Raw genomic sequence first — 72,089 nt, forward strand, 5'->3', positions numbered from 1 at the left:
TTAAAATCTATGTGTGCAAATTTTAATACTTCCTCCGTTTCAAAATGAGTGTCGTTTTAGGTGTTTACACATATATTAAGAAATGCAATGATTAAAAGAAAAAGAATGGTTATTTTACCTAATTATCCTTATTAACTATTGGTTAGTTTTAAAAGTAATACTTTGGAAGTAGTGTGCAGAGTATTAATTGGAGGGTACAATTGAAAAGAAAAAGTTATTATTGCATTGGAAACTGAAAGTGACATTTATTTTGAAACAAATTTTTTTGGCTAAAGCAACACTCATTTTGAAACGGGAGTAGTTATTTGTCTTTTGTATGCTATGTGCATTAGGAAGAAGACCACAAGTAACGGCAGCCGCCGGGCATTCAAAAGTATACGGCGACGCCGCCGCAGCCATCAAAACTGTGAAAAACGGTGATTTTGAGTTTCAACAGTGGGACCCATATACAACACGACTACCACTCCCTCATGTCACGTGCAATATATATTTTTGTATTGTGTACACTGTAGTATACTAGTATACATATTGTACTTTATATTTTTGGAATATACTATACCGTAGTTTATGACAACAGAAAAAGAAAACGACACAACTCTCATTCTGGCACCGTCATTGGACCCACCAGACGTGGCATTTGAGAATTTCTATTATTTTATCAACGTGTATCCAGATTAGATTATCATGAAATTTCTAAAACTATTTGTTTTTGAAAAGTAAATTTTTAAATATTAGTATGATGATGATGATAAAATGCTCTCAAATAATTGTATCATATTGTACTATATATTTTTTGGTCTATATATATAATTGCAAGTAGTTCTTTGTTTCTGTTATAGAATAGTCTTTTTTTACAAGTTAAATTTTTGTTAAAATGAAACCAAAAACAATGATGATCATAACCTGCTTTTGTAAAAATAATTCTTTTTGACAGTTTTGATGGATCCTATCAAATTATATAGGCCCCTTATAAATTTGGTCAGAACTATGTAAATTTTAATAAATCAAAGAGATGCGTTAATTGATTAAATGCTCAACCAGTTCCAAGAATACATTTTCACCTCCTCTACCATCATTTCTAAGCAAATTTCCTTGTTGTGAAAAAGTTTCTCATTCTTGTCTCCCATATGTTCCACAAACAATGTGAGATATCGATTCTTCACTCTCACATTTTCTAACATGCTGAATATATCCCTGACCAATAGCTTCTATCTATTAATATGGCTATCCTATTATAAAACAGACTCCACAGCAAAGAAGAAACATTTGATGAGATTGATTTATGCCAAGCCTTCAACCATGAGGGGTTAGAGAAGTTTGGAATTGAAGACATAAGATCACTTATAAACCTCTTTAATTGGGTATATGAATTTGATGGCACCCACCTACATTTGCCCTTGTTTTGACAATCTTGTCAATCTTACCATATATAATTAAGTTCGTTAAACAAAACCATGTATTGGTGGTGGTGTGTAAGTGAACTACAATAAATATAAAGTGCCACTACCACCATTCTCCCTAGTGGTCATAAGATCGAGATGCTCACCAGTATTCTTTGATTTTTTAGAGGTAGTATTCTTTCTTAATCTTGTACGTGATATATATGAATATGAATTGCATATGAATTATAACGTACTAAAATCTTAGAGGACATTGTTTAGATACTCACCAAGTTTCATTTTAGTACAATCTACGCTTTTTTTTTAAAAAATAATAATAATAAAAAAAAAAGGTTGAAGATATAATTTTTCGACAAAAACAAAAGGTTTTTGAATGATGTGATTTGGACAAACGAGTTGAACCTAACGAACTGAAACTAGTTGTTCGTGAACTTCAAACGATCCAAACTTTGGTTAAACAAAAGGTTCGTATTGAATCCAAGTTTTAAGTTGAACAAATTCTTATTGAGTCGAGCTCTAGAGCGTTCGACTCGAATCTTTTTCTGCCCAATTTAAAATACTCCCCCTACTCAAGAGGACTACACATCACATTTCACCCGATTAATTTTCCTCTCCTCCTCACCCCTCTCCATGAAAATTGTATAAAAATAAATTTAAGTTTAGATGTAATACATGATGGAGCCTTGAAAAAAGGGAGGAACTACACCAGAAGAGTATACAAGACTGATTTTATTATGAATGCATGACCACCAAGGGATAACTTTTTATTCTTTCGACTTAATAGTGTAGATCTCACTGACTCAAACCCAATTGATGCCACATATATTTTCTTCTCGAGTTTGCACCAATTGGCAGACCAAGGTAGGGGTGTGTGCGGCGAGGTTCTGCTCAATTTTGAGGTTAAAAGTCATCTGAACTACAAGATATAAAATCTTGTAGTTTGGTTCGCTATGTTTTTTTAAAAACAAACCAAACCGATATGGTTTGGGTTGGTTCAGTTGGTGTGGTTTTTTGTGAAACAATACAATTTTTTATTTCCAACATTAAAACAATTTTAAAGGTATGATGCACCAACATTCCATCAATCGGTTTTAATACAATTTGGGGGGGAGAGGGAGGGAGGGAGGGAGGGAGGGAGAGGGAGAGGGAGAGAGAGAGAGAGAGAGAGAGAGAGAGAGAGAGAGAGAGAGAGATTCAATGGAAAAGAAGAGAGATTTAGTTTGATGGAATAAGTAATAGTCTAGATGATGAAAATTGGGAGAGATTATTGGACGGCGGAGCATTGGGCTGAGTTTTGGGTTTGATGACATATGTTTAATTAATGTTTTCATTATGACAATTTGGTTTGGTTTGGTTTGATTGGTAAAATAAAAACCACACAGACTTAACCGCAGAAGTTGAATAAAGAAATGGTATAAATACATCCGAGTCAAACACAATTTTTTGCGATTTTCTGTTTGAGTTGGTTTGAATTGCGATTTTCTATTAGAGCATGTTTTACAAAAAGCTCTTATTAATTCATGTTAACATTTAAGCCTTACATTTCAAATAGCAACAAACTTGCCTTTATGATCATAATATTAGATCACCTCTTTTCAACAATGATTGAATTGTTGTCAGCATATTGTAGACCTTAGTCACCCCTGTCAAGTATGTAACCAGCAAACTTCCTTAACTCCAAAACTCTACTTGTCAACATATTAAAGGCCTCCGCTACAATTAGAAAAAGAAAAAGTGATAGGAGATCTTACATTAATCCACAACTTTTAAATCTCTTCGTGGCGATACCAATGACCAATAATGAAATAGAAGATGTCCTTAAACATTCTTTTATATTACATCTCCTCCATTTCTCGTGAAACTCCATCTTTAACATCACAAAAAATCAAGAAAATTTCAATCAACCGAATTATAAGCATTCTTGAAGTCAAACTCTAAACAAAAATACATTGATTATGGATAAATATTTTTTATTTGCCTCTAGGCATATCAGTTTCAACTTCATTTTCTTAAAAAATTAATTAATCAAATTAGCAAATGACTCATCCTATTTTTCCGTCAATGTAGGTGAAAAATGATTTGCATTGCACGTACTAGCCATTAAACCCAACATTTACAATAAACCCGACAATTGTTTCAGCGTCTACACCATGTTCCACGGTGTTTCCGTGAAAATCGAATCCCATGTCATATTACATTTTAATTTTATTTTGTGATTCGTTTTGTATAAACATCAAATAATCCATTTCTACTTCAATTAATGAATATGACAACTCATATGTATTTTTTAACATGGCAACACATTAAAAAAATACATGTATAAAATAAATATACACCAACGATGCATATATTTTTTTTTGAAAAAACACCAACGATGCATACGAATTAAATTAAAATAAAAAAACTGTCATAATACGATCATTGGGGTCACATTAATTAATAAAGATGTCCCTTTTTCCTTTTTTTTTTTAAGTAATAGATCACAAACACTTTTTAACCATAAAAAATAAAGAAAGTTAAAAAATTGTTTGTTGGTCATCCATTTTTTTTTTATTTTCCTCACAATTTGATAGGATTGATTTTTAGAGTGAAGATCTATTTTAGTCCCTAAAAAAAAACTACAAGACTCAATTCACTACAAAAAAAAAAACTCGAGAATTACGACGGTTTTCACTGAAACAACCTAGTTTTGACCTTTATAATAAAGACTGGAATCTCCAAGATATCCCAACTTCGTTGGACTATCTTCCAGTCCTTTTTTATGTCATTGTACTCTTCCTTATAAAAAAAAATTATTCAACACAGAAATCAAATCGAACATATCCTTTTATCCTTTCTTTATTGTTTTCCTTTACTTTATTTTGATGTCTTAGGTAGAAGTTCACCCTTCTACGTTAAACGCTCTTTGGAGTAGTCTAGGAACCCGTAACTAAGAAACAACGTCTATTTCTCAACGTAATTGCTTGATCTAACAAGGTGATTACAATCTCATATGCAAATTAGCATGCATATCATCTTATTAGTTGGGGAATCCTTGGTTCATCCAAGTTGTCATGACCTTGGTTAATCACACATCCACTCAGTTGAGCACAGATGTATCATCTACTTTTAAGAACTCAAAGGAAAATCACTCCTTCTTTTTTTTTTTTTTTTTTATCTTATCACTTGACACATTTGTTCATCGTACAATCAAAGTCACTTTGTTCTTGATGACTAACATCTAGGGTAAAATCACGGATTACAATTTTTTTTCATCTTTAACGATCCTTATCATTGAAGTTCTAACAACATGGACTAAAAGAGAAATCAACTCATTTTGAATTTAAGGATCAAGATAATGATGATGAACTTATTTGTTTTGGATACATTTAACATGATATTGCAGTATTAAATCAAATTCAACTATAATTTCAATGAATGCCAAAATATTACCATTACTATCCTCAATCAAGGCCCTAATTGTATTTTTTATTTTCGATCCCCAATTTTAGACCTACTTTTTAGAACCATAGAAATGGCCTCCCTCTTTACCCTACATCAAATGACCTTGTTGAGGGTTGGTTCATTAGAATAGATTAAACTATCGTGTGGCAAATCAAAATTCTAATCTCAATTAAGTGAGTTATCCACATTTAAAAGAATATAATAACCTACTAAAGCGAATCATTATATACCTTCACCTACATAAAACAAGGTAAATGCAAATATGCGTCCAAAAGGCACATGCCAAGAAATTTAAAATAGAAATAATTATTTAAAAAATTATGCATTCAACTTTATTTAAGTTTTTAAAGTCAAGATTTTGTTGTTTTACATAGAAAACTTCTAATTTTAAATTTATTAACTTATAGCATACTCATAAAACAAATATTTTGGTCCATACCTAAATTCCTCCCTATCCAAACAAAACATGCGTGAGGCAATTAAATTACATTAATTAAATGGAGAAAAAAACGACCACCCTAGTTTAACCTTGTGGTGTAGTGGTGATGCCTTACCAACTTGTTTAACATAACAAAAACATAGCTTCACGTGGCTTTATTGCATAACAAGAGAGTGATTGATTTGTTAATTATCATCACTATTGCATACGTAGAGTAGACAATCTCACTACTCTCTCTATCTCTCATATTACTCTCTCCACCTGTTCCATTACTCCTTACTACGTACGTACAACATGTTTAATTTTCTCTCACTAGCTTTTTCATTCTCTCTCCTACTCTGCAAAACCTTGTTTTGATTCGCATTTTCCGGTATTAAAGTGTGTGTCATTATTTTCTCAACATAGCAGCCATTATTTGATTTCGTGCACCACACTCTCTTATCTCCTCTCTCTTATTTCAACTTACTTACCATATTCTATTTTTCCTTCTAACATCTTTCATTTTCACATTTCTCTTCCTCTCATCTGCATATACCCATTTAGAGACACTAAAATGAAGGTATATGATTCTAACTTTCTATACTTTTTATTCTTTGTTTGTTTTTCTTATTTTTCTTTTTCTAAAAGGGATGATTCTTTTATTAACTTTGACTAGAACCTTGGATTCACTTTTGATTCTCCTTAAACTATGCTTTTCTTTCTCACTTTCCCTTTGCCCTAATTATCATGGTTTTGTATTTGATTGAACATATGGATTATATGTGTGGTCGTATGGATTGAAATTTTTATTTTATTTGCATATTTTTATGATGCAAAGTGATATACTTTTGGTTAGTTAAATGATAAAATTTATAGAATTTTTGGTTTCTAAAGTTTGTCACTTTTATTTGGATGGTTTTGATTTTGTGTCTTTTTTTATGTTTTGTTTGAGAGGTTGGATTTTGTGTCTTGTGATGTAAATTTTTGTTACTACATGATAATTATTTGAATTAGGACTAATTAAACAAGTCACTATATATGTGATTTATTATATGATTGCAGAAGTTTGTGCTCAAATTAGATTTGGAAGATGATAAGGCAAAGCAGAAGGCCTTGAAGACAGTCACAACACTTTCAGGTACCAAATAATTGTACAATCATATAATAGTTGTGATACCTAACTTAATGATTTTTAAGAATACACACAAATCAAGGGAATGTTATAAAATTTTGAGATCTGGTTGTGGGAGAATGAATTGATGGGTAACCCGTTAGTGGTAGGTGACAAAACCTCCAATATCATACATTGACACGTGACATTTGAGCTGCAATGCAAACTATATTGTTTTTTAATCAATTTAGGACTCAATTTTTTCTTCCATAATTTTCTTATTTTTGTTGTTAAAGATGGATTCTCTCCACCAGAAGTAATTATATTCAAAACAAAATCAAAGATTAAATATAGATACTTGTTACAACTCATATTTGAATATTAATTCATCACATTATGAGTGACTAACTCATTCTGCTAGACTCGATAAACTTTGACACTATTTTATTAGCATACAAAATATTTTTTTAATATATATCATAGTTCACAAAAAATTATGATATTCATACTTGTTTAATATACATAGTGTCATGATAATACAAATATAATTATTTTAAAGTAAAAAAAAAAAAACTTTTTTTAGAGGAGTAAAAAAAACCATGTTAAGTATTTATGCTGAATATAACCATATTTTTTTGAACAAATCAAAACTGAATATAACCATATTAATCTTGGTAATTTTTTTACAAAGCATTTTTTTTGTTACAAAGCATTTTGTGTCTCGGTTTATGGATGAGGAAAAATTGCATTTTACTTTTGATATTATAGTAACTTTTTTTACTAAAATTGACAACGACCTTATCAGTTAGTACGTCATAAAATAACAATTGTCCAGTGGTTATAATAAAATCTTATGAAATGAGTTTTCGTGATTTGAAAGGAACATGTATGATGCATCCACTTTCATGTATTTCATATATATAGGTGCATTTATAGCAAGAATTGACACTAGCAGTCAGCATTTAGACTTGTATGTATTTGATTCACATAATCTGGAGGAAAAAAAAAAATCTATGCTGTCTATTTTATTTTCCATTTTTGATGAAAAATTCTGTGCTGTCTTTTTTTTTTTTTTTTTAGTGCTTATAATATTTGGTTACACTATTAAATAAATCTTGCATGGACCTTAGTGAGGAGTAAGGATGGTTTATACAAACTCAAGAATATTAAGTTGCGAATTTATTAGGAATATTCATATGTGGCGTACGCCATCCGGTCACTATTATAAACAAAAATTAAAATTTTAAATTCATTTATTAAATGATTGAGGTCTATATAAAGACCATATACATCATTAATCGAATAAACCTAAAATGTTGATTTTTTTCAATTCAATGAAAATGCAGACCCAAGATTCCATATACTTTGCTTTAAACTTTTTGCTTTGTCAACTTTGAATTAAGTTCACTTAATGTGACACCTTTTTTGATTGGTCAACTTTTGATAAATCAACTTTGAATTAAGTTCTTGTGTGCACAATAAAAATAAATTATAGTGTCACTACATTTCAACTCTTGGATAAACATGAGATGAGTGACTAGGAAATATTTGACCGCATGAAATATATTTTACCTCGGTAGAATTTGAAGTTTTAGTGCATGTATGTATTTTTGTTAATGTTCGGGGTTCGAACCCTAGAAGGACAGTGCATGTTTAGAATGACGGTGAAGTTTTATGGCATCAAATCTATTTTCTTTAAATCAAAATAAGGTGATACAATGTGATTATTCTAAACTCAATACAAACATACACTTAGTATATGATTTTATAGCTTAAGTTCAACTTGTGCAACCATATGTAGGGATTGATGCCATCACCATGGACATGAAGGAGAAGAAATTAACCGTGGTAGGAACCGTGGATCCGGTAAAAATTGTAAGCAAACTTCGAAAATATTGGCAAGCAGATTTAATCTCAGTAGGACCAGCAAAGGAGCCAGAGAAGAAAGAAGAGCCAAAGAAAGAAGAACCAAAGAAGGAAGAGAAGAAAGAAGAACCAAAGAAGGAAGAAGAGAAGAAAGAAGGGGAAAAGAAGGAAGAACCAAAGAAAGAAGAAGAGAAAAAGGAAGAGAAGAAAGAAGAAGGGGAAAAGAAAGAAGAGGAGAAAAAGAAAGAGCCAGCCCCTGACCCTGTTTTAGAAATGGTGAAGGCTTATAGGGCATATAATCCCCACATGACCACATATTACTATGTTCAAAGTATGGAAGAGAATCCCAATGCTTGTGTAATTTGTTAAATGGAAAATATGAGAGAAAGTACATGTGTAAATCTTTCTCAACTTGTAATGGAATCAATTCTCTTTGATGAGGAATATATAGGAGATCATCACCAAGAAGAGAAAACTCTCTTAGCTTGTATATAATTTGGTGATGCACCTCCTTAAGTTGTTTTGTGACATTAAGTAATGTGTAGAGAAAGGAATAAAATTTTGATCTATTCCATTTTGTTTTGAAATGATAATGTGATTCAAACTATTTCCCCCCCCCCCCCCCCCCCCCCTAAAAATTGTGTGAATCTAATTAGTTTGTATTTTACTTTTTTTTTTATACAAAAGAAAACTATTGCTCAAGTTCGATTTCTGATCCAAATAATTTATTAGACTTTAACCAGCATTTATCAAACTTTAGATTACGAAAGCTCTCTTTTTGTAGAAACCAGAAGGTTAAACTTATAAAACATGAAAATAATCACATTTTATTAATAGTTGAGAACATTTTTCAATAAACAAGTAATAGTAAATTAATGATGATGTTACTTTCTAAATTTGAATTCTAGATTTTCTTCTAAATTCTCATTCCAAGTCCTTTACCAAATGAATTTGCTACGTGGGAATGTTGAGAAAGTATTACAAGTGAAATATAATAGCCCTAACTAAAGTTTGAAAAACAAAATCAAAATTTTGTGATATCAAAACAAATATTCAAATTTATGAGATATGTGACTGTAATGTGACTAAAATTTCTTTGGTAAAAAAGATTGAAAATGCTACGCATATGGTTTTAGAATGGTCAAATTATGGGAGAATCTCAATCTCTTATGACACTCACCGCCACTTGATGTCATAAAGAAAATGTTTCTTTATACTATTCTGTGGAATTGTCATGTCCTTTGTCATGTGGGACATTGGGACATTGGTGGCTGAAAAGCAAGTTTTACCCCATCACGTTGTTAGGTGAAAATCTGAGGGTACGACACAAAGTTATGCCTTTCCATACATTTATGATGCAAATATACATAATTGAACCTATTTGAGTTGGCATTATGATTGGCTTGAGATCTAGCATTGCGTTCCTACTTGAGTTGGTATAATGGTTGGCTTGAGATCTTGTATTGTGCTCTTCTTAAAGTTTCAGGTTTAATTTTCTCTATCTATATAGAGTTTTGCTTCAGTGGCTTTTCAAATTAATCGATCCTTAGATCGGATATCAAGTCTTAAAAATATATATAATTGAAAAGTAAAAAAAAAAAAAAAAAACAAGACCACTCACACCAATTCTATGGTCCCACTGTTTCATATCTATATTTGAATGATTGAAGTTTAAAGGTCCCCATTTAGTTATATTGGCCGGTCTTAGCTATCATCATCATCATCATGATTCTTTTTCTAATGTGCTTTCTGATCCATATTGTGATTCACACAATGTTAGCTTGTTGGTTGGAAGCATATAGCATATGGAATTTTCTGCTTATAGAATCATAATATTTTTAATTATTTTGAATGTGTGGTTCATGCCAATCTATCAGATCTGCTTAATTTTTAATACAATTAAGTGGTGTACAATTAAAGTATTCCCCTCAATCTTATTTCCTTTTCGTTTTTATTCCTTCATAAGGACAAAAAAAAAAAAAAAAAAAAAAAAAAAACTAAGCTACCACCTTAAACTTTTATAGGTGGTGGGTCATTTTAGCTTTGTATTCCGTCTTAATTTAATCCACATGGTGACAACCTCACAATTTGTACTTGTACATAACAAAGCAATGACATGTGCTTAATCAACAAATTGTAGAAAATGCTATGTAGATTAAGATTTTGTATTTTCTTTAATATTTGAACTCTGTCCAAAGGTTCCTCTTCCACATGCATGCTCTTACAAATATTTCTATAATATTATGTTTATTATGTTCTTAATCTTGGTAATTCGGTGTTCCGCTAGAAAGATAAGTAAAATCTAACTAATAATTGTTTCAACTATTTTTAAGATAGCAATAGATGGTTTGATCCCTTTCCTGTTGATGTTTGCGTATATGAAACTACAATAATTTAGGTTTTTATCACTCAAGTATCTCCTCCACAAAGTATTTGTTAAAATTTGGTGTAGGAATGTTATCTTTTTATTTGGTAAATCCACTATAGGATTAAAATTTGTTAGTCTTTAGATTAAAACTTAAGCCAATTTTTCATTTCCCAAAAATGTGCTCTACTTTGATAGTGATTGAAGTACACTAATCCTCCCAAATCAAATAGCTAGAATTTGATATATAACTCTTTTCTATTTTGCCTTTTCATGAGAAATGTGGTTAATTTTTTTTATTTATTTTTTTACATATTAAAATGCTTTGCCTTCAAATTTCAACATCTTAATTAGGCATGCTACCATGCTTTTAGGTAGAGAGAGAGCTACAAAAACTGTTAATCATTAATTATTAGGACGTTATGGATGACAATCCTACGTGGATGGATTTGACTAATGACAACCTAGATGGTTTTGGACGGTGAGTGGATGATAAATCATCGTCACTCACTTCATCGCATGTCCTTTCAAGAATGTACACAAAAAAGTCCAGAAATAATGGAAAAAAGAGGTAAGAAAAGATTCGAGGATTTACAGCAGAAAATTGAATATCCACACTTACGAGAACAAAAAGTGAATTCTGAAAAATATTATTGTTCATCGTTTACGGAAGTTAATCTCTATGTAATTTTTTTAACTGTATATCATTTGTGCTTAATTAGGAAGATTAATCTTTTAAATTGGACAGGATCATAACGAATGAGGGGGAAAATCCTATAATTAAGATTCACCTCTTTTTATAATTGAGCTAGAGCTTATGAGACGGATTGCAAAGTTTATGACAAAATGTATTTTCATTTGAAATACGTAAAAATAAAAATAAAACTCAATTTCGCCCTTTTCTAGACACGTATATTAAAATTTACTTTAAATGAAAACACATTTGATCATAAACTTTGCGTTGAACATTGTTAATAACTCACAAATCAATTAATTAGTTGAACATCGTTAAAAACTCATAAATTGTATGGGAATTGAAGTGATGTCACAATGTTCTTATTGGTTTTGGACATGGGGTAGATAACAAAATGAACAAGAAAATTTTCAACACTCAAGTGAGATTCTAAATAGACGATACTTCATCCATGTATTTCATGTTTGTCTTTGGTTGTCCTTTAAATATAAGCAAAATAACTTTTGCAGATGTTTAAGTTTAACTAATTTTTTTGGATTGTTTACCTTTTTCTTTTATCGATCATTTATGTCTATATACTATTAATCTAACAAGTTCCAAGTTCTGTTTAAAATATGTGTGACATTTTAATATCGAGATAACTCACATAGTTATGTTAGATTAATCCGTTTTCTTAGATTACAGTATTAAGTAAACGGATTCTTGTAATGTACAACCGGAGCACATGATTTTTAGAATATTATATTCAGTCAAGAGCAAAAACAGAGTTTCCCTCAACAACAAAAAAAACTAAAACAGAGTAATTTACCTTTAGCATATGAGGCATAATGATGGGGGCATTTGAATGTTGTTAATCTCTAATTATAGAACAATTGTTATGATTCACACACTAATTATAGAACAATTGTTATGATTCACACATTAAACTTAAAGACATTAGATTTTTTTTTTTTTGAATCTCTTACTACTTGTCTTGTCAATTCTCACGATCAATTTATAAATCAAAGACTGCGAAAAAGTTGTCATATCTAATTCTCTGTCTTTTAACAAATCAAATACACCTTAAAGATGTACAAAGGAAATAAAAAAATAAAAAAAGTGTGACGGTTATTTAGAGAAGTTGAGTCATCGATACTTCAATGAGGCAAATTCATCTATAATAGACTGTACTAAAAAGACTATTTATATATTTTTTTTAATGTAAACAATTAAGCTATTTGTACGAAACTCATCATCTATTTTACTTTTAGGCCCTATTTTAATAATTTTCATTTCTAACAGAACTCACTTATAATTTTTTGTGAAGATTAGAAGTGTTAAAATAAGACAAATATCATACAACTGCTAACATTTTTTTATTTTACTTCTTTGCTTCTACCAATTTATTTTTTTTATAAATAAACTTTTTAGGTAGCTAAATATATTATTTGGGTCGATAACTAAAACATTTATTTATTTTAAAAAATGTTTTTGGGCAGGTAATTCTACTTTATGTTATGGTTGTTCAACCTCCTCCTTTATTGTTGCAACAATAATTGTACACAACTTTATCATAAGAAATGCTACAATGAATTTTTAGAGACAAAAATATATATTTAATCTTATTTTAAATATAGTTTCTTCTTTGTAGATGAATCATGTTCGAAAGTTGAGACTCAATTCTTGTCAAATTATAGAGTATAAGCAAAATAATTATTGAGATGCTGCAAATATTGTAGATGTAGATTAAAAATGTCTATTTTGTCATGGGCTTTTACACTTCAGTTTCATGTTTTAAAAAAATTGGTTAAATTAGTTTTTCGTTACTATATATATCTTAAATTTCATTTTTCGTTTTTTTTAAAAATTTAATAAGTATTGGTCTCTAATGTTTTTTGTCATGACTTTAAGTCTTTATTTTTAAGTCAACTCATATCTATCCTTCATATTTTTGAATGAATTTTTTTTAAAAAAAATGTTTAGAGATATTTTAAAAATGTCACCCACAAAAATTTAATTTGTTTTTAACGAAATATGAATTATGTATGAATTTTTAAGGGCTAGAATAGTTTATATTTAATTCATCTCCTTGTTAATTTTTTTTTTTAAACTTTTGAAGTAGAGATTTCTATAATTTACTAAATACGAGTGCAAGAAATATAATTCAAAAGTTTGAAAGTTACGCATGAGTTTACTTAAGATTATAGATAAAAAGTCGTGATCAATAATATCTGAGGACCAAACATTATTAAAAGTTTTAATCAAATCAAAAAAATGAGATTTTTATAGGGATCAAAATTTTGTTTAACTCTTAAAAAATTAGTATATTACAAAAACCTAGCCCAATTTGTCAAAAAATATCCGGAGCAAATAAATTCAAAGGCACTTTCTTTTTCCCCCAAACTCTCTTCTCACACGCCCTATTTAATTTTGAAATACCCCAGTTCAGATTATATAATTTTCCATGTTCAGATTAAATACCCCAATGTATAATGCAAAATCAGAAAACTTTCCTCATTTCAACAATTTCTATGTTTAACCTAAAACTTCTCTCTCACCGTCCAAAATCTTAAACTCCCACATTGTGTGATTCTTGAAGATTTTTTTCTTCAAAACATTTCATTTCAAGCCTTTTCAAAACATTTCTTTTAGCGTATGTGTGTGTGTGTGTGTGTGTGTGTGTGTGTGTGTGTGTGTGTGTGTGTGTGTGTGTGTGTGTGTGTGTGTGTGTGACATTTTCAGATATGGATTGCATGAACCATGTTAGGAACACCATAATTTCCATGATTGCATTCAATAGGCAAGAGCGAATGCAGAAGAATGTAGTGGAAGGGAGAGTGGATAGGGCAGGGGGTAGAGCCACAATGTTGATAGATTTAGACCATCTTGGATGAATAAGCCAGAGCCCTAGCCCCAACAACCCCATGTGGAGGAGGATGATTCAGACAATTCAAAGGAGGCGATGAATGTTGATGATGATTATCATCCGCAACAGGCCAGGGAGCAGGAGTCGCAGTCACTAGAGTCATATCCTAGTAGGACACATGACATGTCAAGGTTCACCCAATATCATCATCTTGTGGCCACCGCATGTTTGGTGGAGTAGTAAGATTTTCCAAATTTAATTTTTTTTTATAATGTTTTTTTATGGATTAATTATTCAAATTGACCTTATAATATACGTCAAGTAAGAAAAATGACCATGTAAAAAAATAACAGATTAGTAATTTATAATTCTTTTCATTTTTGACCTCATATTTTTTCATGTAGACATAAACTCTAGAAAAGTGAGATAGAGGTTGAATTTTTTCATGATTTTTACAGGCATATTTAGGACCTTAAAATATGAATTTCCACACAAAATTAGAATTTTTCGACAAGGGACGAATCAATTATGAACTTTTAAAGCTTGAAAAATTGAATTAGCCCTTTTTTATTTATATAAACTGAATGCTTTGTTTTTTTATCTATGTAAACCGAGTCTTATCCTGATATTTTTTGTTTGTTGCAATGACATAACAATTTAAAGTGTGTGATTTAACGCGAAGAAGTTGAAGGCTAAACATGATCTGAATAAGATGGGAATACGCCAACTATGGTTCAGAGATATCGTACAATATGTGGTCTTTACATGTTGAAGCATGTCAGCTATAACATTATTGACCACGGGTTGTTGTCTGCATTTGTTGAGAGGTGGCACGAGGAGACTTTTAGGTTTCATCCTATGATTGGGGAGATGACAGTGATAAGGGATGATGTTGCATGTCTGTTGTATTTCTCCATTGAAGGCCGCCTCTTGGACCACGATGTTCCTCTTTCGAAGGATGATGAACTTGATTTGATGATCGAGTTGTTAGAGGCTGATATGGTGGAGGTTGAGCACCAGATGAAAGACACAAATGGTCCTCATGTTTGTTTCAACAGGTTGGGAAAGGATTTTAAGCTACTGCAACTAAATAAGATGGTGATGTTGATGAGATGCGACTGAACAAAGACCCGACTATCCACATTTATCTACTATATTTGGTGGGTGTCACACTCTTTATTGACAAGTGTGCCACCTTTGTAGATGTGACATACCTCAAGTACTTTTATGACCTTGAGATTAACTACGATTATGCACGAGGAGCATTTGTCCTTGCTCACTTGTACAAGGAGCTTAACAATGGACCTCGTTACGAAACGAAGCACCTGGCTAGAATACGACTTTGTTTCAGGTATAGTAATTAAATTCTTATTTTCTGAATGTTAAAAAAAAAAATTGTTGATGTGTTGTCAACTGATACATATATGTCGATGTTGATACATGCTTAAATATTTAAGCACTTTTAGGGAGTCATGGGAAGGGATGTCTGGGGTGGATACAGGTAGGATCGGGACCCACATGCCATGATGTTTGCTCCAACAAAAGGAATGGTTGTCACAGATCCGAAAAGATTGCACCTAGGTCGCATCACACTTAGTGACGTTCTCTTCTACCTGTACTCCCAGCACCGCTAGACATGCCTGTTCGAGGACATCTATCTTTACTCGGGATGACTCATATATAGACCTTTTATGGTCCGTTATCTACCACCACGCGCGCTGCACCTTTTTGGATTTGTGCATATCATTCCCATACATCCATATGATTTTGTCTCTCCCATGATGATCCTACATAAGCAGGCCAACCTGACGCACATTATCTTGATCATGTGACGTCTGCGCAAGATTTGGGCCTAGTTGTTGTGACTATTGTAGAAACAACAACTAGATACATAGGATGATGTATTACCATTTCATTACCATACGTCATTCCCCCGCTGAAGATTATACAAGGCCTGAGACAACCTGAGCATGAGGCCTTTGATGAGCTTGCTGTTGAGGAGCAGGGAGACCGTCAGTTCCTAGACATTAGCCTATTGTTAGGTTGAGCATGGAAGTATGGTTTAGCTAAGTTTGGAGGAGATTTTGAATGATGTTCAAGGAGAGATGAACTATAGTCATAAGCGTAGGGGTAACCATGTTACCAGTAGTTTTCTGTTGTAAATGTAACATTTGAACAATTTCTGTTTTTAATTTGTGTTTGAATATTTTGATGTAACCTTGTGGATTTTGGTGCTACTTTGTTTAATATATGTTTAATTTGTGTTATTTCATATGATTCCCTTACATATTTTGCTACTAATTTGTTTTGATGCATGTGTTTAACTTAAACCTTACTCCTCAATTTTCCAAAAAAAAAAAAGGTATCGGTTAACCAAGACAAATTTTGTTTATGTTTTGACTCAATTCGGATTATATAATCCACAATGTGTCAATTTATATATTAGAATTCGTCTTTGCTTTGATCTTAAGAGGGTTTTGACACATTTCAAATTATAATTTCCAAACTATTCTGAAGATTTTTAGATTGTATTTTCCTAATGATATATTTATAAGTTTTGAAAAAACTAGAGCAATGTTCTATTATTTCCTTGAATTTTTAGGGTTTTTGATTATATAATCTAAAAAAGAATTTTGGATTATATAATTCAAACATAAGCATTTTTGAAATTTAATAAAGCGTGTAAGAAGATAGTAGGGTGGAAAAAGAAATTGCCAAATTAAAATCCTATAGTCTACGTTGATGCTTTCCCTGTGTTCACCTAATTTTTAATTTGGGCCGCATCTAGTTAATCCGATTTCTTAAAAATTAAGCTGCGACAGCTTCAAGCCTTCAACAGCTTTATACTATTTTTTTATGAAGAGCATATGAACCATCTTCACCACGGAGAGTTTATGCCATCGAGCCTCTCTGTATTGTTGTTTCTCATGGATTCTTTTATAAATTTTTCAAATAAACATCGATCAAGACCAAAATACTTGCTTATTTTCTCAAAGAAAAAAATCTTCTACACCACCAAAAAAAAAAATCTTCCAAAAAATATGAAGAAGAAAATTTAACATTTTCATTAAAACGTGAAATTTTGGATTTATAACATGACATTACCTATTTAATTTATGTATTGAATATTTTTGGTAACCTCTAATTTTTTGGTTCATGCTCAACCATGGCCAACAACGAAAAATTACACAAATCATTTTCACGTAAATGTTTCTAACCATAAATCAATTCATGTTCCACTTCTAAATCAATTCTCGCCATCGAAGAACCAAACACAAAGTAAGTCAAGTTGTTATTTTTCGTTCGGCTACCTTCTCCCTCAAGCGCTTTTAATTTTCATTTCTATGTGTTTTATCCTCGTCCTCATTTCCTCCCAATCCTTACGTTTGATTGCTTTTTTTGAGATGAAAAGTTGTCTCTATGAGAGATCCGAAATCTCAACCTCCTAACATTAAATGTAGGAAAACAAACAGATAATATAGTCGTTTTATCAATTTATTCTTAAAGGAATATAAGGTTGACTTGATGACTGAAACGAAAGAGTTAAAAAATAGAGTGATAAAAAAAAGTAGAGTGTTCGATTTCACTGAGTATAATAATACTAACAAAAATAACATTTGTCGTTTGAAAAATGAACTAAATGATATAAGTTTCTTTGCTTATACTATAGTCTATGAGATCACTGTCAAAACTTAATTATCTATGTGATGCAATTTTCTTTTTCAGTGTGATTATTGTCAAGGTACAGCAAAAGAACAACAATGTCCCAGACGGCAAGAAAAGCTCCCAAGAAAGTCAATTCCATTGATGTAAGACCAACCATATATAGTTTTACAAATGTGTACATGTACCAATTATAGATCATCGATAGAAAAGTGTCGGTTTAATTGCTGGGAAAAAATGAAGACAAGGTGAATCTAGACATGTAATTCAATTAAAAATACTAGTAGCTAGTAATATATGTATATTTTGTGGGTCACTCTATTGTCCCCCTTTCAGGGTGGAAAATGACTTCAACTGAAAGTTTTGTTCCTTTTAATCCGATTCACACTGGACCCAATAAAAAATAGCTTCAATCCAAATGTAACCACGTATCTAAAATTGGAAAATTATCTTCTCTAGGGAAATTTAATTTCTTTAGTACAATACAATGCATGCAATGCAACCACGAACGTAGTCCAGAAAATGAATACATACAAAATATAGACAATCATATACAAATACGTCTTACTTTTTACGAGATGTGAAAGTTATTTATTGAGACAAATTTCTTGGTAGAACACTCCAAACTTGTTAATTTAGCTCGATATAAACTTTGTAATCATGAATAAACTTTAATTAATATTTTTTGCAGTGGGAACATTACTGAGTTGGATGAATTGAAATGTTGGATTAGTTAGTAAGAATTTATATGTTCATATTATAATATTTTAGTGCTCCAAAGCTGTTTTTTCTATCAATGCTTCCAAACATAATGAAATTTGACCTAACTAGTCCAGTCACTATGACGAATAATATGCCTACATGGCAAGGTAAGAACCACATACACATACACACACGTACACGCACATAACAGATCTTGTCACTCTCTAATGCCACGCATGCAAAATGATATCACAGAAAATTGACATTGTTCTCAACTAATGTCAATTGTTTAAGCAACCTTATTACAAAGTACTAGTGCTGTACCCGTGCATACGCACGGGTTGCGCCGTTGGCGCATGTTTTTTTGCCAATGTTTATAATTTAATTTGGGAGTTTTTTAAAAAAAGCAAAATTTTTTAAATATATTTTTCTTTGGCAGTAATTCTATTTTGTTTTGGAATAAGTAAGATTTGGATAACGTATAATTATCTTAAATTCATATAAATGGTAGCTTGATGAGGAAGTAATAGGAAGCAACTTCATTAATGAACATCGTAAGGTTTGACAAAGTAAATGGGAGGTATTATAAAATATATTTCCGAGTCAACATGGTAATTAGCAATAAGCAAGATTAGTAGTATTGATAGATTTATGGTAACACAGAGTAAAATGCAACTTCATTAATGAACATATTCAAATGTGGATTACACCACTTGCGGACGCACGGGTTGTACCGTTAGCGCATTTTTTTTCATCATTGTATAAATTAGATTAATGGAATAATAATTTGGGTAAATAAGAATGTATAAGGACTTTGGACTATCACCTTAAAAAAAGGGACTTTGGACTATCTGTTTAATTTTTATTATAGATTAAGAACATAGAAGATGAACTTTTTGGAAATTGAGTATATAAATGTAGGACATGGATCCTCTTAAAAGCATGGATCCTACAACTATATTCATTGTTGAAAATTTAAAGCGAATATCTTATTTTTTATATATATCAACGAAAGACGATACTCTACATGCATTTTAGTTAAAGAGGGTTTAATATTTGTCTAATATTAAACATTGATATAGTAATATCATTATTATTTAATATATTGATGACAAATATTACTTTATCAATGACTTCTCAACAAAAAAATTTAAACATTGTTAAAGTTTTTTTGATGACAACTTATCTCATGCATTTGAGTTATTTCTAAAATATTATAAGTGATGTCTTGTCTTATGTATTTGTCCCCCCAAAAAAAACTTGTTTTCTGTATTAGATTTAATTTAATCAGTAACAACTTCTCCCAGGTATTTTAATTCTTTTTCAAATTTTAGTCAATGTCAACTTCTTTTGTGCTTTGTAGCAAAAGAGAGCTTAAGATCAATGACTCTTTTGTGGAAAATAATTTTATCAATGACCACTCAACAAAATTATTTTATCAGCGACAACTTGTCTCTTTTATCAAAGTTAATTTCATTTGTGACAACTTATATTTGAGTTATTTCTAAGATTTTATAGGTGACAACTTGTTTAACGTATTTGCTCCTAAAATAAACTTGTCTTCTGTATGCAATTTAACTTTATTAGTGACAACTTATCACTTTTTTCATGCATTTTAGTTAAAGAGAGTTTAATATCATTGTATAATAAAATTTATGAGAGTTCATTTTATTTGTGACAACTTATCCCGTACATTTGAGTTATTTCTACGATTTTATAAGTGACAACTTGTCTTTTTTATCATAGTTAATTTCATTTGTGACAACTTATATTATACATTTGAGTTATTTATAAGATTTAATAAATGACAACTCGTTTACTGTATTTGCTCCTAAAAATAACTTGTCTACTGTATCAAATTTAACTTTATTATTGAAAACATATCACTTTTTTTATGCTTGTAAGTTAAAAAGAGTTTTATATACTTGTATAATAAAAGTTTAGCAAAGTTAATTTCATTTGTCAAAACTTATCCCGTACATTTGAGTTATTTCGAAGATTTTATAAGTGACAACCTGTCTTTTTTAACAGAGTTAATTCCATTTGTGACAACTGATCTCGTACATTTGAGTTATTTCTAAGATTTTATAACTGACAACTCGCTTAGCGTATTTTCTCTTAAAAAAAACTTGTCTGCCGTATGATGTTTAACTTTATTAGTGACAACTTATCACTTTTTTCATGCATTTAGTTAAAGAGAGTTTAATATTTTTGTATGATAAAAATTATAGTACAAATAATACGAATATAGTTATAGTGATATCATGTTTATTTTTTTATACATCATTGAAAGAAGATACTTTACGTTGAATCTTATTTAATTATGGTATAAAATGTCTCTAAAAAAAATGAATCTTATTTAATATGTCGATAAAAATAACGTACTTATCAATGACCACTCAACAAAAATTATTTTATCAGTGAAGCTTGTCTCTTTTATCAAAGTTAATTCCATTTGTGAAAACTTATCGCGTATATTTGAGTTATTTCTAAGATTTTATAAGTGACAACTTGAATAGCGTATTTGCGCTTAAAATAAACTTGTCTTCTGTATGAAATTTAACTTTATTAGTGACAACATATCACTTTTTTCATGCATTTTAGTTAAAGAGAATTTAATATCGTTGTATGATAAAAGTTTATCAGAGATAATTTCATTTGTAAAAACTTATCCCGTACATTTGAGTTATTTCTAATATTTTATTAGATCCAAATTGTCTTTTTTATTAGAGTTAATTCCATTTGCGACAACTGATCCCGTACATTTGAGTTATTTCTAAGATTTTATAAGTTACAACTCGTTTAGCGTATTTGCTCCTAAAAAAAACTTGCTTGCGGTATGAAGTTTAACTTTATTAGTGACAACTTATCACTTTTTTCATGCATTTTAGTTAAAGAGTGTTTATTATCGTGTTGTATAATAAACGTTTTGGTATAAATAATTAGTGAAAGAAGATACTTTACATTGAATCTTATTTAATATATCGAAAAAAATTATTATTTATCAATGACAACTCAAAAAAAATTATGTTATCAGTGACAGCTTGTCTCTTTTATTAGAGTTAATTCCATTTGTGACAATTATCCCGTACGTTTGAGTTAATTTCTAAGATTTTATAAGTGACAACTTGTTTAGCGTATTTGCTCCTAAAAAAAGGTTCTAATCTTATGAAATTTAATTTTAGTAATGATAACCTATCACTTTTTACTTGCATTTTAGTAAAAGAGAGTTTAATATCGTTGTATAAGAAAAGTTTATGAGAGTTAATTTTATTTGTGACAACTTATCCCGTACATTTGAGCTATTTCTAAGATTTTATAAGTGACAACTTATCTTTTTTATCAAAGTTAATTCCTTTTGTGACAACTTATCCCGTACATTTGAGTTATTTCTTAGATTTTATAAGTGACAACTCGTTTAGCGTATTTGCTCCTAAAAAAAAAACTTGTCTGTCGTATGAAGTTTAACTTTATTAGTGACAACTTATCATTTATTTTTTCATGCATTTTAGTAAAAGAGAGTTTAATATTGTTGTATAAGAAAAGTTTATGAGAGTTAATTTTATTTGTGACAACTTATCCCGTACATTTGAGTTATTTCTAAAATTTTATAAGTGACAACTTGTCTTTTTTATCAAAATTAATTTCATTTGTGACAACTTATATTATACATTTGAGATATATACAAGATTTTATAAGTGACAACTCGTTTAGTGTATTTGCTCCTAAAAAAAACTTGTCTATTGTATGAAATTTAACTTTATTAGTGAAAACTTATCACTTTTTTAATGCATTTAAGTTAAAAAGAGTTTTATATCGTTGTATAATAAAAGTTTATCAGAGTTAATTTCATTTGTGACAACTTATCCCGTACATTTAATTTATTTCGAAGATTTTATAAGTGACAACTTGTCTTTTTTATCAGAGTTAATTCCATTTGTGACAACTGATCTCATAGATTTGTGTTATTTCTAAGATTTTATAAGTGACAGCTCGCTTAGCGTATTTGCTCCTAAAAAAAACTTGTCTGTTGTATGATGTTTAACTTTATTATTGACAACTTATCACTTTTTTCAAGCATTTAGTTAAAGAGAGTTTAATATCTTTGTATGATAAAAATTATGGTATAAATAATACGAATATAGTTATAGTGATATCATGTTTATTTTTTTATACATCATTGAAATAAGATACCCTACATTGAATCTTATTAAATATGTCGATAAAAAATAACGTCCTTATCAATGACCACCCAACAAAAATGATTTTATCGGCGAAGCTTGTCTCTTTTATCAAAGTTATTTCTAAGATTTTATAAGTGACAACGTGTCTAGCGTATTTGTTCCTCACAAAAATTTGTCTTATGTTCAAATTTAACTTTATTAGTGACTTCTTTCACTTTTTTCATGTATTTTATTTAAAGAGAGTTTAATATCGTTGTATAATAAAGTAATGGTCTAAATCATAGGAACATCATTATAGTGATGTGTTTTTTTATATATCAGTGAAAAAAGATACTATACATTGACTATTATTTAATATATCGATGAAAAATAATATTTTATCAATGATCACTCAACAAATGTTATTTTATCAATGATAGTTTGTCTCTTTTATTGGAGTTTAATAATATCATTGTAAAATAAAAGTTATGGTCTAAATAATAGGAACATTGTTATGGTGATATCATGTTTGTTTTGTTTTATATATCAGTGAAGAAGATACTTTACATTGAATTGTATTTAATATATCGATGAAAAATATCATTTTATCAATGACCAATCAATAAAAATTATTTTATCCGTGACAACTTGTCTCTTTTATCGAAGTTAATTTAATTTGTGACAACTTATCCCGTGCATTTGAGCTATTTCTATGATTTTATAAGTGACAACTTGCCTAACGTATTTGTTCCTAAAAAAAACTTGTCTTCTGTATGAAATTTAACTTTATCAGTTACAACTTATAAATTTTGTCTTGCATTTTAGTTAATGAGAGTTTAATTTCGTTGTATAATAACAATTATGGTCTAAATAATAGGAACTTCGTTACAGTGATATCATCTTTTATATATATATCAATAAAAGAAGATATTTTGCATTGAATAATATATAATTTATCGATGAAAAATATTATTTTATTAATGACCACACAACAAATATTATTTTATCAATGACAATTTGTCTCTTTTGTCGGAGTTAATTTCATTTATGACAACTTATCCCGTGCATTTGAGTTATTTCTAAGATTTTATAGGTGACTACTTGCCTAGCGTATTTGCTACTAAAAAAAACTTGTTTTATGTATGAAATTCAACTTTATCAATGAAAACTTATAACTTTTTTCACGCATTTTAGTTAAACAGAGTTTAACATCGTTGTATAATAAAAGTAATGGTCTAAATAAAAGGAACAACTAAAGGGCGTGATATGTTTTTTTTTATATATATCAGTGAAATAAGATACTCTATATTGAATTTAATATATCATATTGATGAAAAATATTATTTTATCAATGACAACTTAACAAAAATTATGTTATCGATGACAGCTTGTCTCTTTTATTAGAGTTAATTCCATTTGTGACAATTATCCCGTACATTTGAGTTATTTATAAGGTTTTATAAGTGACAACTTGTTTAGCGTATTTGCTCCTAAAAAAAAGTTCTAATCTTATGAAATTTAATTTTAGTGATGATAACCTATCACTTTTTACTTGCATTTTAGTTAAAGAGAGTTTAATATTGTTGTATGATCAAAGTTTATTAGAGTTAATTTTATTTGTGACAAATTATCCCGTACCTTTGAGCTATTTCTAAGATTTTATAAGTGACAACTTATCTTTTTTATCAAAGTTAATTCATTTTGTGACAACTTATCCCGTGCATTTGAGTTATTTTTTAGATTTTATAAGTGAAAACTCGTTTAGCGTATTTGCTCCTAAAAAAAACTTGTCTGTCGTATGAAGTTTAACTTTATTAGTGACAACTTATCATTTATTTTTTCATGCATTTTAGTAAAAGAGAGTTTAATATCGTTATATAATAAAAGTTTATGTGAGTTAATTTTATTTGTGACAACTTATCCCGTACATTTGAGTTATTTCAAAGATTTTATAAGTGCCAACTTGTCTTTTTTATCAGAGTTAATTTCATTTGTGACAACTTATATTATACATTAGAGATATTTATAAGATTTTATAAGTGACAACTTGTTTAGTGTATTTGCTCCTAAAAAAAACTTGTCTACTGTATGAAACTTAACTTTATTAATGAAAACTTATCACTTTTTTCATGCATTTAAGTTAAAAAGAGTTTTATATCGTTATATAATAAAAGTTTATTAGAGTTAATTTCATTTGTGAAAACTTTTTTTTTGAACAATTCATTTGTGAAAACTTATCCCGTACATTTGAGTTATTTCGAAAATTTTATAAGTGACAACCTGTCTTTTTTATCAGAGTTAATTTCATTTGTGACAACTGATCTCGTACATTTGAGTTATTTCTAAGATTTTATAAGTGATAACTCGCTTAGCGTATTTGCTACTAAAAAAACTTGTCTGCCGTATGATGTTTAACTTTATTAGTGACAACTTATCACTTTTTTCATGCATTTAGTTAAAGAGAGTTTAATATCTTTGTACGATAAAAATTATGGTAAAAATAATACGAATATAGTTATAGCGATATCATGTTTATTTTTTTATACATCATTGAAAGAAGGTACTCTACATTGAATCTTATTTAATATGTCGATAAAAAATAACGTCCTTATCAATGATCACTCAACAAAAATTATTTTATCAGCGAAACTTGTCTCTTTTATCAAAGTTAATTCCATTTGTGACAACTTATCGCGTCTATTTGAGTTATTTCTAAGATTTTATAAGTGACAACTTGTATAGTGTATTTGCTCCTAAACTAAAGTTGTTTTAGGTATAAAACTTAACTTTATCAGTGACAACTTATCAATTTTTCATGCATGTTAGTTAAAAGGAATTTAACATCGTTGTATAATAAAAGTTTATCAGAGATAATTTCATTTGTGAAAACTTATCCCGTACATTTGAGTTATTTCTAAGATTTTATAAGATCCAAATTGTCTTTTTTATCAGAGTTAAATTTATCTGTGAAAACTTATCCCGAGCATTTGATTTATTTCTAAGATTTTATAAGTGACGACTTGTGTATCGTATTTGCTCCTAAAAATAACTTGTATTGTGTATGAAATTTATATTTATTAGTGACAACTGACAACTTATCACTTTTTTAATTCATTTTAGTTAAACAGAGCTTAATATCGTTGTATAATAAAATTATGGTATAAATAATAGGAACTTTGTTATAGTGATATCACATTTTTTTATATATCAATAAAAGAAGATACTCTACATTGAATATTATATAATATATCGATATAAAATATTATTTAATCAATGACCACTCAACATAAATTATTTTATCAGTGACAACTTGTCTTTTTAACAGAGTTAATTTCATTTGTGACAACTTATCCCGTTCATTTGAGTTATTTATTTTATAAGTGACAATTTGTTTACCGTATTTGCTCCTAAAAAAAACTTAATTTCTTTATGAAATTTAACTTTATTAGTGACAACTTATCAAATTTTTCATGCATAAATTACAAAGAGGGTTTAATATCGTTGTATAAAAAAAGTTATGGTCTAAATAATACAAACATTGTTATAGTGATATAATTTTTTTTATTATATATCATTGAAAGAAGATACTCTACATTGAATATTATATAATATATCTATGAAAAATAAGATTTTATCAATGACCACTCAACAAAAATTATTTTATCCGTGAAAACTTGTCTATTTTATCGGATTTAATTTAATTTATAACGACTTATCCCATGCATTTGAGTTATTTATAAATTTTTATTAATGACAACTTGTCTAGCGTATTTGCTCATAAAAAAAACTTGTCTTATGTATGAAATTTAACTTTATTAGTGACAACTTATCACTTTTTTCATGCATAAATTATAAATAGAGTTTAATATCGTTGTATAATAAAAGTTATTGTCTAAATATTAGGAACATTGTTATACTGATATAATTTTTTTTATATAAACATATGTGCGACAACTTGTCTCTTTTATCAGAGTTAAATTTATTTGTGAAAACTTATCCCGGACATTTGATTTATTTCTAAGATTTTATAAGTGACCTCTTGTCTAGCGTATTTGCTCCTAAAAATAACTTGTCTTATGTATGAAATTTATATTTATTAGTGACAACCAACAACTTATCACTTTTTTAATGCATTTTAGTTAAAGAGAGCTTAATATCGGTGTATAATAAAATTATGGTATAAATAACAGGAACTTCGTTATAGTGATATCACATTTTTTTATATATCAATAAAAGTACATTGGATTTTTTATTATATATCGATAAAAAAGATTATTTAATCAATGGCCACTCAACATAAATTATTTTATCAGTGACAACTTGTCTTTTTAACAGAGTTAATTTCATTTGTGACAACTTATCCCTTTCATTTGATTTATTTATTTTATACGTGACAATTTGTTTAGCGTATTTGCTCCTTAAAAAAACTTATCTTCTTTATGAAATTTAACTTTATTAGTGACAACTTATCATTTTTTTCATGCATAAATTACAAAGAGAGTTCAATATCGTTGTATAAAAAAAGTTATGGTCTAAATAGTAGGAACATTGTTATAGTGATATAATTTTTTTTATATATCAGTGAAAGAAGATACTCTACATTGAATATTATGTAATATATCTATGAAAAATAAGATTTTATCAATGACCACTCAACAAAAATTATTTTATCCGTGAAAACTTGTCTATTTTATCGGAGTTAATTTCATTTGTGACAACTTATCCTGTGCATTTGAGTTATTTATAAATTTTTATTAATGACAACTTGTCTAACGTATTTGCTCCTCAAAAAAACTTGTCTTATGTATGAAATTTAACTTTATTATTGACAACTTAACACTTTTTTCATGCATTTTAGTTAAAGAGAGTTTAATATCGTTGTACAAAAAAAGTGATGGTATAAATAATAGGAACATCATTATAGCGATATCATGTTTTTTATATATCAGCGAAAGAAGATACTCTACATTGAATCTTATTGAATGTATCAATGAAGAATATTATTTTATCAATGACCACTCAAAAAAAATTATTTTATCAGTGACAACTTGTCTTTTTTGTCAGAGTTATTTTCATTTGTGACAACTTATCCCATGCATTTGAGTTATTTCTAAGATTTTATAAGTGACAATTTGTTTAGGGTATTTGCTCCTCGAAAAAGCTTGTCTTTTGTATGAAATTTAACTTTTTTTGTGACAACTTATCATTTTTTCATGAATAAATGATAAAGGGAGTTTAATATCGTTGTATAATAAAAGTGATGGTATAAATAATAGGAGCTTCGTTTTAGTGTATCACTTTTTTATATATCAATAAAAGAAGATACTCTATATTGAATATTATATAATATATCGATGAAAAATATTTTTATCAATGACCACTCAACAAAAATTATTTTATCAGTGACAACTTGTCTATTTTATCGGAGTTAATTTCATTTGTGAAAACTTATCCCCGTGCATTTGTGTTATTAGTAAGATTTTATAACTGACAACTTGTCTAGCGTATTTCTCCTCAAAAAAAACTTGTTTTATGTATGAAATTTAACTTTATTAGTGATAACTAATTACTTTTTTTTATGTATTTTAGTTAAAGAGAGTTTAATATCGTTGTATAATAGAAGTTATGGTATAAATAATAGAAACATCATTATAGTGATTTCATGTTTTTTTTATATATCAGTAAAGAAGATACGTTACATTAAATATTATTTAATATATCGATAAAAAATATTGTTTTATCAATGAACATTCAACAAAAATAATTTTATCAATAACATCTTGTCTCTTTTATTAGAGTTAATTAATTTGTGACAACTTATCCTATGCATTTTAGTTATTTCTAGAATTTTATAAGTAACAACTTATCTAGCGTATTTGCTCTGAAAATAAACTTGTCTTCTGAATGAAATTTAACTTTATTAGTGACAATTTATCACTTTTTCATGTATTTTAGTTAAAGAGTTTAATATCGTTGTACCATAAAAGTTATTGTGTAAATAATAGGAACTTCGTTTTAGTGATATCAGTTAAAGAGGAGACTCTATGTTGAATATTATATAATGTATCGATTAAAAACTTTATTTTTTTATTGATCACTCAACAAAAATTATTTTATCAATGACAGTCTGTCTCTTTTATCAGAGTTAATTTCATTTGTGACGACTTATCCCGAGTATTTAAGTGATTTTTAAAATTTTATAAGTGACAACCTGTCTAGCGTATTTGCTCCTCAAATAAGAGGTTTACTGGATTTGGGAGTAAATTTCTTAGTTGAAGTATCTCTACTAATGTTAGATGTACCACCAATGTTTTTCTCTTCTAATACTTGTTTTCTTTTGTCTCTTATCTTAATATGTTGTTGAGTAAGCTGAAGGTGATCCATTAGATTGGTTGATGGCAGAATTTGTGTGTTTATAACAGTGTGTTGTTTTGAGTTTCTAACATCATTTGTTTGTAATCGAAATTTAGGTGAGACAAATAATTTTCATTGGTTCCCATAAAATGGTACTCATTACTATTCTAGATTAGGTAGTATACGATAGACTTTGATTAGACAGAACTATTCAATTTGGTCAATTGATAATGCTATTTTTATTAGGGTTGTGTTAACTTGTGGCTTAAGGGCACAAGTTAAGAAGCTAAAAATGGAAGTAAAACATAATTTTTGTCTTGAAAACATAAGATTTTAAATTTCTAAAACATAGAATGCCCAATTTCCAATAAAATGTTTCTATATTTAATCTCTTAACTTGTGCCTTAAGGGCATAAGTTAACATTTGCCTTTTTATTAATATAATCGTTACAGGTACTGTTTATTACATTGTCCAATGTCATCATTTGTCTAACACATGTTTTGACTTTCATTTTTGAATACATAGTTACAACTAGCGCTGGACAAAATTGGGCTGTCCGACCCAATCCGCCCGGACCGATATGCCCGCGGGTAGACGGGTCGGTTCAAACGGATAACTCGGTTCAAGCGGGTAAGCAGACCCGGTCTTCACTGGTTTGGTTCAGTCGGCTGCGGGTGGGTGATCCGAACCCAGCGAAGCCCGTATCCGACCGGCCCAATATATATTTATTATATAATTATTTTACTATATATAAAAATCTAATAATTAAACCTGTATCAAACGGTGTCGTACTGTGTTTATGTAAATATTTCAGTTCTCACCACAAATTCTTTGTAACCATCAACAACAGCCGCCGCTCACAAACATGCCATCTCTTCTTAGTTTTCTCCGATCTCCGCCGTTTAAAAACTCTCTTTGCTCCGACGACCTCTCTATTAATTAATTTCTCTCTTCAGGAACAACAAGAACAACTCAAAATTTTATTGATTTGGAAGATTTCATCGAAAATGAAAATGGAAGGAAGACACTGATTTGGAATGATTGATGTTTCTCTCATGCTCTTCATTCCCAACCTGATATTATTTATTTCTTTCATTCTTTCTTTGATTTGTATTGGGGTTCTAGATCTGGAAGTTTCATAGGTTTGTAACATTTGAGGGTTTATGTTAGTATGTATTGTGAGCATTTTGTAATGAATTTGTGGGTTTCTGTTTGTATGTATCAGAGTAGTGTTTTTGTTCCATCGATTCTTCTTCCTTGCTATTCTTTGTTTTTTTTTTAACTGGAACATGAACAACCGAATGAACTCGTCCGAAAATCCGACAAACCGAGAAAACCGAAACCGATCTAACCGGGGATAACAAATGGACGGAAATGGGTGGAAGTTTCTCACCCGTCGGAAGACTCGGTTTCCGATTTCCAGCCCGAATTCCGACCCTAACCGTCCGCTGTCCACCCCTAGTTACAACCCAGTTGACATAGTTAATTTCCTTAGTTAACAGCCTATGGTTTCTTAAGGGTAGTGAGTTGGTCTATTAGTTTTTATGTTGGTCACACGCTTCTGCTCATGAGTTGCTCTATTGACATTTCTCCAACTTAAATGAGTAGTTTCCAGCGTACATAAATTTGATATTCATTAATAAACTAGTTCTTCTACCCGTGCTGCCGCACGGGCCATAAAAAGCTAAAAACATTACTTGCTATTCATTTTTCCATGTCGAAATAAATTAGCGAAACATGTGTGATACACTCGATACATTGTAATGTATTGTGAATAGAGTAATTAATTATATTGTTATTACATATTATATAATGGATGTTAAAATAAAACACCACCCTAGCCATTAGTGGATATCATATTGCACTTTTCTTCTATCACCTTCCATTAAATCCAAGTTACAGCACCTACATGATGAGGCTTCTTGGGGAAATGTTGACGAAAATTGCAGCTGATCTGTTGAACAAACCTGCTGGAGGAGGTAACACAAAACATATACATCATTGTTAGCAATAAGTCATCTTATGGTGGTGATACATATTAAATTATCCTAAGTTTTAGTGATTCAACTAAAGTGAGTAACATTCTTACGTACCATTACTTGTTATCCCTCTAATAGCATTATGTATTTGATGGTTCAGAGGCAATTACTATCATTAGTAGGTAACCTGCATTGACATCCTTTATAAACAACAATCACTTGCACATAAAGCATGGCAGCACATAAACTTCCTTCCTACATGTAAGCACCTGTATAACATGATAATATCATCTGCAATTAGAGGGAAGTTTGTGGCAAATTTAAAGACAGCACAGTGGTTGCAAAATTATTACATTATATTGAATTAGAGATTACCTCATCAGATTCGTCAAGTTGGATGCAAAAGTCAAATTAATTAACTGCTTTCGCATCACATCTGAAAAACTACAGATTTCGAAAAACTTCTTTATACACCACATTCGACGTATTACTAATGCAATTACCATATTCATTGATCAACATAATCTTCAGCCCCTTCTTTGATGTAACTCTTGATACTTCAACGTTAAACTCACCTATTTTCTTATTGATATCCAGAAATAGGAAATAGATTTCATATCTTTGAGCCCACTGTATTATAGTAACCTGCAGAAAAACCTCATGTATATGTGTCGTGGAATCTCATCTCTTCATCATATCAAACCTGGAGACTTTTCAGAAAAATTTCATTCCAGTCACAATACATGCAGATTAGACATCAGTAAAGGAATGCCAAAATATTCTTTACTTTCTAAAAGAGAAATCAAATGTCAAAGTTTCAACATCAAGGCCATGGACCAATATTGATTACAAACTACATACATCCACCAAACAGAAATCAAAAGAAGTTGAAATTTGTATCTATAAGATAACGTCAATACACAAACAAAACTATTGTTCACACACATTAAAACTGCGGTGCAGAACAATAGAATGATGTGTAATATATAATACTAATATACACTTCAATGTTTCATTCTATCAGTGTTTCGAAGAAAACAAAAAACAAAATCTTCGTCTGAATCCATTTTATTTTCAATCAATCTGTGAATATGTAATTAAAATCAAGTGACCAAATAAGTTCTAGAATAAAACCAACTTCCATTTCATTCTAAACAAAGCAATATAATAAACAGAAAATATAGGACCATTAGCATGAAACGTAAATGTACTCAACTAACGACGTTACATAAGAGGTGGGAAACCAAATATTGTTTGCAGCCACAAAAAGAATTCAAAGTCTTAAATCATCAACTGTAGAACTTCCTACATACTCTCCCAACCAAACATAAACACATAAAATCTACCTAGTTGATTAACAAAAACAATTTTATCTGGGCTTATCCGACTAATATTAAAGCCTGTATCTCTTGCTAGCATATGATATGTTTTAGAGTGCTTGGACAACTTGTTGAAACTTCAAAAAATGACACTTAGATTAATTGATACAAATGTGAAAAACAAAAGGTATACAGAATTGATAAAAAGTTTTGGAAGTACCCTATATGGACTCAACCTATCAAATTAGAAGTAGGTGGGAGTGGAGTATCTCAAATGTATTTAAGCAGAAATCTGTAGTTTCACTATCTGCAACTATACACAAAAGTAAGTAAAGAATTGAACTTATAAGAGAAGAAATGGTAGAAAAAATAACAAATCAGAAGAATCACTTTTTACAAAATCATGGAAAGTTTTGGGAAATTTGCTGAAATGTGTTCCAATAACAATCCAAGTAGTTTTGTTTTTAAACGGAAAATTTTATTTTCGTCAAAGTTTTGTGTAAGGCACACAAAACCCGCGGAAGCAAACAAAGAAAAATGAAATACAAAGGCTGCTCCGATAAAAAACGGAACATCAAAGCCAAACTCAAAAGCCACAAAAAAAACCACAACAAAAAACAATAGCCCGCCCAAACAATGAAGATGCCATGAATTTCGAGATTTGGATGTGATATGGGATTTTCTTCTCGGTCTGTACACTCTCACTCTCAACCAAATTTACTTACCCATAAACAAACACTAAAACACAATTCAACCAAATTGGAACAGACCCAATCCACTAAATTGATAACAATGATTGAATGAATACCTGCTCGCTGATAAGATCAGGACCGTGGCCGTCCGTCTCAGGTTTGCCGGCGCGGAAGAGAAGAAAGGTGATGCTATTTTAGTCGACGGCAGTCTGTTTAGGCTGATTTGGTAGACGACGGACGGTGGCGATCAAGTCGACGATGGACGGCGGCGATTGAGTCGACGACGGCGATGGATGAGAGGAGAAATACGACTATGATTGAGGATAGATATGGTAGAAAGTATGGTTATTGATATGTTGAGGGAGAGGTTTGTTGGTCGTCGTCCATGGATGGGGGAGAAAGTTGGCGGCGGTGATGATGATAAGAGGAAGAAGAAACATGTGAGCTTGTTTTGAGAAAAGAGGAAACGTGTGAGAAGAGGTTGGGACATGAAGAAGAGAGAGAATTTTTTTTAGAAAATGAACCCTAAAAAACGTGTATCAGTTTTTTGTTTGAAAATAGTAGCAATACATGGGAAATATACAGCAATTAAATGAGGTTGGGAAGTCTAACGTGGAGATTCAAAATAGAGGAAGGAAATTATCATTTGAATTAAGCAACATAGATTAATCTAACGGCTGAAACGATTTGGAGCCAAAAATTAGGATTAGGGTTAGGGAATTAGGGTAAGCATGTTTGCTAGGATTAGATATAAAGGATTGCCTTTAATGTATTAATCAATAATTGGAGAGTTATATGAAATTCTGCCTTGTGTTACATAAATTTTCTTCTACTTCATAAAATTCATTTTTGCTTGTTAAAAAAAACAAAAAAAAAAAGATTCTCTGCTTAAATATAATTTAATATATCGGTGACAAATATTATTTTATCAATGTTCTCCTAAAAATATTATTTTATCAATGACAACTTATCTCATGAATTAGAGTGAATTTCATTAGTAGCAACTTTCTGGTTCATTTGAGTTTTTAAAAAAAATTATAAATGATAACTTGTCTCGTGTATTTCACCAAAAACAACTTGTCTTATGTATCGGATTTAATTTTATCAGTGACAGCTTACCACTTGCATTTGAGTTATTTTTATAATTTTTATCAGTGACAAATTCTTTCGTGCTTAATAGTTCAATTAATCAATGTAAACTTCTTCCGTCCATTTTAATTATTAATTTTAATCAATGTCAATTTCTTTCATACATTTTAGTTAACGATGGTTTAATGACATTGTGTAATCAAAGTTATGGTCTAAAAATAGGAACACCATTATAGTGATATCATATTTTTATACATATCAGTGAAATATATCAAATATAAATATTATTTTATCAATGACCTCTCAATAAAAATTATTTTATCGATGAGAACTTGTCTCATTTATCAGAATTGATTTCATTAGTGACGAATTGTATTAGTGAAAACATGCAAGTTCATGATAGTTTAATTGTATAAATCTCAAATAATGACACCCATTGCAAATAATTTTTTTAATAAATTGATTAAGGATCCACATTTTTTAGAGTTGGATCGGTTAAAAATATACAATTAATTTTTGAAATACATCTCCCTTTTTAATTTTGACTAAGTGATCACAACCATTGATTTTTTTTTTTTGGCTAAGCAAGTAGAGAGGACACGCATCAAGAGGAAACACAGACATCACAACCATTGATTAAGAGTACCAATAATATTTAAAGTTTAATGGTAATGAGTTGACGATCGAAAAATAATTTTACACGTACAACCAATTAAAACATTTTTTTAAGAGAACCAATTAAGTAACTTACATCTAATTGTAAATACTCATATCAATTTTTTCACATTTTTTTCTCAAAGATCAGCCATTTAATTTTAGAATTTAATAACAATTGAATGTATTGTACAGCAATTGAATGTATTGTACAGCATAGGCTACCAGTTTTCATTTTTTTTTTTCTTTTCGGTAATCCAACTTTTAAGTTTTATAATTTATCTCTCCCACCCTTTATTATTATTATTTTTAGACAAATGCTCATTTGTTAATTTTATTCTCTCTCTTCATCAAAGGAATTTGAGAAGCTCTCCTCTTCTAACAAACCCTAGCCGCCGGATTACTGTTCACAACCTCCATGATTAATTTCCGGCTGCCTTTGGCTGAACCACACTCATAATCTTGACCTATTCCTTATCATCTATCATTCAGATCAAATAGATTTGTGAACTTCTCAACCACCACCTTCTTGGCTAGATCTCGGCCAACATAGACAACCTTTTAAAAAATCAATACCATAAAAAGACTCTTCTCCAACTCCTCTACAAAACCCACAAAAAAGATCATAATTTGAAACACTTTCCCCGTCGACCTTCACACCAGAAATTGCGACCTCCGCGCCTGAAATTGCAACCGCCGCTGTTATGGTATGAAACTGGGTTGGTGTCTTCATCAAGGTCAAGTTCTTTACATCTTATGTTTCCATTACATGCAACAACAACAACAGTTAAAAGATGAAATTGGATCTGATTCTCTTGTATTTTGAAAAGATGTAAGAATTTCTGATGTAGATCAAATAATCTTTTTCTATTGATATTTTTTGACAATCCTTCTATTGGATTTTGATAAAAAAAATATATTTTTTTTTTCTGAAAATCCCGAATTTTGTTTCCAGCAAAAATGAAGACTTTTTTTTTCTTCCATAATATCAATAGAAAAACCATTTTTTCTGCAAATTTTGTTTTTTTGACGTTGTTACAGAATGATGTAAACAGAAGAATTCTCTTTCTTTCTCTGTTTTTTTTTTTTTTTTTCTAAGTCTAAATGAGGACTGTTCTTTTTAGAATATGTAAAGAATTTTCTCTTTCACAGTTGAATAATAAAAAAACTCACATGTTGAATAATAAAAAATCACAGATCTGTGTATTTTAATAGCTTAATAGCAACAGGTTGTAGAAACAAATTAATGGAAGTGAAAATTGTAGACACAGTTTACATCAGACAAAATTGTTATCTATTTTGATGTTTGTACTCATCTTTATTTTCTTTTTCTTGTTCTTAATCCTTCATGGTTGTTTTTCCTTTTTATTTTTAAGCTATTTTTTTCTTATACAAAATAGTATAAACTTTATTTTTACTCAATTTTTTTTCTTTCAAAAATAATAATAAACTAAAGGAAGATTGTGTAAGTTTAGAAGTATTTGAAAAAGATTGAACAAACACCATTGATACAAAATAGTATAAACTTTATTTTTACTCAATTTTTTTTCTTTCAAAAATAATAATAAACTAAAGGAAGATTATGCAAGTTTATAAGTATTTGAAAAAGATTGAACAAACACCATTGAATCATTGATACATTCGTTTTAGGTGATACATCCATTGAATCACCTTTCCTATCCATACTTACACATTTAAGTTTGTTGTTCTCCATCTTTGTTACTTACACATTCATTTAAGTTTGTTGTTCTCCATCTTTGTTTTCTTTTCTCCCTTTTATCTTGCAACTTCAATGATACATTCATATAATTACAACAAATAAGATTGCTACTTCTTTTGGTATTTGTACTCATCTTCCTTCTCTTGTTGTTCTTACTCTTTTATAGTTATACGCACCCTCTCTGTTTCTTTCTTGTTTCTTGTTTTTTTCCTGTAAAAAACGAAGGGTAAAGTTTGCAAAAATATAAAGACATAACTTTATTATAGTTTGGATATGAATGTTGTTTGGTATACTTTGAGGTAGAGTTTGTTATGTCTGTGCAATTGAAAAAAATAAAGTGATCTTTATATAGTTTAAGATGATGATATGAAGGACATAAAGAAGGAAGAAGTTTAGTTTGTATAGTGAAGGACATAAAGAAGAAAGAAGAATTGTTCTTGTTACCTTACATTTTCTTTACATTTCCTGCAAAAAAAAAATGATTAAAAAGATGGAGTAGATGATGAAACATAGATATACATGATATACATATAAATTGTATCTACTTCTTTCTATTGCAATTTAATGGCTCTGTATTTCCTTTTTCTTTTCAAAACAAAAATAGAAGGAAAACATTCTAAGTATTTTAACTGTCTTTCTTTTTTTCTTCCAGTAAAAATAAGGAAAAAGTAATAGAAAAGAAAAACACATTAGGAATGGTGTTTGTATACCTTGATGTAGATCATGTGATATTGATTTAGCAAAAAGCTGTAGTCAGTTTTATTTACATGTTGATATGAAGAAAAAATTATGAAAAATATTATTTATCAAAGAAAAAGAAGAGATATTGTTACCCTTATTGTGATCTACTTTTCTTTTACACCTTCGTCAATCAAAAGAGGAAATCTACCTGCATAATAAGAAGAAAATGAAGATTAGAATCAGGGAAAAGATTGAAATAAAAATAAGAAATGGTGAGAGAGAAAGAAGATCAATGTGTTAAATGGACTATTGAATCTTGTATATAAAAGTGTGTTGAGAATAAAATGAGTTTGAATTTGAATTTCAAATTTAAGAGCCAAAAGTTTGGAGTAGAGAAGTGTGATTTTTGATTGAAAAAATTCTGACTTTATTTTGTGGTAATATGATTTAATATTTTATGTTTGAAATTTGAAATTCAAATTTAGAAGAGAGAAGAAAGTGTGGGAAATTTTTTAGGGAAGATAAAGTTTTGCTTTTTTTCAAAATGACTTTTCCAATTATGCTTTCTTTTCTCACGTGACAGAAAGACTTTCCCTTTGGAATCCAATTTGAAAAACTAAACTGCACACATGTCAATTAAAGGAGCTCCCCACTTGTCAAGCAAAGCAGCAGCCAAATGGCACACAACCACGCTGCCAGATGTCACGCTCTTGTGCAGCGTGCACTCCTATCTTATATTATAAGAGATGGATTCATAGATACTAGTATGGACACCCGTGCCAAGCACGGGTTAGAATTTCGTCATTCTTAAGGGAGATGAAATTGTGATATATCAAGATTTAGTTAAATCTCCACATTGGATACAATATTGGAGGTTGAAGAACAAATAAGTGAAAAATAAAATCATATACTTAAGCCTTAAAATTTTGGATGAAGATGTAACATCATTCTCACTTATGTGATTGCTCTTTCTGCAATGTGTCGATTCACACAAGTGTTGAGATCACGGTGGAGGTGGATCATAGTCACGGAGAGTCTCATACTTAATGGAGTGATGTTAATGTGTCAAGTGTAGGTTAAAATAACACATTGAATGCAATAGTAGATGTTGAGAAACATATAAGTGAGATCACTCATATATCTAATATCTTAAGATTTTGGATGAAGCTGTGATTTCAATCTCACTTGTGCGCTTGCTTTTCTCCTAATGTTATGATACAACCTAATAAAGGTTCCCACGAAAGTCCCAACATTATGCTGATTTGTTTTGTTATTTTTTTTGTGCCATTTGATTAATTTTGTATCTTAAATTTTAGTTTTTGGATTTATTTTAAATTCCTTCACTTTTGGTCTTTGGAACGATTTGACAATAGAAAAATACAGGCGTGTTCTTCTACGTTGACAAAATACATGTTTATTAAACATTTTAAGTCGATGTGGCATTTTTTTAATGAATCTATTATTTTGGTAGCATAATTACTCAGTAATTTTCAACTCCTTCAACAAATTCATAAAATTATCAGCAACTCATTCTATTTTCTATACTTTCACAAGTAAAGCACGCTTTCCTTAGTTTTTCCGTCTCGTGTACAAATTCCTTTTTCACCTTATTTCTTTTTCTAAGTTACTTTCTCTTTTATCTTGAAAGAAAAGAACAAAGACATCCCTATATAAAACCGCCACCAACCACATTTTTTACCTTGTTGTCCCTTTGAGCTTATTTGATTATCTCAAGTCTCACACTTGAGGGAAATATGTTAATGTGTCATGTGTCATTTAAACTTCTACATTATATGTTAGAGTAGATATTGAGCAACATATAAGTGAGATGACTAATATACCCAATGTCTTAAGGTTTTGAGTTTAAAAGTGGTGTGAATTTCACATGTGGGGTTTCTCTTGGTCAAATGTGATGATCAAACCCATTGTAGGCACTATAAGAACTCTGAAGACCATGATGAATTATTTTGTTAGTTTTTGGATTTCGTTTTCTTAATTTTTTTATATTAAATATACGTTTTTGGATGTCATTCACTTTCATGCAAATATTTTTATCCAACCTCTATATATTATTTAAAATACCTTCACTTTTGCTTTTGGGTGGGATCTAACAATGAAATAATACATGTGTTTTGTTGAGTTGACAAAGCGACAATTTAAAATTATGTGACATTTTTTTATTGAGTTTATTTTTATTGGGTAGAATAACTACTCATAAATCTCCAACTCCTCCAACTAAACCATAAAATTACCAATAACTCGCTCTATTTTCAATACTTCCACGAACGAAACACTCACTAATTTTTTTCATCATTTCTCTTATTTTCAAATTACTTTTCATATTCTTTCTTTTTCTAGTTTCATTTCTCTCTTTTCGTGAAAGTTAGAATCATAAACTCATCTACATGAAATCACCGTCAATCCACTTTTTTAACCATGTTATGCCTCCGTTTGACCTTATTTGGTCATGTCACCAGATTACAGACGCAGAGAGTCTCACACTTAAGGAAGGCGTGTTAATGTGTCAATTGTGATTTAAAGTTCCACATTAGATGCAATAGTAGATGTTGAGACACATATAAATGAGATGACCAAAATAAGAATAGATGTTTAATTTTTATATTAAATTTAAATTTTTTGTTGTTGTTCGCTATCATGCAAATTTTTTAATCAATCCCTATTTTTTAAATTTCTTTACTTTGTGTCTTTGGTGGGATTTAATCATGGAAAAACTCTAATGTGTTATGCTGAATTAACAAAATACGTGTTTATTAGAATTTCTTCGATGTTATTGTGTTTTTTTAATTAAGTCTGATTTTTGGCAAATTAATTACTCAACTCCTTCGACTCACTTTATTCTTTATAACCTCATGGACAAAACACACATTTTTTTTTACCGATATCATTTATCTCAATCTCAAATTTCTTTTTCATCTTCTTTCATTTTTCTATTTTTCTTTCCCTCTTCCCGTGAAAGAAAGGAACAAAAATCTCCCTCCATTAAATCACCACCAACCCACATTTTTTCTTTTGTTGTGCCTCAGTTTGACCTTATTAGACTATGTCATATAAATACGGACACGGAGAGTCGTACACTTGGGGAGGAGATGTTAACATGTTAAATATCAGTTAAAGTTCTACAATTGATGGAATAGTATATGTTGAATAACATATACATGAGACGACTCATATATATATGCCTAGATATTTTGAATGAAGATTTAATATTAATCTCACTTGTGTACCAAAAAAAAAATATTAATCTCACTTGTGTTGTTTATCATATAGTCTAATGTGATGATACAACCCAGTGTAGGCTCCATGAGAGGTGATAACATTATAATGATTTGTTTTGTTAGTTTTTGGGTGTCATTTATTCTACGTTTTTTATCTTAAATTTATATTTTTGATGTCATTCACTTTTGTGCAATTTTTTTGTCAAGACAATATTTTTTTTCAACCTCTATTAATTTAAATTTATTCGCCTTTTTTAGAGTACAGACAAAGGATAAAGTTAGTTATGAGGTGCCAACTTAGTTGAGACGTCATAACTTTCTCTTAATGTTTTGTTTCTATTCCTTTAGTAAAAGAATAAAAAAAATTCTCCACCTTTAGTCTTTTGTGGGATCTTACCAAAGAAAAATGTTGATGTGTTATACTAACTTAACAAAATACATGTTTATTAGACATTTAATATTGATATAGATTTTTTTTTTTAATAAGTATAATATTTTGGTAGTATAGTTACTCAGTAATCTCTAACTCCTTCAACAAACCCATAAAATTAACAACAATTTATTATTTTCCCTTATTAATTCTCTACGTTCAAATTCCTTTTTCATCTTTTTTCTTTTTCTAATTTATTTTCTTTTTTCTCATTAAAGAAATAAAAAAAAACATCCATCTTTGAAATCACCACCAACCCATCTATTTTACTATGTTGTGCCTCTGACTTTATTAGGCTATCTAACCAACTCACATATACAAAGAGTCTCACACTTAAAAGAGAGATGTTAAAGTGTCATGTGTGATTTAAACTTTTATGTTGGATGCAAGAGTAGATGTTAAACAAAATATTAGTGGGATGACCCATAGACCTTATGTATTAAGTTTTTGGGTCAAAATGCGGTGCCAATCTCATTTATGGGAATTCTCTTAGCCAAATGTGGTGATCCAACTCATTGTATACTCCCATAAAACTTTGAACATTATGATGAATTGCTTTCTTAGTTTTTTTTTTTATGTCATTTGCCTAAAAAAAATTATTAGATAAAAAATATTTCTTTTTTTATTTTATTTCAAATTCCTTCCCTTTTGCTCTTTGGTGGAGAACAAACCATGAAAAAACGCCAATGTGTTATAATGAGTTGACAAAATGCATACTTAAATTATTTTAAATTCCTTCACTTTTGGTCGTTGGTAAATGAGTTACATATGCACACAACAACAAAAAAATGTTCAAATTTTGATCTGCAATGGATGAAATATGTGGGAACACAAATAAGGGAAATAATGGTCAATGTTTCAAATTTAAAAGGAATGAAAATCCACATTTTTTTGAAATACATTGAAACAATTTGATTGTCATTGATATTGCTATAAATACAATAATTAGTGGTTAATTGGTATTATATATTTCTAAAAAATGTTTGATTAGAAATATGATATTGCAGTGTTTCAAAAAAAAAATGATATTGTAATATTTACATATATATGTTAACATAGTAAATGATGCCACAATTGAATTTTGAGTGAAGACAAAATTTAGTTTCATGTGACAATTGAGACCCATTTTAGTTGCTAAGAAAAAATAAAAGTACCTTTTAGTTCCATAAAATAAATTAGAAAATCTAGTTTCTATCTCACTATGCGTAAATATATTTTGGCTAAACTGCACTTTTTGCCCCATAAGTTTTAAAATGTTGCGATTTTGGCCCCCTATTAAAAAAATGACCCCATATTTTGGGAAATATGCTCTTTTGACCCTCTAACATAAGGGAAATATGTTTTTTGACCCCTTATCTTTACAAAAAGTTGCGATTATGGCCCCTTTTTTTGGGACACATGGCGTCTTCTCAGCAATTTTTGGCCGAAAGGGGCCAAATTTGCCATTTGTTTAACGGGGGACCAAAATCACAACATTTTAAAACTTAGAAGGCGAAAAGTGCAGTTTAGCCAAATATTTTTCGTGAAGGCATCGATTTTTTTTAATGATTACCATAGATATAATTTTATCCTTTTTACTTATTCTTTTCAATAAGGTAATTATCATTTTTTATTATTTTCAAGACATGATCGTCTCTTCAATTATTTTGATGAACTAATTTGTTTGTAGAATCCATTAACAATACGAAAGTGAGCTAATGGAAGATAAAAAGAATTTAAGTCGGAGTTTTTATGTTCACACACCAAAATCTACATTTTTTCCTCCTCTCTATAAATTTACTAACAACTAATATTTGCCTGATTAAAAAGAAAGAAACCAACACAAAGGCAAAATAAATGTGTGGAGCAAATTTTCTTTCTCTAAATAGGTCTGTTTAAAAGATTAATAATTTTAACTTTTAGTAAGAAAAATTAATTTTGGAAATATATAATAAAAATAAATACGAAAGTGATTTAAGTAATTTAATCTAAAATAAATAGAAATGAGATATAAAATGATTTGACAATAGACAATAGGGTTTGCTGATGGTTAACAGATCTCTTTCAATGAGAATCAGAGGGTTCACAAAAAAAAAAAAAAAGTTACTACACATCCACACCTTTCATTTTATCTGGATTTAATGAATAAATTATGTCTTTAACAACTCTTATATTTAAACACCAATTATTCTCAAACACTAATTCAACACCTCATTTAATTTTTTTCTCTATTTCTTTCTTCCTCTCAATATTTTTCGTACTATTTGTTATATTCTTCTTCCGAATATTTTCGTACTATTTCTTATTATGTGCTAGTTTGACACTTCAATAACTGAAATGAAGACAAAAACATGTAAACTAATCGAATAAGATAAATTAACTATAATAATAATAATAATTAATGCAAATGCAAAAAAATGCATCCATCATCACCATGTCTAGTGACGATAGATGCTTACAGTTTGATACATAAAAAACAAACCATAAACGAACAACCAAACTATAAGATGATTGGTTTTGGACCCACTGAAAAAATGAGAGCAGTGAGTTTTTTTTTTTTTTGACAAATAGTAAGCATTTTTTTTTGTTGAGGGGAATAGTGAGCATTGTTGAAAACCCAAAAATACAATAAAATTGAAAAGAATTTTGAATTTTTTGGTTCATTACCGGAATTGTGTGAAGAATGGTGAAATTAGAACAATAACTATAGAAAAAATTCAAGAAAAATCACTAGATTAATGTATAGATTCAAAATTTGTCGCAAAAATATTTTATAATATATATTATAAAAGAGGTAGGATCCGTTGACACCAGGTATAAGTCGAAAAACTTACACCAAATTCAAACCATTAGATTAAGTTGATCTAATGGCTAACAACCGTCAAAAATAAAATTCCGTAAGACAAGCACATGATATCTTTCTTTGCTTTTCATTGGGATGAATCTACGTCCGTTTTGAAACATCTGGAAATACACATAACTACCGTCAAATCCAATCCCACCACTACTTTGAATCTAAGTCATGGTTAATCCATTATCTTCCGGTCAAAAAAAAAAAGTCATGGTTAATCAAAAGCTTGAAGCACCTCTTTCAATTAGGTTAATTATATTTTTGTACAAAGTGAAAAAGGAAAAGATTTAATATTGGTAATGAGTTTTAACATCAAAGTCGAAAAGTGCATACACTGATTTGATTCCGATGGTGGTGGTAATTAATGAAAATACAAAGTTGCACATGAGTGATTGATTATGGTTATGGAGTATTAAAACTATAAGCAATGCAAAAAGCAATGTTCCGTCAATTAAAAATTTGAATTTGGATCTAATTTGCAACTATGTCAATGGTATAATAAGTTCTGGAGAGTGCAGGCAAGAAAACGTTTGATCACGTTGATAGTGGCAGCGAGAGTGAAAAAAAATATGAGAGATAGGAAAACGGATTTAGTTAGGTGAGTGTTTTTAGCTTTCGGTGTATGTTACTTGTGAACCATTGCATTAATTTGATTTAATGATTGAGATTTGGTGTAAGTCTTTTAACTTATACCTGGTGTCAACGGATTCTACCTCGTTATAAAAACATTACATCAAGTGAAAATGAACAAAAAAATGGTGTAAAGTTATTAAAAACATATGAGTAAATAAAAAAGTATGAGTAATTTTATTTTATAGTTATCACAATTGTTTTTATTTTCTCCATAAACTATATGAACTTAAATAATGTTTAAGTACCATTAATTCAATTATTCCATATTTAAATAAAAAAAAGTTTTTCTTTGGAACTTCTTATCACCATTGTTTTTAGTTTTTTTCTTCTACAAATAATATGAACTTATAAAAAAAAAAAAAAAAACTTTTTTCTTTAACCCTTCTTATCACCATTATTTTAAATTTTTTTCTTCTACAAATAATATGAACTTTTTTATGGAAAAAAAAATAATATGAACTTAATCAATGCTTTTTATACACCACCAAATCATTCCTTATAGAGAAAACAAAAACGTTTTGCTTTGACCCTTAAATGATGTTTCTTATGTGGAATATAAACATTGATTCTACAGATTTTTGCTTCCTTATTAAAATTATGACAACTATGTTGGTACATGTTATATTTGTTTTTTTATCTCTTATTTTCACATCTTGTGCCTAGTTTAGATGCTATCAATATTCACTACCAAAAAAAAAAAAAAAAGATGCTATCAATATTTTTATTTTTATTTTTTTATTTTATAGAGATAAAAAAACCTTAAATTTCGCCCATTAATTTTTGAAATCACGTGAAAAAATAAATATCATTAACTTCGAAAAAATAATAAGTATAATTCAACCTTTCCCCTAAAAAGAAAGATATAATTACATTGACAATTAATGTTTTTATGAGTTATCAATTACAATTATTGTGTTACCAAATGTATTAGAGTTCATTGTAATTTACATTAATAACATGACCCCATATATAGAATTTTAAATACTTTAATTATTCATAATTGATTTGTAATATTAATATTTTCAATTAGTTTTCAAATTACAATTAATTTTCCAATGTAATATTACTATTTGCAATTAATTTTCAAAATACAGTTAATTTTCTAAAACTTGAATTTGAAACACACCGAATATGGACACCTTTTTTTTATCAATCAGAGTCATTACATCGGTCTAAATGAAAAAAAAAAGTCAAAAATAAACTTGAGTATATAAACATTCTTCAAGTTATGCGATTACATCTATGTTGTGGTCGTTGGAACTTGAGTATCATAGAATGAACTTCCGTATTTAGACAACATACATTGAAATATACAATATATAGTGGATTGATATGAGAAATTGAATAAATAATCAGAATTTGCAGTCACATGTTCTCCAACGGAACCCTCAAAAAGTAGAATTATCAATTAGATACAAATAAAAAATATCGCACAGTGCATTTTTCATGGGAGAAAGATGAAAATGATAAAAACAAATTGTCTATATATAAGTAAAAGAATCATGTACTCCCTCCGTCCCGGAATATCTGACCCATTTTCTAAAAAAAGTGTCCCAAAATAACTGAGTCATTTCAATTTTCAATACAACTTTCATCATTCCCAATACAATATAACTCTAATTAATACTACTTTCATCATTCCCAATACAATATATTCCAATTTCCCCTTTATTTATACATTTTTCTTAATCTGTGTGAAAAATCAAACTGGCTCAGATCTACCGGGACGGAGGGAGTATTAATTTACAAATGAGTCATGATCCTTTTCTTACTGGTTGTTATAAAATAAATTTGTCATAATCAATTTTGATTGGATGATTAGAAAACATAAATGAGATGAGAAACATGAAGATGCCACATGTACTTTTGATTTTAAGGAATGCAAATGTTTATAATAGAGAATAGAGATAGAGATTTATACATATCAAGTGATGGGGCATACAAAAATGTAAATTAACACACATTTATTCATATTTTGATTTTTTTCATGTTTATGTCATATACAATTAATTAATACTTTTGTCAAAAAAAATTAATTCATAATTACAAATCATGGGAATAAAAGGCGCATTACTAAAATTTTCAATAGAATAAATACATTTTTTCCTCAAATCTCTGTAATGCTTCATTATATGACTCTTTTTTTTTTTTAAGGATTCATTACATGACTCTTCTTCTTCGAGCGAGTCACCATTTTTAATCACATCGAAAAACAAAATAAATAATTTAAATATAAAAAACAACGTAAAAAACAAACAATATAAAAATGTAAATACAAAAAAAAAATGAACGAAGAACTATAACATGTAAAATTCTTGATTTTGATAATTTGAATTCATTAAAAACTGTAAAACAGTCTTGCTATCGTTTATAACCATTTTCGATGAGTAAAGGAGTTTATCTTTGTGTATGTCTTCCACAAGCCATGAGCAAACAATTAGAATATCAGAAACAAAAGTGTATTTGAGGGTTATTTGGTTGTTAAGAGCTACGAAGAACAAATAATAAACAACTAAAAAAATAGAAAAAAGTGTGAGAGGAGTTGTGATGTGAGATGATGTTAACCATATGTCTAATTTATAGACATATTTCTCAGGGTAATTTGGTAAAATAATATTTTTATTAACATTCTAAAAAAAAAAAGAATAGGACGTGTATCAAGGCAATTATTGATTGATAAGGTTCTTTTTTTTTTTTTTGGTTGTGTTAAAGTAATTCAATGCATAATTATATCCAAATTATGTTTATTTGAAATTTGAAGCTTTTTTAGCAAAAAAAAAAAACTTATGCAAATCATTGACCAAATTAAAAATAAGATTAATGCATGTTCAATGCATTTAAAATATTTTCTTAAAAAATTTGTTTTTTTATATCAAATTTCGATTACTATCTTCCCTCAAATAAAAAAAGTTACTATCTAAATGTCAATTATATGTAACAAAAAAAAATCAAAAATAAGAATATAAGTTAGTTCATTTCATTAGTACATTATCATTATGAAAATAAGAATAGTAGTTCATTTCATTAATTTCATTACCGCATAAAAAAAATTCATGGATTGACAAAAAAAATTGATAGGGTATCAATCGGTCATAGTTGCGCTAATAATTTGTATTAGAAAAAATTACTATTAATATTAATATTACATTAAATTATAATACAAATGATATATATGGTTACAAACATAAATATGGAAAATTATTGAAATCCAAATGCTTGAGAATGCTACATGGAAGGTCATTAAAATCCAAATGCTTGAGAATGCTTGGTTTCTCAAGAGTGTTTCTCAAGAGTGGCACATGTCAATACCATATTGAAACTTGAAAAAAGGGTCCTAAATTTATATAATATAGATTTTCACAAATGCTATGAAACTACTGCTAGTTTCATCGTCTTGGTGTAAGCCACGTCTGATTAATTTGTACAAATGAAAATACAAAGAAACAAGTTAATTTGTTTTGAAAAAATTAGTTAAGTGATTAACAAAGAAAATGTAAAAATTAGTTAAGTGTATATCGATATTGAATTTACTTTTTTTTTTTTGGCTCTAATATATAAAATTTACTTTACTGATATTAATTTTAGTAGATTACAAGACTTGTTCATTTTTTTATCAATAAAAATTAAACTCGATATTTGAAGTTTACAACGTTCACATACACTAACATCAACGAGAACTGGTATGATACTTTTATTTTTATTTTTCAACGTTGTGTGATTTACTTACAAATTTCTTTTTTAGCTAAATTTACACTCATGTTTAAGTCTAATAAAGGCTTCTTATTTGGGCCTATTTTTTTTTTCGAGTTCCATAGGAAGTTAGCCTTTTTTGGGTATTAATATGGGTTCTTAAGTCATTGCTCATGATACCATATTTCATCAAGATTTACTTTTGAACCCCCCTCCCCTCCAACTCTTTTCTTAATAAGAACTACATCCTCTGGATTGATTGATGAAAAGAAATAGGGTTTTACCCCGTCCAGCGGGTAAATCTGGACAGTAGTGGTTTTTAAGAACCATATGTGGTGTCAAAAAAGTGCTTTATTTTATTTTGCAAAAGAGACTCATTTAAACATGTATTTGTTTTTTGTCAGAAAAATCGAGTGAGAAACCTAAATTTGTAGCTTCACCAATTCACGTAAACTCGATATAAGGATGCGAGAAATCAAGTATTGATGTGGAACCAAATATTTATTAAGTCATGTGACACAGGAAAGTGGACTGCTTTTCTTCTAGTATTTTCAAATGAATGATTTGAAGACCTATTGATTCTAACAATTGATTCTTGAGTGGATCATTCGGACGTTTTAATTCATACAAGTGGATCTTGGACTTACGAACGGGGATATTACCGAAACTCACAAAGAAAAAAGGAAGTGAGTTAGACAAAAATTGAAGAAACTTGAATGAAAAGAAACAAAGTGACTGAGACAAATTATTTTTGTTTATAACCTTAGACCAATCAATCGAATATGCATTCATATGAAGTAGAGTTAGCGGTCCATATATATAGGACAACACCATTACAATCGAAAACAATACATTAGAAAAAGCACTACATATGCATGAAAAAATAAAAGAAATGAAATCATAGCTAGATTAATTGGAAACCCAGCTCACCTAACTATTTATGCATATGAGGCATTAGAAAAAGCTCTACATATGCATAAATTAATTAACACTTAAAGTAAGACACTATAGATATGTGTGATTTATTATATGTTGATGAAAAATCAGATCCAATTAAGTAGCTCGAACAAGTGGTGAATGAGGCATTGGTGAATGAGGAGACATCCTATGAGGAGACATAACATTCTCATCAAACCTTCTTGAAGAAAAGCTAAGTCTAAGATTACTCTTCCAACGTTTGATTTCAACTGTTTTCCCTTTTTCTCTGCCATTAACAAATGCTCTAATTCTCCTCAATGCAATCTCAACTGTTTCATGATCCATGTTAGCAAAACAAACTCTATACCAACCAGGCTCAGAGCAATTAAAAGCCGAACCCGGCGAAACATTAAGCTTTACTTCATTGATAATCAAACGCCAAAGTTTCATTTCACCTTCAAATGTTTTCTCCTTTAACAAACCCCTCAAATTCATCCAAAAGAATAGCCCTGCATTACTTGGTAAGCAAGTAATGTTGACTTTCTCGAGTCCCTTTGTGAAAAATTCGCGCCGCTCTCTTAATCTTCTTGAACTCTCTTCCAAGAATTTGTCCACAAATATGTCATCCGAAAGCATTGCGGCTAGAAAATGTTGTGTCTGCGATGAGACTAATCCGAAACTCGACATTTTTCTACCGCAGTTCACAACTTCATCGTTGTATGAATAAACCAAACCGACTCTAAAACCTGGAAGACCCATGTCTTTTGATAAACTATAGATAATGTGAATGAGATCTTTCTTGCATTCTTCCATTTCTTGAATAACTTCAGCGACACTTACGTATGTTGGATTGTCGAAAACGGTCCCCGAATAAATTTCATCACATACCAAATGGATGTTGTTTTCATTGATGAAACTCACTATGCTCTTTAGTGTATCTTTTTCTAATGTTGTTCCTAAAGGGTTTGATGGATTTGTTATGATTAACCCTTTCACATTGATGTTTTCTTCTTGTGCTTTTTTATGAGCTTCTTCAAGTGCTTCTCTTGTTATCTTGAAATTGTTTGAGCTATGACATTGGACAGGAATTAGTTGCACACCGGTTCTCCAACACAAATCACGTACAAATCTGTAACAACACAAACCAAACATGTCTATTAGTCAAATTAAACATGTAATTTTTGTAACATATTTTTAAGCACGTGACAAAATTTTGATAATAACATGTTGACTAAAGATAAGACCTAATCAAAGCTCATATAAAGTTTAGATGAAGAATTGAGTTTGGTTAAAACATCTTAGAGATAAGTGGTAATTTTAAAATTTGCTACTTCTTAATCAAGTCATAATATTGAATCAAATTCAAATCCTATGTGGTCCCTATGGTCAAGCAAAGATATAAAGTTGACTATAGATTTTTCAACGCACTAGTTAATTAAGAAACATAAAACATGATGATATTGCATAGAATAAAAATAGTTGATTGTAAATGTGAAATTTGAATTAAGGAAAAGTGTTATGTGGTTTAAGAGAACATATTTATAACTAATAATAGCACATGCCATGAAATTTCTTTCAACAAAAGTTGGATTTTCTATGTAAATGAGATATCTGACTGTGCAAAATTTCCAAGTTGTGTTATATTTGGCTGCGTTATGTTTTAATTCCATAAGATGACTGTATTCTGATGTGGTCATGATTTCAAAGGTCAATGACAAGTGTCAACTTTAACTATGATTTTTGGAATTAAATATTGGCAACTAATTACTTGTTGACTAATGAGGCAGCCTGCTGTCAAATTAATTAGCGCAAGAATTAAATACTCCCTACGTTTTAAAATGAGTGTCGCTTTAGCCAAAAAAATTTGTTTCAAAATGAATGTCACTTTCAGTTTCCAATGCAATAATAACTTTTTCTTTTCAACTGTACCCTCCAATTAATACTCTGCACACTACTTCCAAAGTATTACTTTTAAAACTAACCAATAGTTAATAAGGATAATTTGGTAAAATAATCATTCTCTTTCTTTTAATCATAGCATTTCTTAATATGTGTGTAAACACCTAAAACGACACTTATTTTGAAACGGAGGGAGTAAAAACATACTCCCACCGTTTCAAAATGAGTGTCGTTTTAGCCAAAAAAAATTGTTTCAAAATAAATGTCGCTTTCAGTTTTCAATGCAATATTGTACCTTTCAATTAATATTATGTTACACTACTTCCAAAGTATTATTTTTTCTTTAATGAAAAACAAACCAATAGTTGATTAAGATAATTTGGTAAAATTGCTATGACATTTAACTACTTTATTACATTCCTTAATCTGTATGCTATTGCCTAAAGCGACACTCATTTTGAAACGGATGGAGTATTATATTCCTATAACATTCTGTATACGGTCTTCATTGTAAACTAGATACATTAATTATTTAATGCATCTAAAAAAGAATTTTTTCTTATATATAGGACCGGAGGAAGTAGCTCATTTTATTCAACTAAAAAATTAGTTAATTTTATTCTAGCAAATAAAGTTAATTATTCATTATTTTAATAAATAATTTATCAAATCCATTTATATTTTTATTAAAGATACAATAAATAAGAAAAATTGATTTGCATTTTGTGTTAAAAATAATGTGCTAAGGGTGGTTTTGATTCTTAAAGTTAAAGAAAACTAAATAAATGTGATTCACTAGTAAACCTTATACCTTATTATGTACCCAAAAAAAAGCTTTATGTCTTCTTTTTTAACAGCTAATTTTGGAAACTAATTTTTTTTTTAAAAAGATATAGGAACTAATTCTTTGTCAAAGCTTCACATAATTAACTTACTAAATCAAATCATATATGAATATTATTCCAGTTAAAAACCTGGTGGAGTATATCAACAACTCTTCTTGATTTACTTCATATTGAAAAACAATATATATGAAACCTTAAAAAATCATCAAATTTTAATGATTTCGTTTCTCTTTTCTTTAAAGCTAGTGCACTTTCTGAACATTAAAGGAATTGGTTTCCCTTTTACATCAAAACAAAATATTTATTACACTTTGTAGCTTTTAAATTGTGTCCACTTTTAAGGTGTGCTTGAAATAGTGAACATACATTGAATAAAACCAGACATATATAGGAGTAATGAAAAGAGAGGTTACATACGCTGGATAATAAGGGCTAGGAACCAAAAAAGCATCACCAGGATCAGCCAAACAAAACATGATTAATTCATTTGCTCCTGTTGCTCCACCACTCATCAATATACGGTCAGGATCAAATCTTACCCTACCACCTCTCACTTTTGACATGAAATTTGCCACAGCCTAGAAAAAAATTTAAATAAGAATGAATGTCACTTATTTATGATAAATTTTTCTTTATAACATTATGATGATACATTTTTAGTGAAACTATATATTTGTGTTCTTTTAATATTGCTTACATTTCTGAATTCTGGCAATCCATGATAGTCTTGAAAGTTTGCAATATGTCTGAATTCATTCACTCCTTCTGGAGTGCAAATTGATGCCTTTGGATTATTCCTTATCCACTCTTCAATAAGATCAAAGCAAAGCTGAAAAATTCAAAAATATTCATATATACGTGAGTCAGAAATTATATATTAAAAATACAACTTCATCTTTTTTTTTTTAAATAAAATGGGGAAGGGAAGTTTTATTAGTAAAAGTGGTAATAATGGCCATATTAAATCTCATTGTGTAAAAAATAGTTTGATCTATAAAACATAACAATATTTCAAGCTTTCAAGCCATAAATAATTATAATGCTAATAATAATAACATTTTTATTAGTATAATTTTGATAAAAATAAATAAATAAATAAATAACTCTTATCATAATATATACCTGATTTTCAGCAAGGCCCATTTGGATAACACCCTGAGGATTTTTTGTGGGGTGAAATGGATTTGATTCATAAGCTTTCCACCCATCAAAATAAGGAGAATTTTCACCATGTTTATCGTTGGTAGCAATCTTTGACAAAAGCTGGTGACTCTTATTTTCCAAAGACATGTTTAGTTTTTGTGTGTATGCTATTGTATATTTTGATGGAGGTTTAATGTCACTCTAACTTGTGATTGTATGAGTTGCAACTTGCAAAGAGGTGTTGAGAATTTGGGAGAGAATGTATGAGAATTTATAGTTGCAACTTGCAAAGAAGTGTTTGGAATTTGGGAGAGAATGTGTGAGAATTTATAAGAGATGAGTGTGTGTGCGTATGTGAGTGATTAATTAATGTGATTATTAATGTGGCAAATTGTAAGGTGGAAAAGTCATCTTAAAACGTGTCATAAAAAATGACCAAGACCAACCCTAAAGCAAAAATAAATAAATAAATATGTAATGGAATAATAGGTTTTTGCTTGTGTTGGTCAAAGCTCATGAAGTGCATGCTTGCGTGTGTGCTTCGACTCTCATGACCTCGTGTGTACTATAGTGCAAAAGAAACAACCCAAAAATAAAAAAAATAAAAAAATTCTATTTTTGAAATATTGATATTGATTAGCCAGATTCTGGTCGTTCATATGTTAGGAATTAATTAATTACGTCCTTTAACAAAACCAGTGTAAAGTATGTGCACTAGATCCTTGTTGTGGACCACACGGAATTTGTTGATCTATAACTTATATGTCAAACATCAAGTGAGGGATGTAAGCATACACGACCTCCCATCTAATATTGGCCTTTTGAAAATAGTTTTAAGAATGGCATTTACTATTTTTAATAGAAAATAAATTTATTTTATATTAATAACTCTTCATACATATAGTTTAGTTGATGGGGATTTTGCATTATGTATAAGTCAGAGTATGAACCTCTAATATTCCATTTATTCATTTAAAAGAATTTTTTTTTTGAAGGAGTTCATTTTAAAGAATTAAATTTAGGTTCTAGACTATTTGATTCAGATCAATCTAATCTTTTTTTTTTTAGCATTCCAAAATTTTCGCCTACAGTCACAATAACCGGTGGCGACACCCTTTACCTTGCATGGGTGTTTTGATGTAGTTCTATTTGTTGTCTTTCTTCAGGTGTGCTATTGTATGGCATCAGAATTTTAATTGTATTTTGTTGGTGGGTGGTTCTCTTTTGCACGCCTTGTGCGACATGAACCACTCGTGTTATATTATATTTCATTTTGGCTTGTTCAAAAAAAAAAAGCATTCCAAAATTTTCTTTTAGTACATTTTTTTAGTTTTATCATACGAGAGAGATTCTGTATTATAAATAAAAAGCCTCCATTTTTTTAGTAATTTTTTTTTCTTTCAAAATTCTCTTCATTACCCTCTAAACTCCCGTTGTAGTTTTCTTTTTTAAGTGCCTTTTTAACGGTTTCGTTTGAGTTATAGTATTTCTTTTACTCTATTTTTTAAGGAAAATGTTTCTTATACACCTCAAATGTGTATACACTTTGAGAAAGCTAAAGATAGGAGAGACTGATGTAATTGATGATGCAATTGAAGGAGTGAGATATAAAAAAGTAAAGTTAAAAAAAAAAAAAAAAACATCATTGTTCGGGAGTTTCTGTACTACGAGATAAATTTTCGAGAAGTTACATACGAAGCTACTCATGCAATTCGTTCAAAAGAACTGGATAGAAAATATATTCCAAAATAAAATATATAAAAGAATATTCGTTCAAACAAGAAAAAATAAAGAAGAATAATCCAATTAAATTACTAGAAGTCCAAATGTCTTCTTCGTTGACATATATAGTGCGGAAACTTATCATTTACGAAGGTGAGAAATAAAATATATAGACCTCACCCTTCAAAAAAAAATATACCTCACATGATGTAGATATATATTCCTTAAAAAAAAATGTAGAGATATATAATATTCTAATTATTTTTAGGGATATATATATATATATATATATATATATATATATATATAATATTCTAATTTATTTATGGAGAAAAAAGTAAATAAATATTATAATCAACTAGCACTAGACATGCACTCCTTGTTTGTCTGTCAGCTCTATTTATTGCGCTAACACGTGAAGATTATGAAATTTAAATTTTAGTTAAAATTAGTTATATTTTTATTAGAATTATATGTAAAGATTTTTGTGACGTTTAAACTCTTAGGGCCCGTTTGGTGCGCAGGATAGAGAGGCAGGATATGATTAGTCTATCCTATCTCAATCCTCCGTTTGATACAACAATGAGATAGGATAAATTATTCCTTTTACTTATCATATCCTATCACTCCTTTGTATTTTCTATCCTAAGTTTAGGCTGGGTTAAAATTAACCTATCCGGTTTGACAAAATGAATCCCTATTTTACCCTCATATCCTCTCTTTCTGAATCATTCATCCATTCTTATCATCTTCTTCCTCTCTTTTTTCATAAATTCTTCATTTTTTATTATCAATTTCATTTTTTTATGGATCCCTTTTTTCTTCTCTTTTTATGGACTTTTTTTTATCGATTTCTATTCCTTTTTTTTTTTGTCTCGAATCCAAAACGTTACAATCCTTTTGTGGATCTCCATTTTTTCTTCTTCTTAAATTCATCTCGATTTGTCTTCTTGTTTTCTTTTGAATTCATTTTTTTTTTCGATTTGAACTTTCCGTTTTTTTTTTAGATTTCTGTTTAATTTCTTTTTTCTTTTCAGATTCTTATTTTTTTATGGTCATCCATGGATTTCAATTTTTTTCTTTATTGATATTGTTGTAATATGTATAAATATGAAAATCTATTAAAATATGTTAAAAAATGTTATTGATTATAAGGGTAATTTTGGAATTTAATATGATAAAATATTGTTATCCTGATGCTTATGATGTGAGTATCAAACATGTGATATGATAACTGTTATCATGTTCATATCATATCATGTCTTTATCCAGTTTCATATCATATCATGTCTCTATCATATCCTGCGCACCAAACGGACCCTTATCTTTTTAAATGACACTAACAATATACCATTATTATAGAAAAACTAGTTGAAGGATATAATTGGAATATCATAAAATTCAGTCTAAAATCTCTCATTCCTCTTATATATCGTTATAGATAATAATGTTGTTAATATTATAGTGAGGTGGTTTCTATTTTAATGATATTTAACAATTTTATAATTAATAATTAAAGTAATATTATAAAAAGGATCGATAAATAATAAATAAAATACTATAAATAAAGGTAGAACTGGGAAGTGAAAAAAGCAGCTTAAATTTATGTTTAGATATGATATGAGGACTATATCCCAAGCATTTGGACGTTAACATAATCACATATAACCTCAGAGGTTTTATTTACTGTCAACAATATTATCATTAGTACTCCCTCCAGTCACTTTTATAAGCAAAAAAACATTTTTTAGATTCATTCAATACTTAATGTATTTGGTCAATATATAGACCAAATACATTATGTATTCAATGAATCTAAAAATTACATTTTTACTTATAAATGTGACCGGAGGGAGTAAAGGTAAAATATACTTATTGAAATTTTTTTTTTTTTCCTGAGTCGAGAGGAAGAATATTGTTGATTTGGTGGTTTGAAGGGAGAAACATAGAGCTTGGAGGATAATAAGATCATTGGCTCAACTCCTTATCAACAAGTTTAACAGCTAATTACACCTTTTTTTTTATAAGAAGCTAATAACACTTGGTATTATTCATTAAAAAGTAAAATAGCAAAATAAAATAAATTGAATATTGTACTTAATTTTGATATATATACGATATGTATATGCTGGAATATTTGTTTTCATATTAGAAAGACAACAATGGTACCCTAAATTTCCACTATCACCCTTACCTTGCTACTTAAGTACGGTTTACAATAAACATAGAACAATCTAATTTTTGCATATCATATCTACAAATGTGTCAATGATTTTATATAATGAAATTTTGCATATAATATCTACAAATGTGTCAATGAGCTTATATAATGAAATTATGTAAACTTTTTTATGTAAAAGATTGTACTAAATAAGAAAAACACTTATGTTTTTCATGCACAAAGTACCATATATAATCTATGATTTTATATTCTTCTTAAGTACTTTTTTTTTTTTTGGAATTTTTTAAGTACTATTTTTTTTAGGAATTTTGAAGTACTATATGTATCTTACGTAGCTAAATCATATTTTTAGGATTCAAAATATTATGTCCCTTCAACAAAAATTTAAGAAAGGTAAGCATTTTCCTCATTTACCTTTATTTTTATCTAATAATAGGATTAGGAAAAAGAGGAGATAAGGCTGAAAATTTGAGTCGGCATTTTGAACTACTCTCAAAAGGGTAAATTTGATTATCTTGATTCTTGACCAAGACATACCGCAATAGAGAAAGACTTGTGTGGACCAGGACCACACAATTGGGTTTGGTCACACACATAGTTTTTTCTTTCTTTCTTTACATTTTCCATTTTCTCTCTCTTCTCTCTTCTCTCTCTTCTCTCCCATTTCTTTGGTTGTGACCACACAATGAGGTTTGGTCCCTGGTCCACACAAGTATTTTCCCTTTCCTACCGCAATAACAATTTGCTAATTAAAGGAATTTAAAGAGTAGAGATAGTGTTATTAATAATGTGACTCAAAACATGAGATCCAGGGGCGTATCCTTTCATTATGAAGGGGTAGCCTTGGCTACCCCAAAAAAATTATTATTCTTTAATTAGCTGGTATGTATTTATATCCGGCTACCCTAAATAATAAACATTGAGCTACCCCAAACAAGTTTAGTTACCGAAAAATAACATAAATAAAAAAGTAAAAAAAAATATTATATGATTGATAGATTTATTTGTATTGGTTTGGTACTTTCGCTCTCAATAACAATTATAGAGAGAACCTTTTCAACAATAAAAAAAACTAGCACAACAATAGTCATAATTAAACATAACCTATTTGTGTACATTGAAAAATATATTATTAATCTATTTTGTAAATAGTCATTTATAGATAAAATTGGCTTCTTGAAACACATTTTGTCCAACTTTTTAAATAGCTATTGTCAATTTTTATCATTTGAGTTAACTTTCATGTATTGGTTAATTTTCCTTTCAAAAAAAAAATGTATTGGTTAATTTTCAGATTATTTTGATTTTAGTCTACAAAGCTTGCGATTTTTTTAGTTAAGTTCCTAAGATTTTGTTTAATTTTAGTCCTTAATTTTTTGTTATAAAGATGAAATCCATGACTAAAAACACCTTTTTTTTTTGTAAAATTTAAAAAATCGAGACAAAAATGGAATAAATTTATTTGCAAGGACCAAACCTAAAAAATTATAATTTATAAGACTAAAAATATATTTTATCTTTAAATTTAATATGTTGGTTTTAATTTTTTTTTTATAGTTGGCCCCTGCATAAAATTTTTCCTAGCTTCGCCGCTGATGAGATCAATTAGGGTTTGGTCCCCACACACCTTCCACACACTTGATTCCACATTCTAACAATGTTACCAAATTTGGTTGCTTGCTTCTAAACACATGAAGTCTTTCTTACTCCCTTTAGTAAACATGAAGAATGATGAAAACACTTCCAAATTTTGCTAGGAAAATTTGACACTTTTTGGACGTGTATACCACATGGGAATGATACTCATCACTCACAACTAAAATTGAGAGAACCGTAATTGAATCAAACTTTATGAAGATAGAACAACTGAACAAGGTGTGATCCACGACATAGGGTTCTTACGCGGTTGATTATATATCAATCGATGGTATCCTTTGAATCTTGAAAACCAATGTGATACATGAATTTTTATCAAATTTAGACCTTTAATTGATGGATTTTAAAAGCAAAATGGCTAATAGAGATCTATGTCGCTTGTACACAACAAAAAAGCAATCACTTTGTGATTGTTTACTAATATTAATTGATATAAAGGCAAAGGAAAACAGACAAGTTGACGCAGTCGGAAGTGAAGGCTAACAAGCCTTAAACGTAGATAGAGAAAAGAACAAGTTTACAAGCGACAAACTTGTGAAAATAGGATTCCGGAATCCACAAAAAACTGAGAAAACTCTTTGAAATTTTATAAAATAAAAAAATGTCTCTCTGTCTACAACTGAAATGTTTAAATACTAAGGAAACCCTAATGAACTGAAAATCCAAAACAGAAAATAAAACAGAAATTATTAAGATTGAGCTGAAATAATAATACTAAAGAAACCCTCTTATATCACAAGTACTCATAGGAATCAAATATAATACAAATATTTTGATTTTTTTAAAGGACAAATATTTTAAATTTTGTGTAGTCAAACTCTTGAAAGTGTTAAAAATATCTATTCAATACAACCTCCGGTCACTATTATAAGCAAAAATCCACATTCTAGGTTCATTCAATAAATGATGTATGTAGTCTATATTAAAGACCACATACATCATTTATTGAATGAACTTAAAATGTGGATTTTTGCTTATAATAGTGACCGGAGGGTGTACAAAATATACTTCTTTTGTTTCCTTAATAAATGTTGAGCAAATACCTAGTTAGCATTATCGAAAGGCAAAATATACCTACATTTTTCCTTGATCTCCCTTAACTTAAATGAGCATGTATCATTTTTAGTATTAATCCATGATCAAAATGAATCTATTGAAATTTTGAGAACAAGTGGTACTCAACCATACGACGTGGATAAACCATAGCTAACCACGCTCCCAAGTTATATTGAAAAGCAAAAATTAATCAAAGAGGTTACAAACTTAAACAATCCCACCTTACATTAAATTGAGCATATTAATTATATAAGTTATGCCAAATATTAATTAATGAATCTACTAGGTCGGTAGCACGCACCTATATTTGGGTGACATTTTTTCAATGCATGTTTTGCTTCACCATATTGCTAGCTGAAAGCACGCACCTATATTTGGCTAACATTTTTCTATGCATGTTTTGCTTCACTATATAGTTAACTGAAAACATTGGAATATAACACTATAGTCATAGATCATATATACAAGTTAACATATTTCATAATAGAGTAAGATTAGGAGTATTGGTGGCGTACATTTAGGATTACAAAGATAATTGGAGAGAGCAATTATGAGAAGTTGAACTATACACTCGTCGCAGTTTAGGTTTATAAGTTAAATTTTTACTGTATACTTAGGTTTATAAGTTAAATTTTTACTGTATACTTAATTGTCTATTGGGATAACATTTAAATGGTGTAAGTTCTTTAAAAAAAAACATTTAAAACATTTAAATAGTTAAGTTGACTGATGAGAGAGACATCCCATTGAATTTAAAAAAATGGTTCAATCCATTACGGTCCATTTAAAAACATAGTTCAATCAAATAATTCATCAAAAATTTACGCTTAATAATATTGTACCATAATTTATTTTAATAATAATTCTTGATAACTTTGCTCCAAAAAAAATCATGCTAACTGATTATTGTGATTCTTAATTGATTAATTAAATAATTAACCCAAAATCTCCTACTTTATTGTCAATAATCAATTACCAAAAAAAAATATATATATTTTCAATTCTAGAATTTTAATTTTGGTCAAAAGTCTAGTCATTCAAAAGGGAAATAAGCTTCACTCCATAAATTGCATTCAATAGGGAAAAAGAAATCATACATGTTGAAAATCTACATTTTAAAATAAATGTATGGATTTATAGTCACATATATCAGTTAAGACATATATGTTATTAAACAATGGTCCAAACATTTGAAAGTGTCTAAACCAATTAGATTATAAATTTAAATGTTAAAGGATTCAAGATAGGAATTGTAATTGTACATGTTGAAGACTATGACCACATTTTGAAGGCTTCAAAATTTAGGAATTTTCTTGATTGCAACAAATATTGAAGAAATTATCTTGTTGGGAATTTTCTTGATTCAAACAAGGAGTTAGGATCATAGGATCGAAGAAATTAATTGAAACCATACCTTCAAACACATATAGTAAAATATGGAAGAAACTCTCTCGCACATATTAAGGGTACTTGATTAGGCCACAATAGAGGACGAGTTGGTTAAATTAGTATAAACATTGGTGTCTTCTTCTCCAACCATATACTCTTTAATTTCAGTATGATTTAATTCAATTTGTGAATCTTTATATTAATACATGAATTTTCATAAGATTCTTGTTTTCAAAAGGGTGCAGAAAATGAATAACCTCAAAGAGTGCAAAATTCTCTTTTATAAGTACAAATAAATGATGTGATATATATAAAACTTATTTTGTTAAATATATGATATTTGCCTAAGTAATTTTGATTATAGGGTAAAATTCATAACATAGAAATTGTGCAGTATTTTATGTGTTTGCTCACAAGTTGTATCATTCAATACATAACTGATTTATTGTACATAATTTGGTTGCTGTAGTATTGCAAAAACTTTGTTTCAATTAGATTGTGTTATTCTCTAACAATTAGAGAATTAATTGCTTGGTAGCATTTTATCAAATATTTTGTGATCTGCAAACAAATTAAGAACTTGCATGTAATCCGAACCAGTTACGTATAGTTTCTAAACATTTTTTTATTTATTTTGAAAACTACGCATTTAATTTTCACTAAGATGAATAATATATTCACCTCCATCTAGATTACAAGAAAGTAACTAGAGTAACATGGAGGAACTCACAACACCCTTGTTCAGCCAACCAGTGACACTCCAACACACTGCCTTTGTCGTCCTCCTGAAAACAATGACAGTTTCCTTGTTTCTCTCTCCCTCTCTCTTTCTACCTCTCTCTCACACACATACACACTGCAGCCTCGTCGTGTTTCTCGCGTGGTCGAACCTCTCGCCAAAATCCTAACCCTAAGTTGGCAATGTTAGGGTTCTATCCAAACGTTGTCACTCTCTCTTTATTGGGTCGTTTCACAGTGCAATCTCGTATTATTAGTTTCCACTTTCAATTTATAACAATAAAAATACATTAACAGTTAATTAAGATGATTTAATAAAAGTATTATTCTCTTCTTTTTTATTTAGCTGGGTTTATATGTGTGAAATGATTAAATACAACCGTTAGGATAAGATGTAAACGAGAAAATTTTATTTTCAAAAGTCAAACTCCAGCTAGTCATTCAATAGCTCATATCTTTAGTTGAATAATTTTATGACTTTTGAAGGATCGAGTATTCGAGTTGAGATAGCAGTGTTCAGTGTCCACGTAGTGTAAAATTGAAACGGAAACTTGAAATATTGAATGGAAAAATCAAGAATGAAAGTCAACATTAACCTGATCAATCAAAAGGATTTCCCTACCAAAGAAAAGAATAAGGCAATAAGAATAAAGAATGAATTCCTTTAAAAAGAAAGAATAAAGAATGAATTAAAGCAAGTGATAGTAGTGACAACGAAAGGTAGGAAATATTTTGCGTATTCATCAAGTCATAAGGCTTTCGCTTAACATAAGAGGAGTGTCCAACTTTAATTAGCAGATTTAATCCATAAAAAAAAAACTTTAATTACCAGATTGTTTTAAGATGAAAAAAAAAAGTTGTTAAAATTGTAGTACATAAAGCTATTATTTCATAGGAGAATTCAAACTAATGTCTCTAGAGCATTGATTTAAATACGAAAAATAGTAAATATGTATAAAAAAAAATTGTGTAATTATTGCATAACCTAAACAACAATTTGTTTAAAAACAAACTTCTCTTTAATAGATTTTTGAACTGATGCATTTATGGCATTCGTTAATGAGACACTATTTTATAATGACGAGGCCGTAATTTACTATGTTGCTTTCCTTCATGCAACTTGGGCTCCAAGGAAATCATTTTGAGCTCATGACTTAATCGAGATGTAGCTTGACTCAGATTTTCCAGATGAATTAATGTAGGGTCTTGATTTTTTTTTTAGGCCAGAAAAACTTCATTAGAAAAAATTAGGATGAATTGGTTTGCAATAAAAGTTTAATTATTTTGATAATTTAATTTGGATGCACAAACAAATTTAACATATACCTTTAATTGAATCAAGATAACTAGATAGTAAAATGTGATTATTTTGATATGTTGAAATATTTATAGATTTCTAATTCTTAGAGCGAAATATTATTTTTTATGGAAGATAGGGAATTAATTTCTAGTTCTTCATGTAAAATCTTAGATAAAAAAATGTGTTAATTTGACATTATTTGCCTCTTACATAGTTCTTTTTGAATACCAGCACTTATGTTATGCACCTAAACCAGCACTTATTATACTTTATAAGCATAAATCAATGGGCAAAGACCACAGATTTAATTCTTTTTGAACATTTTATTACCAAACAATTTGCTCTTTTCGTCGAGGTAGTTAAATTAAAGGAGTAGAAGCAACCTAGGACTCTGCTGCTGTGGAAATTAAATACAATCCATTATATAAATAAAAGAGAAGAAAAAAGTGAGAATTTGCTCTTTTCGTCGAGGTAGTTAAATTAAAGGAGTAGAAGCAACCGAGGACTCTGCTGCTGTGGAAATTAAATACAATCCATTATATAAATAAAAGAGAAGAAAAAAGTGAGAAGATAGACAAAAAAAATCATTATTTTATAGTATTGAAAAACATGTGTATGCAAGGATTGAAGTTGAAAACATAAAATAATTTTTTTATCACTATAATTTATATTTTTTTTGCTTTTGATCACTGAAATTGTGTTTTGTTAGGTTATTTGTTTTTACCATGAGGTCTTTGGATGAAAACACGACACATCGTGTCATCATATGATATCATCAATTATTTAGATACACTTGATATAAATTTACATTATAAACTTTAAGACTATGTACCTTTGATCAGTCCCAAAACCTAATTCATATCAATTATATCTTAGCATTCAAACGAACACTTCCGTGTATTAAAAAATAGGTTAGACAAAAAAAACTACTCCCTCCGTTTTAAAATGAGTATCGTTTTAGCCAAAAAAAATTGTTTCAAAATAAATGTCACTTTCAGTTTCCAATGCAATAATAATTTTTTCTTTTCAATTGTACCATTCAATTAATACTATGTTACACTATTTCCAAAGTATTATTTTTTCTTTAATGAAAAACAAACTAATAGTTGATTAGGATAATTTGGTAAAATTGGTATGTCATTTGACTATATTATTTCATTCTTTAATCTGTGTGTAATTGGCTAAAGCGACACTCATTTTGAAACGGATGAAGTACATGTTATCTTTATTTGTAGTAAAATAAAATAAAAACTTTTGTACACAAAATAATAAAACTTATTATGGAGAATGAGATCAGAAAGAAAAAACTTATTACTAATATTCCTGCAGGAAAAAAACCAGTTACCATCTCCAGACATTTCAGTCAAAAAAAATACGCAATCAAATCCAAAAAGTGTGATTGGCGTGAGCGCGTGGGTACGTGACCGATAAAAGTTTAGTCAAAGCCTTCCCAATATCCAGTGTTCACACGAGCTCATTTGTTCACTATAAATGGTGAAGTTTCTTTAGTGTTCACACGAGCTCATTTGTAAACTTTGTGGGACATAAATAAGTGGTGAAGTTTCTTTAGAGTTTTTTTTTTTTTTTTTATCAATTGAAAAAAAAAACAACAAGACGAAAAAAAAGAAAACTATGGTTTAATGAAAGATACCCCCATAGCATCAGTTAAGCATGTACTAGCTAGCTAATAAACAAGGGTAAAAATCAAAAAGTCTAATCTCATTATCAAGAGTAGCTCTAAATTTGAATATACGAAACTCCTTCTTTGATGAATTTTAATGATGAGAGAGATTAGAGAATCAGATTTACAAATTATATCTCTATAATCATGAGTCCAAGTTAGATCGAGACCATGGAATATAAGCATGAAGCTCGGCATTAATATTAGAAGCAAAACCACAACTTCCGACAAAACCAAAAATCTAACCCCCGACGAACTCCTAAGACCACCATAACTAGAACGACCCGAGTTACCAATAGAGCTCCCATCCACATCGAGTTTCATGATTTCATCACATTCTCGGGTGGGTGTTTCCAAGAAACTAGTCTGGGAACCTTGTCAAGACTAGAGTCACAAATCACCTTAGATATATGCTTGACTAAGGATTTAATTTGATTAAAAATTCTCCATAAAGGTCATCTGTTATCCGAAAAGGATTCGTCATTTTCAGTCTTCCATATAAACCAACATGAAATGAGAAAAAGGGTACGGTAAGGCCTAATAGAATTATTCTTGATCCAAAGAAAAAGATTCTCTTCTTGGAGGAAAGAAGGGGACAAAAAACCAAGAGGAGACCAAACTTGATGAGCTTGCAGTCAGTCCCTCAAAGTGTGAATAATAAGTCTTAAGATTGGCGCCACATATATAACAAGAGGCATCAACAGACATATGGTGAGTGAATCTGTTATAGTTAGTAGGCAAGCTACTATGCAAGATGATCCAAACAAAATGGGGAATGTTCTCTGAAAGTTTCAACCTCCAAATCGAAGACCAACTTAAGAATGGATGCAGTGAGGCAGTATTGTCCAAAATCCAAGAGTAAGCTGACTTGGTAGTATATGTTCCAAAAATAGAAGGTCCCCAAATAAGAATTTCTTTAGTATCTTCATTAATAAACACGCTAGACATCTCCATCTTAGTAGAAGGAGGGATGTTAGTGGAGATTAAGTTGAAGTTCCAATTACCATGAACACAAATTAAAAATCGGCGTTATAGGACCATAATATTTTTAAGGGTTATGCTAACAAGTGTCTTAAGGGCATTTGGTAAGGTAACCAAAATTAGTATTTTTATGTTGGAAACAACAATTTGTAAACTTTTTACAAGTTGACTTGACCACTTTTTACCATTTTTCAACAAAATATTTCTATTTTTGTTCCCTTGTGGCACTCTTTAGCATTTCCCTATTTTTAAAAATTATCGTGAGATCATTTTATGCCCAACAAAACTCAATGACATGACATGTCTCAAACATCAATACAACTATATTTTTTTTTTAAAAACTCGTTATCAATAAAATGAACATCATACGAAACGTCAATTTCATTTTGCGAAAAAATATTTATAAAACTAAAGTATATATTTTATGAGAAATGATATGTGTACAGTCATTACAGTCATTTTATGACGGCTTTTGGACAACTTTCTCTCACTCATACTCATATTGTATTCTTACTCTCTCTCTTTCTTTCTCTCTCTCTCTCCTCTCTCTCTCTCTCTCTCTCTCTCTCTCTCTCTCTCTCTCTCTCTCTCTCTCTCTCTCTCTCTCTCTCTCTCTCTCTCTATATATATATATATATATATATATATATATATATATATATTGCTTTTGACCAATAAAAAAGAGAAAACAAAGGTTGTATCAAAAGTTGTCCCAAAATCGTTGGACAAATATCATTACTCTTATTTTATTTCAAAAACAACATATTTTCATTTACTTTTTTGTCAAAGAAAGAAGAGTAAATGTTTTTTCTTATTCTCACTTTATCAGGAAGAAAAAAACGTTTAGATGAGATGACACGTATATCTTTTAACCAAGTAAATCTTTATTCTCATGTTAAAATACTCGTTTTATGCAAAATCTTAAAACTCTGAAGAGACTCTCAGGTGATAATAGTTGTCATCGGGTCAAATGGAACACGATGACTCAACCTTCAGCCAATGGCGGATTAGGCATCAGGTGGGTTAGGCTTGTCAATGTTGTGATACTAGGTAAACATGTTTGGGAACTCAAATAATACTTCGTAGAAACCTGAGAGTCACCCTCAGAAATAATGGTAATATTTGTTGAGTTCAGATTAGGCGAGAACACACCAAAAATTCTTATTGAAACACGGGTCAAATCCTTCATTGCAAGATATTTATCATCCTACATAGAAAAAATGGCCTCCTTGAATTCTACTTAAGAGAAAGGTGTGGTTAACAAATCATTGTAATCAATGTTAACCATAGTTGTTATTGCATCAATAACGTTGTTATAGACAGTTCTGGTTTTCTGGGAAAGATCAACAAAATAATCGTGAGGTATCCCCTTCCGTCTCTCCTCATTGCGACAAACAACACCATTTCCATCTTCAGTGGAAGCAGTAGGATGAAAGAAACGAGTATTCAAATCACCGTCTTGAAACCAAAAGGTTTGGACACTTTGTTTCCGAGATATATGAACTTTAACTAAAAGAATATTTAATCTTCTTCTCAAAGCATTATAATAATTAACATTAGTTTCATTAACTCGATTTCTTCGAGTTTTATCGATTTCACTTCTGGTTTTGGACTATCAATATATTCTTAAGGGCCTAAGAGCCCTCTAGAAAGACTTAGGAGCCTTCTAGAAGGGCTCCTGAAGCCTAGGCACGCCCTTCCAGAGGCGTCGTCTCAGCCGACTTCCTAGAGACATCTAGAACCATGTAAAAAGGCCTAAAGCCCAGCTTGCTTGGGGCTTAAGTCACGCTAAAACAAACCCACAAGGGACTATAAATACCACTCTCGAGATCATTCTCAAGGCATCTCATAAACAATCTAAACCCTAGATACGATTATTGTACTCTTGCTAGTACAGGTTTCTAGCAACTCTCTTTGCTCTAACTTGTAAGATATGAATTATATTTGAGCCGCTTAGTTAATATAAAGTGCACATGTTCCAAGATATAAACTTGTTATTATTAACTTTTTTAACATATGCAAGTTTTCACATAATAGAAAATATAGCTTGAATTACTTTATTTTTTAATTATGCTCTCTAATTAATCTAATTAATATTACATGCATCACTTTCAATTTATTATTTTTCACTCTACATTCATTATAATGAGAATACACCAAATGGTTAAGAGCATTAATTTAATAACCCCTAAAAAAAGATTAAATTAATAAAACTATTATCCTCTCTAATTCATTTAATTACAACTTTGTTATTAATTTGTACGAAATGATATATTATTTTGGGATGGAGTTAGTAATAACAACAAAATGTGTCAATTATAATAGTCTTGATATGGAGGTTGAGTAACTCAACTTACAAAGAAGTTGAGAAATTTAAAGTTCAAAGTTTAAATTATGACAAGAAGATAAAACTAGCATCGGTGTCGTATCTGAGGCAAGGGGAGAAGGACGACCTTGCTAGACTTCAAAAAGTAAGTTCAAAATTTGGGTCCCAAAATATAAAATTATGGGTTCATTAAGTAATAAAAAAAAAATAGGGAATGCTAAAACCATATACATTTTAATTGAAAAAGGACATTAGAGAATTGAATATCGCATTTCTTAACGTAATAAAAATTATCATCATAAAAAAATTATTTTCACACTTTAAGAATTCAAAAAAAAATTATTATCTATACTTATTAGTTAGGGTCCAAATTGTAGGTTCGTCTGTAGACCACAGAAATCTTAGAAACGGCCCTGACTAACATGCTAACATATCTCATTAAAAAAATTATTGCTATTGTTGTGAGAACTGTAAGTAGCAAGTGGTAACCATTGACCAAACACAGAGGAGGTTGGAACTAGCAAAGGGTCAAAGAAAAGAGGTTTGTGTTTGTGTTTGGGTTGGGTTGACTCAGTAGCAACAGATGAAAGAAGAAGTGAGACTTGGGTTAGTGGTGTGGTCTTGGCCCCGTCGGCTGTATGGTCTATGCCAAGGCTCAAGGCTGGCAACCTTCCATCATTTTCTCACCAACACGTGGGCAACCGCAGACACACGTTTGATTAAATTTTGTGAGTGAAAATCTACTTGTGCTATTGTAATTGTAATTATATACAACTATTTGTCTAGAAAGAATGCATGCATGCATGTATATAAGATAGTGGCAATGATACCTGTTTTTTTTAATCATTGTAGTCTTCTTAAACTAGTTGAATATCACCTTTTTCTCGAAAACCTAGTATCATATAGCTAGCCACAAAAAGGCATTAAAGTTGGTAAAAGAATTATCATAGATGAATAAAAAGCATTTGATTGGTAAATTAAAGTTATTGACGGCTTAATCACATCGTGAACGTTAACGGTAACTACTAGATGGGGCTTCATATATACACCCTCCGGTCACTATTATAAGCAAAATTTTGCATTTTAGATTCATTCAATTAATGAAGTATATGGTCTTTATTATAGACCACATACATCATTTAATGAATGAATCTAAAATGCAAAATTTTGCTTATAATAGTGACCGGAGGGTGTATAAGATAAGATTATCTACGCATGCAATTTGTTTATTGTTATCGAGTATTTTGATCAATTGTTTTAAAATATGTAATACTTGGTTTATAAGTTTATCTCAATCGATAAAAATTCTAAAATTACAAAGTCATACATCATGATTGGGGTTTAAACCCTAAGTAGCTTCTACATGTATGTTAGGATTTTATGTCGTAATTATCATTTCGTCTATATATAAATAAAAAATTATATAATTTGTTTCCCTTCCTAAAAAAGATTTGTTTTATAAATAGAAACTACACCACCTTTCGTTATCATCCTCTACGTTGTTGTAGGCACTTCTTTAGGTGAATCTAGATGGAGGCAAGGGGTATGCCAATAAATAGATATAAAATGTATATTAGTAGTGTAAGAATTAAATCAATGAGATGATAAATTCGAAGATCTAATTTAAATTAATTAAAGTGGTTCAGTTTTTTCTCTTGTTCGAAGATCTAATTCCAACCTTTTATTGTCGTGTCATTCAAAACTGATCATTAGAAAACGAATCTAAACTATCAGTTCAGTTTTTTCAAAAACTATCAGTTCAGTTTTTTTCTTATTATTATACTATTATTTCTTTTTTGCTAAAAAAAAAATACCATTATTTCTTTTATTACTATTACTTCCTGTATTCATGTATTTTTTATCTATTAAATATATTTTTTTATTGTAGCTTATGTACTTATTTTAATAGTGTAAAGACTCTACTAATGTGTAGGAAAAAAAGATAAATTTTTTTAAAATTAAAAAAAAAATACGTTTATCAGAAATACCATCCGATTGTACGACTGAACCAAGCCAATCGGAGGAGAAGTAATTGTAATTATATATAAGTACTGTCGACTTCTTCTAGAAAAGAATATGCATGCATGTATGTAAGACGGTGGTCATTCTCAATCTGTTTTTATTAATCATATGGTTGAATATCATCTCTTCTTTTCCAAAACATAGTATCGTATAGCTAGCCACAAAAAGCACTAAAGTTGGTAAAAGAATCATGATAAATAAATAAAAGGCTTAATTGCACTTTTGGCCCCCTATCTTTCCAAAACTTGCGGTTACAGCCCCCTAACTAATTTAAATACAAAACAGCCCCCTAAGTATTGAATCTTTGGCAGTTTTGGTCCACCAAGGCCAAAAAAAAATTAAAAAAAATGACACGTGGCACCTCATTTAGGGTGCCACGTCAACGTTGGGGGCCAAAACTGCCAAAGATTCAATACTTAGGGGGCTGTTTTGTATTTAAATTAGTTAGGGGGCTGTAATCGCAAGTTTTGGAAAGATAGGGGGCCAAAAATGCAATTAAACCTAAATAAAAACATTTGATTGGTAAACTACAGTCATTGATGGCTTAATTATATGGTGAAGGTTTATATTAATAGTGACTACTAAACTCTCTTTTCAATACTCACTCTAATATTCACATTCCGATGTGATCTAAGATGTTAGCCCTTGAAAAGAAAAAAAAAACAAATCAATAATGGGGTACAAAGAATCAAATTAAATTTGGTTGAATGTGTTATTTTTATACGTGATGACACTTTTGTCTTATTTTGATTGTATTTGAAGCTCTAGATGTCCAATTGATGCGATCTATGATTAGTTGAAAATCTTATAGAATTATTTATACATCTTATTTCAAACTCGAGTATATTTCTCCTCTTCCATGGTGAAAAATAGGCTGAAAATTGAAGACCTGTAAAAGATCATTTGGTTGAAATTTTTGTTTACTTGGTTTTTTTTAAGTTGTAATACAAAGTTGTTGGAGTAAGCTCGAATAACTAATCTATCTTTATTATATTTGCTTTTGTATCATGAACTTTGATATATATTTCTTAATATATATAAATATTTAAGACATTTCTTTATTATATGTCAGTTTCAAAGTAATAAAGTCTCTAGAACAGTTTTTTTTTTTTAAGAAGCTAAAATTAGTCCATCTAAATTGACACCAGTGAGAATCGGAACTGAGACCTCAAGGAGGAGCACACTCCCAGATCCCAAGCCAATACCACTAGACCAACCCAAGTGGGTTAAGTCTCTAGAACAGTTAGTTTGTTTAATGGAACATTAAAGGTGATTTAATTGTGGACCCTAATAAACTAAAACATTATTCTTAAAGTATATGCCGTCGCAATCTTTACTACGAAATAGGATAGTAGTAAGGCATATAGACAGTTATATGGGTTGACTGATAATCGCAATCACGGATCATGGATAAAGAGTTAACAAATTTTCACATATGTATAAATATTAGGAGTAATATTTGTTGCTAGATTGACCCTCAAAAGAATACTACATTGTGGGTTATGTATTAATGTGATAAGATATTCTCATATTGGAAGTGGTGCATGTTGGAAAATACTTGGGTGACATAATGTCACCGTGACATTAAATTTGGGTCACACAAAGGTGTTGTGTTGTGTGGCCCAAATGTGTTGTATGTGTTGTGTGGCCCAGATGTTATGTGGCAATGTGTGTTGTGTGGCCCAGATTTAATGTCACGGTGACATTATGTCACCCAAGTGCTTCCCGTGCATGTCACCCTTCAACCTGAAACCACCGTGTACCGTATATATATTAGTCAAGTACTCTATAGTCATTCAAACATTGTCCGAATCTACACCTCTCAAAAATATTAAAAAGTAAATTAGCAAACCTATACTCATTTAATTTAGAGCGAAAAAACTACTTGCACTATTTTGTCATTTGCACTTTATTTTATTTTTAAATAAGACATACACACGCTTTTTTTTTTTTTTGACAAAAGACATACACAAGCTTAAATTGCCGTTACCGTATGATTGAGAATTGACTTTTTTGTTTTGTTTTGGCTAATACATGAATGCTCAGGTGTCTTTTTTTTTTTACATTAATTAATATTGATAACACATGCTAGTGTATTTTTTTGGGTCAAAGAAAAAAAGAATTCAGATGCTTTATAAAATTGGAAGAGAAAAAAAAAATAAGTGTCCTCGATTTGACGACCACATACCAATAGTAATGTAAGATAGAACCAGCGTTCTTATATGTGAAAAAATAGTGATTTTTTTTTTATT

The 72,089-nt window shown here is 29.5% G+C and overlaps 2 protein-coding genes and 2 long non-coding RNA genes across 6 annotated transcripts; 1 reads left to right on the top strand and 3 right to left on the bottom strand.

Moving 5' to 3' along the window:
* Positions 1 to 5,684: 5,684 nt before the first annotated feature.
* Positions 5,685 to 8,826, top strand: LOC146908815 (heavy metal-associated isoprenylated plant protein 39-like). Its single transcript, XM_085726621.1, has 3 exons — positions 5,685 to 5,842; positions 6,325 to 6,400; positions 8,175 to 8,826. Exons 1-3 carry the CDS (start codon positions 5,837 to 5,839, stop codon positions 8,606 to 8,608), a joined length of 516 nt encoding a protein of 171 aa, XP_085582747.1. The 5' UTR covers positions 5,685 to 5,836; the 3' UTR covers positions 8,609 to 8,826.
* Positions 8,827 to 30,753: 21,927 nt separating this feature from the next.
* Positions 30,754 to 33,710, bottom strand: LOC146908816 (uncharacterized). Of its 3 annotated transcripts, none has more exons than XR_015019054.1 (4): positions 33,133 to 33,710; positions 31,381 to 32,637; positions 31,120 to 31,274; positions 30,754 to 30,996 (listed from the first exon to the last, which is right to left on the bottom strand). It is a non-coding gene; the product is annotated as an uncharacterized LOC146908816 (long non-coding RNA). The 3 variants fall into 3 exon arrangements; XR_015019055.1 differs by having other exon boundaries at positions 31,381 to 31,715; positions 33,133 to 33,607; XR_015019053.1 differs by lacking the exon at positions 33,133 to 33,710 and having other exon boundaries at positions 31,381 to 33,024.
* Positions 33,711 to 36,356: 2,646 nt separating this feature from the next.
* LOC146908817 (uncharacterized) lies at positions 36,357 to 37,903 on the bottom strand. The gene is made up of 2 exons (XR_015020031.1): positions 37,313 to 37,903; positions 36,357 to 36,944 (listed from the first exon to the last, which is right to left on the bottom strand). It is a non-coding gene; the product is annotated as an uncharacterized LOC146908817 (long non-coding RNA).
* A 10,824-nt stretch (positions 37,904 to 48,727) lies between these two features.
* ACS1 (ACC synthase 1) lies at positions 48,728 to 53,084 on the bottom strand. Its single transcript, XM_085726622.1, has 4 exons — positions 52,764 to 53,084; positions 52,339 to 52,470; positions 52,059 to 52,219; positions 48,728 to 50,026 (listed from the first exon to the last, which is right to left on the bottom strand). Exons 1-4 carry the CDS (start codon positions 52,929 to 52,931, stop codon positions 49,033 to 49,035), a joined length of 1,455 nt encoding a protein of 484 aa, XP_085582748.1. The 5' UTR covers positions 52,932 to 53,084; the 3' UTR covers positions 48,728 to 49,032.
* Between the last annotated feature and the right edge of the window lie 19,005 nt (positions 53,085 to 72,089).

Source organism: Medicago sativa, chromosome 7, assembly GCF_051527215.1.
Source record: "Medicago sativa cultivar Bolivia chromosome 7, Bolivia_mono, whole genome shotgun sequence".
In the NCBI taxonomy this organism is placed as follows: domain Eukaryota; kingdom Viridiplantae; phylum Streptophyta; class Magnoliopsida; order Fabales; family Fabaceae; genus Medicago; species Medicago sativa.

Excerpts from the sequence above, each read along its gene's own strand:
- LOC146908815 (XM_085726621.1), top strand. Across the intron at positions 6,401-8,174 it reads GACAGTCACAACACTTTCAG|GGATTGATGCCATCACCATG; the intron begins GTACCAAATAAT and ends AACCATATGTAG.
- ACS1 (XM_085726622.1), bottom strand. The coding sequence starts at position 52,931 with ATGTCTTTGGAAAATAAGAGTCACCAGCTTTTGTCAAAGATTGCTACC. Across the intron at positions 52,471-52,763 it reads TGGGCCTTGCTGAAAATCAG|CTTTGCTTTGATCTTATTGA; the intron begins GTATATATTATG and ends TGAATTTTTCAG. Across the intron at positions 50,027-52,058 it reads CCTAGCCCTTATTATCCAGC|ATTTGTACGTGATTTGTGTT; the intron begins GTATGTAACCTC and ends GTGTTGTTACAG.